General features: G+C 37.5%; 2 protein-coding genes across 2 annotated transcripts; both read left to right on the top strand.

Moving 5' to 3' along the window:
* The first annotated feature begins 3,745 nt into the window (after nt 1–3,745).
* Nucleotides 3,746–33,596, top strand: LOC131167549 (DExH-box ATP-dependent RNA helicase DExH17). Its single transcript, XM_058126351.1, has 31 exons — nt 3,746–5,969; nt 6,224–6,306; nt 6,413–6,522; nt 10,922–11,119; nt 12,304–12,443; nt 25,158–25,341; nt 26,034–26,195; nt 26,648–26,885; nt 26,989–27,025; nt 27,109–27,155; nt 27,400–27,437; nt 27,613–27,634; nt 27,741–27,953; nt 28,083–28,239; nt 28,332–28,383; nt 29,194–29,265; nt 29,407–29,456; nt 29,572–29,689; nt 29,777–29,840; nt 29,921–30,004; nt 30,093–30,218; nt 30,309–30,505; nt 30,602–30,790; nt 30,903–31,154; nt 31,279–31,328; nt 31,419–31,436; nt 31,805–31,887; nt 31,992–32,193; nt 32,275–32,312; nt 32,391–32,684; nt 32,773–33,596. Exons 1-31 carry the CDS (start codon nt 3,781–3,783, stop codon nt 33,342–33,344), a joined length of 6,279 nt encoding a protein of 2,092 aa, XP_057982334.1. The 5' UTR covers nt 3,746–3,780; the 3' UTR covers nt 33,345–33,596.
* A 4,961-nt stretch (nt 33,597–38,557) lies between these two features.
* LOC131168456 (putative cytochrome c oxidase subunit 5C-4) lies at nt 38,558–48,316 on the top strand. The gene is made up of 2 exons (XM_058127892.1): nt 38,558–38,681; nt 47,914–48,316. The coding sequence occupies exon 2, from the start codon at nt 47,961–47,963 to the stop codon at nt 48,165–48,167; it is 207 nt and encodes a 68-aa protein (XP_057983875.1). The 5' UTR covers nt 38,558–38,681; nt 47,914–47,960; the 3' UTR covers nt 48,168–48,316.
* Nucleotides 48,317–72,089: the final 23,773 nt, after the last annotated feature.

Here is a 72,089-nt window from a genome sequence, read left to right on the forward strand (position 1 = left end):
TAAAATATTTAAAATATTCAACTAAGTGGAGAATCAATTCTTCCAAAAATAAAAAATAAAAAAAAAGGAAAAGAAAGAAGAAAAAAAAAAGAAAAGAAGAAGAAGAAGTGTTTCATTTGAGAGGTTTCATTTTTCCTCATGGCTATTCTCAACAATTCCACCCCTCTGCAATCCATGGCACACCAAGTAGGTAGTGTCGGCTCTTCATTGGCAGGTACGCCCAATAGTAATCATCTGTGGATTCTTGACAATGATGCAACCGACCATATGGTTTACACATCCACTATTCTGACCCAATCTTTTCTAGTCCATGGTCGAACAATTCAATTACCAGATGACTCACATACCACTGTTACTCATATTGGATCAATTCGATTCTCTCATACTCTCACTTTAAATAATGTTCTTTGGCCTACGACCTAATAGCTTAAGCTTTTAGGTAAAGTGATAATCTAACATGGTATCAGAGCTGGTTACCAGGAGGTCTTGGGTTCTAGTCTTGTTGCCCGTAATTTTTTTAAAAATATTGCATTCCTTATTATGGGTACTATTTATTATGTGTTTATTTCTTCACGTGCTGTCGAGCTGCATGTGTGGGAGGGTGTTAAAACTTGATATACATTGTTGGTTCACAACCTAACAGTTTAAACTTTTAGGTAAAGTGGTAATCTAACAGTATCTAATAATTTCTTTATACATAATACACATAAATTAAACTCAGCCGGGCCAGCTCGACCAAGTGGTAAGTGCGACTTGTGACTTTGGCGACCCCAAGGTCATAGGTTCAATTTCTCCTTGAGGCATTACGCCAGTGAATTATAAGGGGTGCGTCAATGGGCAGTGGCTTTCACCCTTTCGGGTTTGGTGCGCGCACCATAATGTCCAAAGTGGCGTAATGGTGGGTGGAATCCCCGGGTTATAAAAACAAAAATACACACAAATTAAACCCAATATCTTAATTTCATGCTGACATATATATAGTAAAAGTTAGGAATTTAGGAAAAACAATAATTAAAAGATGTTTTCTAATTTTTTTATATAAATTTTAAAAAGTAAAAAATAAGGTGACATTTTTTGTAATTATTTGAAAAATAAAAAATATAACAATTTTCACAAACAAATAGTATCAAAACTATTTATTATTGTTCATTTAGTTCATACAAATTTGTAAAAAAGAAAAAAATGGCTAATTTTTGTTAGAAATAGTATAGTTCCAAGAGGGAAGATGAATTGGGTGTTTAAAAATTATACACAAATGCTTAATAATTTTAATCACAATTTAGGCACGTGATCTAAGTGAGCAAACACAATCAATATTCACAACAAATATGAATAAATGTAAATGTGCTTAATTTAAGAATTTGTTAAAAGAATTAAAAAAAAAATTTAAAACCCATTTCACCCTCCTCTTGGGACTACACCTTAATTTTCAGATTTCATTGACACCTAAAATCTTTTTCTACTTCATTTGGTTATATGTGAACCAAACAAAAGTTTATAGTTTATGGGTATTACCGGCAGGAGACATTAGTTTGCACCAAATCATTATAGAAGTTATACGATGTAACTCATGTTGTGAATTATGATTTGTAGTTGTGACAATTGTGAGAATAATGCTTTCAATTTTAAATTGTGTGTTTGTTTTTAAGGTAAAAGTAAGATAAGTTTGATTATGACCGATCTTAGGATGCTTTAAATCAATCATTCAAAAAACTAAAATATTTTTTAATAGTTGTATTTAAAATTAGGGTCAGACTTGGATTACACACACTACTATGAATGTTGTTAAAATCACGGTCATACTTCTGGAGAATATTGATAGCCCTAGTTTGGAAAATCACGGGAAGAATCACAACAGAAAAATTACTTGGGCAAGGTGAGTTGCTTGTTGCCTCAGCAAACTTGGAATCAAGTAGTCGCCTAGGCGACAATTGCCACGTGACCATTAGGCGATCTTGATTACCTAATCACTAGGCGAGACGAGGAGATCATAAATGGTCACCTAGGTGATGGAGATCGTCAGTCACTTAGCAACAAATGTTGCCCAATCATCAAGGATCACTAGATCATCAAGTGATAAAACAAACAAGCATTGAGCAAATATAAATATCAATTATAATAATTGAGTGTTTAATGTTTAAAATGATCCAAATTTATGATAAGGTTTTTTATGTTTAGAAACGGGCCGAATTTATGATTAGGATTTATTATTCGAGTTTATGATTTGTAACCTTAAAATTTATGTAGGTTTGACCCTAAAGAGTATAAATACGGGTACAACTATCTTGTAAGGAACAACTCAACTCAATTTACACATACAATACAACTAGTCTGGTGCTAAATAGACCTCAGTGTTTTCTATCCCTCTCCATATCTCTTTACTCTTTCTCACTTACTCTCTTATCACTTTAGTCTTTTCGCTCTCTATCTCTTCTTTCCTCTTGTTGTGAAACGTGCGACAATTATGATGAATAGTATAGAAAAATACAGAGATAGATAAAGTAACAAACACACAAATTTAACGTGGTTCGACAGTATGCTTACATCCACAGGAGTGAACGGATGTTAAATTTCACTATAATCAAACTAGGGTTACATCATATGCATTTATACTAACCCTAACCGTACAGAGGTATTAGAAAAATTCCTCAAATACCCTATATTGCAAGGGCGTTGCCCTTGCACCCCCAACCCATTAATCGTCATAGCCAATAAAACAATAAATTACAAGCCACTTGCTTTCTCTGTACATATATTCCACTAGATATATTCCACATATTACAACCCCTCTTCTAATATATATCTTTTTACCTCTATATTTTCTTCCTCCTTTTATGATTTCTACGACTTCTACAAATCTTGCTATCTTATCTTTACATTTCTAATGAGGATTAGCATAATAAGTCTATCCACCATCTACCCATCTAAATTCACACCATTTCTTAATATATATTAAATTATCAAACAAAAACATGTGATGATGGGTCGGGAGGTCCCATATGTATTAGTATAGGACATACGAGAAGTGAGACTCATTTGTCACATGTTTCATATTTAAAAAAACAAAAAAACTTATAGATAACATGGATAGGCATTGGTAAAGACTATCTGATGTGTGCCACTATCATGCATGCTTGAGTTCATTGATTGGTGGATTACAACATGCTATCTTGTTGACGAACTTATTTCGACTATTAGTTAGTTAGCTCGAATGACATTATCATGATGTCATAATTAGATTATTATTTCATAAAATTCTAAAAAATATGAAATAATCTTTAAAATAATCCCAACCAGTGGAGTTGTCGCGGCTTCTTTGGTTCTCTAGAAATACGAAACTATAAGAAAAGAAACCCTAAGAATAAGGATAATATTATAATAATTTAGGTTTGGGGTTGCTAGGTTGGGCCGGTTTGCATGGACAATAAAAACAATAGAACAATTAATAAAAAAAAATTGGGCTTTGTGTCAACTCGGTTTGGTTCAAGTCATCTCAGCTCAGCTGGATCGCCGATTTAAGCTGGTTTTTGTTTAGCCAATATGCCTCCTTTTTTAACTGCTCAACCAGATCAGGAGAGCAACCGGTTCTTGGTCCAACTCGTTGGGCAAATTGGTCCAACCCGGTTTTGAAATTGCTCTCTCTTATTCTTCGACGATTGCCAAACAAGCCTTTTTAAAGCAACTTCAAACTCGTGCGAGCAACAAGAAGCATGGCGCATGTCTTACCCATTTTGTCGTCAGTTCATTTTCTCATCAACCAACTTAACTGTCGCAACGAATATGACGGCTCCACTAGGCAATCTATTTCGCATCGACCCAAAGAAAAGTTTCAAAGCTTACGTAGAAACGTGTGCTTCTGTTTTGAAAACTTTGTCCCGCCAAGGCTCGGTCGCCGAAGGAATTGTCCTTCATGGGAATTTCATCAAAATGGGTGTTTCATCAGAGAGATGTATAGCAATTAAGCTGCTGATAATGTACCTAAATGAAAGAAAATCTATGGAAGTTGATCAAATCCTAAAGGGGTTTAATGGTTTCGATCTTGTCGTGTCTAATTGCTTGATGTCCGCCAATGTGAAATGGGGAAATCTGGATGATGCGCGCCGCCTGTTCGATGAAATGCCTGTGAGAAACGAGGTCTCGTGGACTGTGCTGATTTCAGGTTTCATGAAATACGGAAGAGTGGGAGAGTCTATGTGGTACTTCGAGAGGAACCCTTTTCAGAATGTGGTTTCTTGGACTGCAGCAATTACCGGGTTTGTGCAAAATGGTTTGAATTATGAAGCGCTGAAGCTTTTTTTGAAGCTACTTGAATCTGGGGTCGTGCCCAATGAAGTTACCTTTACTGCTGTTGTCAGAGCTTGTGCAAAACTGGGTGATTTTGAAGTTGGGATGAGTGTCTTGGGTTTGATTATTAAATTTGGCTTTGAGCACAATTTATCGATTTCTAATTCTTTCATTACATTTAACCTGAGGATGGGTGAAATTGATTTGGCTAGGAGAACATTTGATAATATGGGAAATAGAGATGTTGTTTCTTGGACTGCAATCCTAGATATGCATGTTGCGACAGGGAACTTGAAAGAAGCTCGTCGAATCTTTGATGAGATACCCGAAAGAAATGAAATTACTTGGAGTGCTATGATTTCAAGGTACTGTCAAAGTGGTTATGCTGAAGAGGCAGTGAAGCTTTTCTGTCTCATGATTCAAGATGGGATTAAGCCAAATATCTCTTGTTTCTCTAGTCTTCTTAGTGCATTGGCTAGCCTTAGAGCTTTGCGACAAGGTATGAGTATCCATGGTCGTGTTATGAAAATTGGATTTGAGAGAGATGTCTTTGTTGGGAGCTCTCTGATTGATTTGTACTGTAAATGTGGAAAAACAGGAGATGGACGCCTGGTGTTTGACTTTATTTTGGAGAAGAATGTTGTTCTATGGAATTCTATGGTTAGTGGATACAGTCTGAATGGCCAATTAGCAGAAGCTAGGGAGTTATTTGAACAGATACCCAAGAGAAATAATGTCTCTTGGAACACTATCATTGCCGGTTATGTAGAAAATGAACAACATGACGAAGTTCTTGAAGTATTCCATGAGATGCTCTTGTCAGGAGAAACACCAAATAAATCCACTTTCTCAAGCGTCCTTTGTGCTTGTGCAAGCATAGCCTCATTAGAGAGAGGCAAAATCCTCCATGCTAAAATTATTAAACATCAGATTCAATGTGATGTCTTTGTAGGCACTGCACTTGCTGATATGTATGCAAAATCTGGGGATATTGAGAGCTCTACACGAATTTTCAGTAGAATGCCAGAGAAGAATGAGATCTCTTGGACCGTGATGATTCAGGGGCTTGCAGAAAATGGTTTTGCTGAACAATCTCTTAGTTTATTCGAAGAAATGGAAAGAACTTCATCTGTTGTTCCTAATGAGCTGATGCTTTTAGCAGTTCTGTTTGCTTGTTCTCATTGTGGGTTAGTTAATAAAGGATTAGGGTACTTTAATTCAATGGAAAGGGTTTATGGTGTAAAGCCAAAGGGCAGGCATTACACCTGCATAGTAGATTTGCTGTCTAGATCAGGGCGCCTCTCTGAAGCAGAAGAATTTATTAAAAATATGCCATTCCAACCTGAAGTCAACGCATGGGCAGCTCTGCTGAGTGGTTGTAAAACATATAAAAATTTGGAAATAGCAGAAAGAACTGCTAGGAAGCTCTGGGATTTGGCAGAGAAGAACTCTGCTGGTTATGTTTTATTATCCAATATTTATGCTTTGGCTGGGAAATGGTTTGATGTTTTAAATACAAGGAAATTAATGAGGGAGAAAGGATTGAAGAAGAATGGTGGCTGCAGTTGGATTGAGTTGAGGAATCATGTCCATTCTTTTTATTCTGAAGATGGAACCCACTCCCAGTCAACTGAGATTTGCAGAATTTTGGAAATAATAAGGTTTGAAATGCTGGTTTTTGAGGAGTCCTAATTATTCATGATTACACCCTGACAAGTACAATCCAAAGGAGTTGGATTCCATAATTCTCGGGAATTGATGCTTTAGTGAATGTGGAGTTGACAAGCATTAAAGCTGAAGTATGGTGTGGAGACCTCTATAAGGTAGAATATAAATGAAGCCTTAAGGCTGCAGAGGTAAAGAAATGTGATACTTTTTATGGAACTTAGTTATTAATTATTTCTTCAGAGTTGACTCTATTTTTATTAATTTTTGACAGTCACCAGATGTTCTTTACACAGAAATTGCTGTCAAAAGTTGTATGGAAGTTGATGAAAGACAAGGCTGTGATGCTTGCACAAGGTACAACCTTTGGACTTGCAACACCTTTTGAGGTCCCGCCTATTCTAGCATAAGATATTGTGGACTCACATTCTTGTTATAAAAAAAGTATGTATACCTGTTACAGGAGGTTTTCTCTTACTAAAGACTTACAAGTATGTCTGCTTTCTTTTCCCCTGCTTTGCTTTAGAAAGGACAGAGACATTTCCCAACCAGAAAGCAAAGTTCCCACTGATGGTATACTCGGTTTAAGCGAGCTCTAATATAACATATTAGGAATAAAATCCAGTTAGAGGAAACCAATCCGAGGACCCTGTAAGTGATCCATGTGCAACTCTCTTTCCTATAATTTTGAAAACCCATCTCTTTCCAAGCTTGATTTATGTACTTATTAATGAACTGACAGTCAAGAGCCTTATGGGTTTTGTCCTATCTAACAAACGATTTCACGATCTTTAGGATATTGATAGTTGTTGCATGGAAATGTAGCCTCAGGATATGGGATTTGGCTTAGAAGGCTGATATATGGGCTTTCAAATGTTCTTCCATGACATAGTAGAGAGGGTGCAGGGATGTCACGTTAGCAAAGGCAAGGCACTTTATTGGCTATTCATTGTTTGATAGAAAATGTGAAAACGTTGTATTTTCTCCTTAATGGTTTGATGTTATATTTAAATGTGGTTATGATGTGACTCTCTTGCATGGCATACTAGGTAATGGATAATGATGGAGATAAAAGCAACCACCAATCAGAGCATACACTTGTCATTAAATGGAAAAGGAGACTTCGAGCATAGGAGGCTTAGCGCAAGGAAAAAGATGAGCATGGTAGTCTTCTTGGTCTTCATAGCTGCGACTTGTGTGAGGCAACGTCATGCTTTAGGAAGTCAAAGAGTTATCACTGGGGATTTAAAATTCCCAGACCCCTTTCGCACTTCCTCTCAAGAACAACCAACTCAAAAGGAGCTTATGGCAGCATAGCCCCTACCCCTGCCCAGGAGCTTAGTCAGCAGGAGGCGGACTAGCAGCAGCAAGTTGAGGAGTGATTCCCACCCAACTTCTCCATATATATACAATGCAGAACACCCAATGCTCCAACCCCGTATCAGAGGTCCAATCAGCTGGAGAGGCAATTTCCATTAGTTGAATCTGCAAGCTTCTGGTCTGAGACTTTTAACCTTGGGTCAAGATTCACCCATATGTATATGTATGCATATATACCGGACAGTATTCTATTGCTGTAGATATTCTTTTCTGATGAATGATGCGAACTACTTTTCAATTGCCAAGTACTTTTTTTTTTCACCTTATATTTTCTTTGACTGCATTTGGCATTTGGTACTAGGCTTTAGGCCTTTTAAGAATTCCATACTACATGCCCTTGTGTAATTTTGGGATTTGAAATAACTGATGGGTTATTTGGTGTTACTCTTGGTCCTAAGACTACTCTCTTGGGCATGGATCATCTTCCAAATGTGGTTAATTAGGTTAAGCAAGACTAATAACCTAATCATTGAATTGAAAATAGCTGTCATAGAGATTGCTTCTTGGATTAAATGATGGACTTTACACATTTGTTAAGAGTAATCAATTGCATTTATTAAGAACTTCCTTAACCTGTTTGATATTGGGAGTAGACCCAAAATATCCACTCTACTAGGCGACAGGCAAAGGGCTAGCAGCAGGTGTCAGGGCTATTGTTGGCAAGTGAGGTGCTGGTGTGCCATTGGCACTTGTTAACTTCTTTACAAGGTTGGTTGCACCTGTTATTTGTCAACCCTCCACGAGTGTTCTGTACAAAAGCTCTACCCTTGTGATTACCACAAATATCTTTATGAATCTTGGAGGACAAAGCAGTCCTCATCGTGGTTGAAGTGAAGGAAGCTTCGTGTGTATATTGCCTATGTAGCACGTCTCCTCATCATGACTCAATAGTTGCCCTTCATGTTCTTTGTGTTTTTATTTTATTTTACTTATTTATTTATTTATTTTTATTTTTTATTTTTCAAAAAAACGCTAACTTTATTGATATGCTCTCATTTTTTACGGAAGAATACCGTAGTTACAAGACAAATATTGAAATATTACAGATAAAGAAATTAAAGTCCTCTAAAAAACAACACCAACAACTAACCAAAACGCGATTATGAATTCAAACAATGCTAAATAAGAAACAAATTTAAACAGACCTATCAAAATAAAATAAAATAAAATAAAATAATCTAAACCTATCAAACAAAAATCAAGAGGTTGAACTAATGACGAAAGGAAGTGAGATCCAACTTATCTATCTAAACGATACCTTTCAGAGAACGTGTAAAAGATGTTGTTCTTCGTAAATGACATTATTTCTCATTTCTCCTTTTCTAATGGGAAAATCAGTTGCACTATTGCCTTTCTAACTCTGCCACGAGATCCTCCCAAAAATCCCAAAGATACCACAAGGTACATCTACCTTTTTGAAGTCAATCAACAACAAAGAATCATCAAGCGATTGTTGGCATATCTAGCTTGAACTACTCTTTACTTGGGCAACCTATGACATTGCCTCCTCAATAGTCTAGTTTGGGATTACTTCCAATGTCACCTATGATGGAGGTCAATTAAATGTGGATGTGGCCAAGATTGAAAGAGCATCCACCTCGGCATTTTCCACCCTAGGGATACGAAGAATCTCAAACTTGTGGAACTTAGAGCCGACTTCCTTGGCTTTTGGAAAGTACCCTTTTTATGGTGAGACTTGTGTCTTCAATTTTTCCTCAAATTAGATTTTGTACTACTAGGAGCCACTATAAACTCTCATACTCAGCTTTGATGTTAAATGCATTGAATGTTGCAGTCCATGTTGTCCTAATTTGGAGAAGTCTAAAGATAACAAACTTCATTGTCATCTCTTGTTGAGGAGCCATTAACTTGAAGGGCCCAACTTTTGCTCTTGATAAACTCAAATCCCTTGGTGGTATTGGTGTTGTACCAGTAAACACGAAACTCACTTTTTATTGGATGGGTAAACACGGAGAATATGGAAGATTGCTAAAACAAACAAATCTCACAAACCAAAAATCCATGAAAGCGCAAGAAAGCAAACTAGCCAATCCTCAACATTTCATGACTTTAAGGTTAAGTCATTCCAAAGCATTGGTGAACAAACATGAAACAAAAACGAAGCACTCAAAAATTTTGTAAAATCCTAATGCTAAAAACCCAGTAAAATATAATGAAGGGCAAATACTATTTCACCTAAATCTACTTCATCCAAAATATTTGAAACAAAAAAGAGAAAAGAAAATAAGCTAGCAAAATGCACTAACCTTTTAGGTGAAGTTTACAAAGGAATTGAAAAACTTGCATACGAAGGTCTCCAAAGTTTTTGTTCAAACTTCACAAGCAAATCACAAAAAATTTCTCGATAAATCATTCGTTTAGAGAAGGGAACAAAGTGACAGATGTCTTGGCTCGACAAGATGCTATGGGGAGGAATAGTTTGTTTACAAATAATAGTCAACTCCCTAGAGTTAGCAATAATTTGTATAAATTGGAGAAGATGTGTACGGCTTATATGAGGTATGTTTAGCTAATTTTTTTTTGGTTTTAGCTTATGCTTTATGTGTTAGGAACCTGTGAGGATCCAGATCAAAGTGACACCAAGAATTTTAACGTGGTTCGGTCAATAACGACTTACGTCTACGGAGCACACACCAAAATTCACTAACTTGTCGAAAATATTACAATTCTCTCTCTCTCTCTCTCTCTCTCTCTTCTTCCCTTCTTGCTCTCTGCTCTCTCTGAGCTACTCTACACACACCTGTGCTATCTCTGCACTTTTGTGCTATATAATACATCTTCCACAGCCCTCCTTTTATAGACTTTAAATGTAAATTACAATTAAAATAAAACCAATCAAATTAATCATAATTGAAAGTTTATAATGAAAAGATTAATAGAGAATAAATTCCACGCGTTTTCTGACTCAGCAACGCATCATCTCCTGGCTGTTTTCTGGTTCCATCTTTAACATTAAGTTGTTTATCTTTTGTTTTATTTTGTTGCGTGAGGTTTGTTTTGTAGGTCATGTTTTGTTTTGTTTTATTTTGTTTGGTCTTGTAACCTGGTTTTTGACTGGATGTTGGTGTTATTCTTTGGGAGGTTTTGTTGTGATCTCCCATTGATTGTCTTGTAACCATGATATTCTTTCGTCAAAAGTGAGAGATTATTAATAAATAAATAGAGGTGCCGCACTTCTTTAAAAAAAAAAAAAATCACAAAAAATTTCTTACCCTATTATTTGAAAACATAAATTTTAGGACATGAATTTTAAATTTCTATAAATTTAAATAAAATATAATATAAAATTATATTAAATTTTTATTTTAAATTTACATAATTTTAAATTTAAGTTTCGAAATTTTCCAAACATTGCCTTGGGGAATGTAAAAGGGAGGAAAGGCAATGGTCACCGCACTTGTTGCCTTTGGCCATTATGCTATTATACTATCTCGTTAGGAGAAAATATTAGAATAAAATAAAAAATTGAAAGGAGAACTCAAAAGAAATCAGAGATAAATTTGATTTCAATTTTGTTGATTTCATTCGTACTACATTAGTACTTAATCCTGTAATTGTGGGAACACTTTAGGGCATAAAAGTAAATATGCCGCCCTCTCCGTGGCTCCCAGCCAGACCGCTCCGTACTCGCAACTACTGTCCGCGACGGACAGAGTTCTCCCGCCAAAGGAGCTGCACAATCCCGTCTATATATCATCCCCGACCCATTTCAAAATTTCGTTCATCTGCGAACGCTCTCTATCGCAGCCACGACGATCGCAACAGGAAGGTCTCTCTCTCTCTCTCTCTCTCTCTCTCTCTCTCTCTCGTTTTTGATTTGTTCGATCGGCTCAAATTCTAACGAGTTTAAGTCTATCTATGATTTTCATTGTTAGAGGCTGCTTGTGAATTTATTTATTTGTCTATTTTTCCGATGAACTACGCAACAGATCAGCGAATGCCGTTTTTTTTTTTCTATAGTTTCAATTATTGTGGTGATATCACGGAACTTGAGCTCGAGTGATGATTATGCATGTCATTGTCATTGTTTACTGCGGATAAATTATTCGTTGAACTCATAAACTCTTGTAAAGCAATTCGAAAATAGCGTTTTAGATTTACAGAAGTTTCTGCGACTGGCTCTGTCTGCATTGTTGAAATTTGATTCGAATTACAAGATTTGGCATTCTAAGCGTTTAGAAGGACGTCTGCATTTTTATTTGCTTGACCTTTGGTCAGATTTGGAAGGTCTTAAGCGATATTGTTGATAATTTTGTTCAGCGGCAGTGCAGAAATGATTGTTATTTAGGTGGATTCAGCATCATTCTTTGGACGGTGGCATTTTTGTTTTAGTTTGTGATATTATTTCGAGAATGTTCTTTGAGTTGGATTGTTGCGCATTGTACTGCTTCTTTGCCTGTTTCGTTCTCATTGGCGTTGTCTATTAAGCATTCTCGCATTTTCGTCTTTTCGGAATTGAAAGTGTATTAATTTTAGCTGTTCAGAGCAAGAAAGTTCCTTGCAAACTTTTGGTTCTATGAGCGGTGTGCAACTTTGTATGGATTGGCACAATTAAGATTTAGGAGTTTTTTGGTGGTAAATATTTAAAATTTTGAGTTGACTCATTTGTACAGCATGACAATATAATGACGGAAATGCTACCTGTTTGGAAGGATTCGCCTTTCCTCTTTTAAAAAATATTTTCTATAGATTTTGAGCTATTTTGTTTATGTGAGCTAATAGATGCTTTTTCCAAACTTCTTCATGAGGTTTTCCCCCCTTTTGTTCATTGTTATTCTTATGTATTTTAAACTATTAAATTGAAATCATTTCTGGATCATAGAGGCATCTGATCCATCAAATTTCCACCTTAATCAATGGCAGTGTTTGGCCTGTGTAATTGTGTAATGAAGCAGATGATTCTCATGTTTCATAAGTTATCCACTCACGTATTTTCTCTTCAACTTTATGTAGGCAAAAAAGGAGCTTGTTATATCAGACACCGGCTTTTTGCTTCCATTTGTATGCTCAGAAATTTGCACTATCATGGATACTTATTCTCTAAAGTCTGTTTCAGATTTGCCTACACATTTCCGTTCAACCTTTAGCTTCAGGTATTACTATGATTATGATTTTATCGATTTTGATACAGGATTTTTTAGATTTTCAGTCATGTATCAGGCATAACTATATGTATACATATTTATCTTTGACCTTATTTTAACTGGGACTGCAGAGGTCGTTCATTTTCTTGAAAATATAACCTAAATTGAATTGTCTTCCGGTTTCAATAGGAACAGTTTGGTGTTTGACCTTAACTTCAACCAGGCGAAACAATCCATACATGTTAGGAGTTTTAAATTATTATGGGTGTGTACTAGAAAATATCTTGGCCATATAAGGATGGTTTAGGCTTTAAGTGTGTGAAATGCTTTTTGTAGGACAAAACTATGAGGTCTAATGTGATAGAATCAAAGAGGAGCAAAAGATTGGGAAAAGAAAAAGCTTTCATTGAATCATTAGGGTTCTACAAGAGATAAAGATGACTTATATAGCCTACAAGAATCAAAGGAAAAAAGACTATTCTACCTTGATATAATGCAAATAATTATTCTCACTAAAATCCCCCCTCAAACTCACAATGTGGTAGCAAGAAGCATCGAGAGTTTGTTAACTAAAGAACAAAAGTGTTGGACGGTGTAGGACTTTGTAAAGAAGTTAGCAACCTGCATGGAGGAGGGAACAAAGGGCAAAGTAATAGTCCCTTGCTGAAGGTGGTGTCTGGTGACATGACAATCAATTTCCATGTGTTTGGTTCGTTCATGAAATACCGAATTCCTTGCAATCTGGATATCACTCCTATTGTCACAACACAGAGGAGTAGGAGCAGATTATATAACACTCATATCAGCCAACAACCAACGTAACCACACAATCTCAGTAGTGGTAGACTCCATCGCATGATATTCAGCCTTAGCGGAAGAGCGCGAAACAACTGCTTGTTTCTTGCTTTTCCAAGAAATGAGGGAGTCACCTAAAAATATGCAAAAGCCGATAGTGGATTTTCGATCAATAGGATCAGTAGCCCAATCTGCATTAGAGTAGGCACAAAGCTTCAACGATGAGGTCGAAGAGAATAAAAGACTTTGATAAAGAGTCCCTCGAAGATATCGCAAGATGTGAAAAATAGCTGACCAATGCATAGATGTAGGTAAAGCAACAAACTGACTCACGATGTGGAGAGCATAAGCAATATCTGGGCGAGTAATAATCAGATAGTTCAAACTACCAACAATAGTACTATACAAGGTGGGATCAGGTAGGGGAATACCATCAATGGGAGTGTAGCGGGCATTAACCTCAAGAGGAGTATCAACAGTTCGACTATCAGTGAGATAAGTGCGGTCAAGAATATATGCAATATACTTCGATTGGGAGAGCAAGTAACCTTTGGGGGAGTAGGCTACTTCAATTCCCAAGAAATAGCGGAGTGGCCTCAAATCCTTTATGTCAAACTCCTGAGCCAACATCTTTTTCAAGTCCACAACATCATCAACATCATCACCCGTAATAATCATATCATCAACCTACAAAGAAGGAATGATACGGCTAGCAGAAGTACGCTTAACAAATAAAGCCGCATCGTGAGCACTGGAGGAGAAGCCAAGAGAAGTGACAACCATCAAAAACTTCTCAAACCAAGCTCGAGGGGCTTGTTTAAGACCATATAAAACCTTCTTGAGCTTGCAAACCTCACTTGGGTTATGAGAGACACCAAGCGGAGGTATCATGTAAACTTCCTCCTTCAGATCCCCATTCAAGAAGGCATTTTTAACATCCATGTGACAACTTGCTATTTAACTGGGTTTTTTTTTTTTTTAATATACTATAACATTTAACATGCTCTGATACCATATTGGATTAAACCCAATCATCAACCTAAGCAGCGAGAAGCGGAAATCAAATAAACATAACCATATATAATTATATACAATACCAGAGTGTTAACATGTTTTCCAAAATTTACATATATGACTGTTTCCCCAAAATACCCTCAACTGGCTAGGGCTATACAAAATACTCCCAAAAATACTCACTCTACTGTTAGGGCAATACTGAGGCCCTTCTATCTGCGAGCCTGATCTGCTCGCCTACCTGGATCACCTGAAAAATAATTCAATATTGGGATGAGCCAAAGTTCAGTAAGACGAAATATGCTATTGCTAGTGTGTGATAGATGAGTTATAATATTATGAAAATCTGTTTCTATAAAATCATGTATAATTGGATCTGTAAATACAGTACAAGTAATAGAAACCACCACCATTTCCATGTTGCTTAACATATCAATATTTTAGGTTACTATTTAAAATACTTCTAATGTATATAAGTATATTCTTTGTCTCTGTAAATCTGTATATACATAATAATCACTGAAAACTTCTCTGTGGATAACTGTGTGTCATGATTTAACCCCTCATGACAGGGTTGTGCGGCTCGTAGGCGGGATCCACCCTGACTGGCCGACCAGGGTAAACTACTATACTCCCTCGGTCTGATCTGCTCTCCTCAACCCATATCTAATGGGGAGCCTATCCACGTTAAAGCACTATACGATCGACCTACTGCCACGTATTATCTGAATAGGTGGTTGCACTCTGTAAACTGTATGTAGCTACGGTACCGTGCTTTGCTGTATGATCCAACATGTTCTGATACTATATAGTATATTTCTATATACAACTAATTGTTTTACCATGATTCTGTAATAACTGTATTAACCATGACACTGTAATAAACTGTAACTGTATCATCTGTATTTTTGAACTGAACTGTAATCTGTAAGTCATGGTACTAAAAACTGTATAATCATGGTATTCTGTGATTACTATAAAACATAACCACTGGCTGTTTATTTTGTAAAACACATCCTGAAAATACTGTAAAATATGTTTCTTTACTATACCCATATTCTCAAGCCACACAGTAATTTTAAATATATTATACATAAATGATAAACTGTATAAATTTCTATTGTGAATAATTATCTGATAAAAACGTATAGTTTATACTAAAACATAGTAAAATTGCCTAATATAGCATATTTTCCTTACCTGATTTCTGCTAAAACTCTCATACTGTAACGGGTCCTACACCCACAGGGTTTTTCACTCAATACCCTGAAAATCATAAATTTCAGAACAAAACATTACTATTTCTACGTCTATTACATTTCTCACAACTGCTAGAAATCCAAATTTCGAATAAAAGACCTTATCCTGGATTTGGGATGAATTCCAACTTTGTCCCACCGATGATCTGCTCCGACAGACTTGAAGAGAACTCCTCCAGGAGTGTCGTGGTGGCCTCAGATCGTCGATCCGGCGACTGACGGGCAGAAATTGAAGAGAGAAGAGGGAGGAGCCATAGGGGTAGAGAGAGAGAGAGACTCCGGCAAAATTTTGCGATTAAAATCAATTTAGGGCTATTTATACTGCGGGCTTCGTCGACGAGCCACATCATCTTGTCGACGAGTCCTTTAGTAATTTCGTCGACGAATCTTACCCTTCGTCGACGAAATTCAGAGTAGCCCAAATTCTTCTCTCGGTATCTTCTCGTCAATGAGTCGTAGCTTCGTTGACGAGGTCCCTTTATGCACTTGTTGACGAACTCCCTATGTTCGTCGACGAGGTCCCCTTATGCACTCGTCGACGAACTTCCTGTGTTCATCGACGAGGTCTTGTGGAAAATCTTTCGGGTTATTCCATCTAAAATGCAATGTCGTCGACGAAATCGGCTACCTCCTTCTGTTACTGTTTCTATTTCTCTCCCTCGTTATTATTTAAATACTATTATTTTTCGGGTCACTACAATCCAACTAAGAAATAGCCTACTGACGAACATAAGCTACAACAATAAGAGCACGAACAATTGTCATCTTGGCAATCGGAGCAAAAGTCTCCTCATAATCCATACCATACTCTTGGGTAAAACCCTTAGCAACCAAACGAGCTTTGTATCGCTCAATAGAACCATTTGGCTTTGTTTTGATTTTGTAAACCGAACGAGAACAAATCGATTTCTTACCAGGAGGGAGTGACACCAATTCCCAAGTATGAGTTTTATGCAACACAGAAATTTCCTTGGCCATAACCTATTGCCAAAGAGGATCACAAGCAACCTCCTTATACTAGGTCGGCTCACAAAGTGGGTGAATATCTGCTAAAAAGGAAGTGAAAGAACTAGAATAACAAGAATAAGCAAAATCTGGTAACTGAATGGACTTACGAGCACGCTTGGGATAGCGAGACTGATGAGAATCCACAACCACAGGAGATTCTTGAGGGACTGCAAGAGGGGCATCATCATCACCGCCATTTGCATTGTTATCACCACCACCATCACCACCATTTTCATCATCAGAGAAAGGGTCAATACGAATAAGGTCTGGCTGCGCCATATGAGGAGAGCTAGTAGGAATGGTAAAGAAAGGAATGTGTTCAAGGAAGACAACATGACGAGAGACATATATTTTCTAAGTAACAAGATCAAAACACCTATAACCCCTCTGTCCATCTCCATAACCAAGGAAGACACACATGGCAGAATGTGGCGATAATTTAGTATGCTCAACAGTGGGACGAAGGACAAAACATACGCAATCAAAGACTTTTAGAAAGGAGTAATTAGGGAGGGACCCATATAATTTTTCCCAAGGGGAGAGACCAGAATTGTGGGATGTGGGGATTCTATTAATCAAGTGTAACGTTGTAAGGACCGCTTCCCCCAAAAATTCACTAGGAACCTCATCAAATAAGAGAAAAGAGTGAGTTGTTTCAACAATACGGTGATGTTTTCTTTTGACAACACCATTTTGTTGAGGAGTATCAGTGCAAGAAAATTGATGAACAATACCATCAGAGATGAGCAACTCAGAAAGTGCCTTAGAAGTATACTCCCCACCCAATTAGGAACACAAATACTTAACGACAGTAGAGTGTTGAGTACGAACAAATGATCGGAAGGCAATATAGATATGGATGAAATCAGATCGACGTTTCATTAAATAAACCTAACAATACCAAGTATAATTATCGATAAAAGAAAAATAGTATTTAGACCTCCCTTTTGTGTCAACAGGGGCAAGACCCCACACATCAGAGTGAATTAAATCAAAAGGTGCAACGAACTTAGACATGCTGTGATTAAAGGTAATGCACAAAACTTTGCCAATTTGCAACCACAACGATAAGAAATATCATGCATCTATAAGTCACCCAAAACACCGCTAGATACCAAAAATTTTAAACGAGAGGCCGACACATGACCAAGTCTAGAATGCCACAAATGAAAAATAGAAGATGAGGAATCCAAGCAGAATGAGGAGAGGTGTACTCTCGATGCTACCACATGATCAGGAACACGCAGCTCATCCAAAACATACATGCCACCCTCTTTACGGCCTATCCCAATTAGCTTCCTTGATTGAGGATCCTGCGCATGACAGGAAGTAGAGGAAAAATGAACAGAACAACTAGCATCACACAATTGACCAACTGAGACAAGACTCATGATTAGTTTAGGAATGCAATAAACATCTGAATGTGAGAAATTATGAGTACGAATGAAACCAACACCCTTTAAAGCCATAGGAGTGCCATCGGCAATTAGCACATAATTTGAAGAAAATGATGGATTTATAGACGCAAATGAAGAGAAGCTAGGGGACATATGATGAGATGCACTTGAATCTAAAACCCACAAAGAAAAGGATATACCTGAGGGAGTAGACGATGACAAACTTACTGCAGATGGAGTGGACATGGCATATGGTTATGAAGCAAGAAACTGTTGGAACTGTTCTGCAAGGGCACTCATGTGAGGATCAAATGAGGAATCATTTCCTGAGTTATCCGATGAAGGGGCAACAACTGTTGTATTAGACTGGTGACCTCCTGGTCGCCACTGCTGGCGCATTGTACCCCCTGAACGCTACGATGACTTTGCTCCATTTCGCCATGGCTGTGAAGTTTGAGTCTTATTCAACAATTTTGGACATTGAGCCTTCCAATGTCCCTTCTCCTTATATAAGTTGTACTCATTGTTTGGGCGAGGCGAAGATCGGTTTCGACTGAAGGAAGGTGGTTTAGGAGGAACAGCCAAAATAGATGCAGATGAGAGATATGTTCCCTTTCCAGTATGAGATTTGAGATGAGTCTCCTCTGCCAACAACTCACTGACCACCGAATCAACTGAAGGCAGTGGAACGCGATGTAAAATTGATCCACGAATGCCCTCGAAATCATCACGGAGAGCCATCAGAAATTGGACCAATCACTGCTATTCCCTATGGGCAATATATGGAGCAAACTTCTGTAATTCCACAGATTCTGTGAGAGCCAATTGATCCCAAAGATCAGTTATAGCTGAATAAAAATCTTGAACACTCCTATCCTCTTGTTCAAGTGCTTGAATATCCCTCTCCAATTGATACTGAACAGCAAAGTTAAACCGAACATACAATCTTGCCAAATGGTCCCAAACCTCCTTAGCAGTTTCATATTTTGCCAATTGAATCCCAATGCGACTATCAACAAAATTGTTGATCCATGTAATAACTTTAGAGTTATGAGTATCCTACGCATCCAATAAGTCCTCATATTTATAAACCCCCCCCCCCCCCCCCAACAACAGGTTTACGAGCCAAACCCAAGACATAACTCCACATCTTCTTACCCTTTAAGAATTTTTTCATCACATAACTTCAATAAGAATAATTTTTACCTTCCAATCACGCACTAATAGATTGTAGAGAATAATCCCGTTCACTAGCCATGACGAACAATAACAAATATACCTAAGATATAAGAAACAAATTAATCTAAGAATGGCAAGAGCGAAACCAAACCTGCCAATATCAAGCCAAGTGAGAATTCAACAAATCACGAGTCAAACTCAAATCAAAAGCAAACCACGCCCAAATTCGCCAACAGCCAGAATCCACTAGAAAACCAAAATCGAATCGTTGGACACCAATAATTTTTTTTTTTTTTTTGGGGCTTCGCCCCGAACCCCAAGCAGGGGTGCATTTCCCCCTACAACCCCCAACCAATTTGTTGTGCTGGGCACCCCACTTGTGCTGGGCACCCCACTTGTGCCAAACACCAATACTACAACTATTGTTATTGAATATATAAGAAATTAAAGAATGCATAAACTAATAATAAAATAGTAAAAAGAACAAGACAAGAAATTAACAAGGTTCGGTATAGAATTACCTACCTCCTTGGGCGCCGATGATCAATATACTACTTCTTGACAAAGTACAACTTTTAGGTGTGTTTTACAAATGAAGAGTTGAACTCTTTATATAGCTTTAACCTCAAGTCCAAAAAACACTTCTCTCCAATATGGGACAAATGATATAAAAAATTCAAAACAACCTTTTATACTAATGTGAAACTATTCTACCAATGTGGGACAAAAAACAACAAATCTCCACCTTGAGATTAAATTCAACAAAATTTTTAGTCACCAACATTTTCTGGAGTTCCACATCATCGGCGCCTTCCAAAAATATTCAGACTTGCAGGATATTGATCAAGTCCAAACAATGTTTGAACTTGATTGTTGTCACAATCTTGGTCAACATATTTGCGGGATTTTCAGTTGTAGCAATCTTCTGAAGAAGTATTTTGCCTCCATCAATAATATCCCGCATAAAATGAAACCGAACGTCGATGTGCTTCGTCCTTGCATGGTAGACTTGGTTCTTTGCCTAATGAATAGCACTTTGGCTATCACAGAATACAACAATGTGCTTCTGAATGACTCCCAAATTTTCATGTAAACCCTGGAACCAAATAGCTTCCTTAACAGCCTCTGAAGTTGCCATGTACTCTGCTTCTGTTGTAAACAAGGCAATGGTAGACTGTAAGATAGACCTCCAACTCACTGGATCATTAGCAAATGTAAAAACATATCCAGTAGTTGATTGATGTTTATCCAAATCACCTGCAAAATCAGAATCCACATATCCAACAACACGTTGATCAATAGTATTATTTTTCTCAAATACTATAGCAACATCAATCGTCTTCATAATATATCTCAAAATCCATTTCACAGCTTGCCAATGTCCTTTACCCGGACATGCATATACCTGCTCACCATACTAACAGCTTATGAAATATCAGGTCTAGTACAAACCATTGCATACATCAAACTACCAACAACACTTGCATAAGGAACCCGTGATATATACTTACGTTTCTCATCTGATTTAGGAGATAAAGCCGCACTAAGTTTGAAATGAGGAGCAAGAGGAGTGCTTACTGGTTTTGACTACTCAGACATGCCAAAACTCTGTGCTACCTTCTTCAAATACTTTTTCTGAGACAAACTAACTTTTCCTCTCATTCTGTCTCTAGGAATCTCCATGCCAAGTATCTTCTTTGCTTCACCAAGATCTTTCATCTCAAACTCTTGATTTACCTGACTTTTCAACTTGTTGATTTCTTCCCTATTCTTTGAAGCTATCAACATATCATCAACATACAAGAGTAAATATATAAAAGATCCATTTTGTAGTTTGCGAAAATAAACACAATGATCATGTTTATTTCTGATGTTCTTCTGACCCATCATAAATTGATGAAATCGTTTGTACCACTGTCTTGGAGACTGTTTTAAACCATACAACGATTTACCCAGTTTACATACCCAATTTTCTTTTCCAGCAACCTGAAATTCATCTGGCTGAGTTATATAGATTTCCTCTTCCAAGTCACCATGTAAAAATGCAGTTTTTACATCGAGCTGAACTAGTTCCAGATCAAATTGTGCTACCAAAGCCAACAAAATTCGAATGGAAGAATGTTTAACAACTGGAGAAAATACCTCATTATAATCAATGCCTTCCTTCTGTGCGTAGCCTTTAGCTACCAATCTAGCTTTGAAGCGAACATTATTTGCATTTGGAAATCCTTCTTTCTTTACATAAACCCATTTGCAACCAATTGCTTTCTTACCATTGGGAAGCTGGGCTAGCTCCCAAGTTTGATTCTGATGAAGAGACTACATTTCTTCATCCATCGCTCTTTTCCACTTGTTTGATTCAGAGTTCCTTATTGCTTCTTTGAAAGTGTAAGGAACATTATCATCCACAACTGGAAGTGCATAGGCTACCATATCAGTATATCGAGCAGGTTTTCGAATTTCTCGTCTTGGCTTCTGAGAAACAATTGATTCTTGTTGCCGTGAAGATTCTCGAATTGAAATCTCCTCTTCTTGTACACTATTCCCCATCGTAACTGGAGAGTTACCTTGTGTAGTCTCATTTCTCACTGGGTTTCCCAAAATTATCTCAACCTCCGCCTGTTGTTGAGTACCACTGGTCTTCTCTTTAACTCGTGACTCCTTGCGTATTGTTTTCTTCATCATCGCAAGTTCATCAAAAGTCACATCCCTGCTTAAAATTATTTTTTTCGTCTCTAGACACCAAATACGGTATCCTTTGACTCCTGCACTTATCCCCAAGAATATTGCTTTAGATCCAACTTAGATTCTTTAACATGATAATAAGTCATAGTACCAAATACATGTAAAGAATCATAATCACTAGCAGGCTTTCCATACCATACCTCATAGGGTGTTTTTCTCCTATTACAGATGATGGTAGACGATTGATGAGATGACACGCATATCTAACAGCCTCAGCCCAAAACCTTTTGTCTAACCTAGCATTAGACAACATACATCGAACTTTCTCCAGCAATGTTCGATTCATGCGCTCTGCCACCCCATTCTGCTGTGGTGTATCTCGAACTGTGAAGTGTCGAGCAATACCTTCATCCCGACATACCTTTTTAAACGGGTCACTCGTGTATTCACCACCATTATCTGATCTGAGCTATTTAATCTTTCTGCCACTTTGAGTTTCAACTAATTTTTTCCACTTAAGGAAAATATCACACACTTCATTTTTATGCTTCATAGAATACAACCAAACTCTTCTAGAAAAATCATCAATAAAAGTGACAAAATAATGCATACCACCCAACGAAGCCGTTTTTGTGGGCTCTCTTACATCTGTATGGATGTAGTCTAAAATACCTTCAGTCTGATGGGTTGTCATGCCAAATTTCACTCTAGTTTGTTTTCCCAGAATACAATGCTCACAAAATTAAAGTTTGCACATCTTTGCACCCTTTAACAAACCTCGCTTAGCAAATTGTTGCAAAGATTTTTCTCCTGCATGTGCTAATCCCATTTGGCATAACCTGGTTGTATCTGAACCTGCATCTTTCTTAGAAACAATAGCTGCTGAGCCAATAACTGTACTACCTTGTAAATAATACAAGTTATTTTTCCTTATTTGTTTCATCACCATCAGCGCACCTGATTTAATCTTTAAGGTTTCATCTTTCAAAGTGATAGTGAACCCTTTAGATTCTAAGGCACCCAATAAAATCAGATTCTTCTTTAGGCTTGGAACATACCTAACATCAGTCAAGATCTTAATAGTTCCATCTTGACATTTCAATTGTATTGATCCTATTCCAGTTGTTTTACAAGTATTATCATTTCCCATAAAAACAACCCCACCATCTAATTCTTCAAAATTAGAAAACCATTCCCTATTAGGACACATGTGATAGGAACAACTAGAATCCAAAATCCACTCACCAAAATAATGTGACGAAGATGTTCCAACAAGAGAAAAATCTGACTCACTTTCATGATCATTGGCTATATTAGCATTAGAATGTGCTTTGCCCTTATTCTTCTGCTGTAATTTAGGGCAATCTTTCTTCCAATGCCCTCTCTCACGACAAAAGGCGCATTCATCTTTAGCAGGTCTCCCACGAGATTTACTCCTCCTATGAGATTTACTCTTCCTTCTAGGTATACGACTCTGAGAACGTCCCCTTATTGTTAGTGCTTCTGCTGTTTCCTTATGGACCCTCTGATCCTTCTTTCTGCATTCAGTACTAATCAATGTAGTACAAACAGCATCATAAGTAACTTTATCTTTCCCATACAATAAAGTGGTGGTCAAATGTTTATACTTATCAGGGAGAGAATTTAGTAACAATATGACTTTATCCTCATCTGTCACCTATTCATCCAAATTTAACAAATCGGCCAAAATTTTATTGAAAACATTTATGTGGTCATTAATCGAAATACCTGGTTGATACTGGAAGCATAACAATTTCTTTTTCAAATAGAGCTGATTTTCTAGACTCTTTGTCATAAATGTATCTTCCAATGTCTTCCACAATTTCTTTGCAGATGTCTCCCTCATAATACAATATTTCTGATTTTTGGCAAGACACAGACGAATCGTACCACATGTCTGACGATTGATCTTTTCCTAATCTCTGTCACTCATATCTACTGGTTTATCATCCAAAGCAATATCTAGTTCTTGCTGATACAAGATGCCCATCACCTCACATTGCCACATACCAAAATTATTGGTACCATCAAATTTCTCCACCTCAAACCGAGCATTAGTTATCGTCTTCGATGATGATGTCAAAGCCGAAGGGGTTGGAGTTCGTGTGGACAGAGTTTCTTCTACTGCTGCACTAGTTTTTGCCATCTTCTATATATTCAATAGCAACCAACAAAGCAAAAGATCTAGGATCAATAGTATGTACCAACTGTGTCTACTCTGTTTTATCCTATGAAATTCCACTTTGAGCAAGCCGACCTCCAGGGAACGACTGAGCCGTAATGGTCTCTGAGCACTCGCTTAGACAAGGTCTTTCTTAGGCATCAAACGTGGAATCAAGGATCCTAATAGAGGAACACCTTCGTATCAACACTATTCAACCTAACTCTGATACCAATTGTTGTGCCGGGCACCCCACTTGTGCCAAACACCAATACTACAACTATTGCTATTGAATATATAAGAAATTAAAGTAATGCAAAAACTAATAATAAAACAGTAAAAAGAATAAGACAAGAAATTAACGAGGTTTGGTATAGAATTACCTACGTCCTCGGGCCCCGATGATCAATGCACTACTTCTTGACAAAGTACAACTTTGAGGTGTGTTTTACAAATGAAGAGAGCTCTTTATATAGTTTCAACCTCAAGTCCAAAAAACACTTCTCTCCAATGTGGGACAAATAATATAAAAAATTCAAAACAACTTTTTATACTAATGTGGAACTATTCTACCAATGTGGGACAAAAAACAACACAATTCACAACAAAGTTGGATCCACGAAGTCAATGGACGAGATGCAAAATTCCATAGAGCAAAGCTTTGATACCGTGATAGAATCAAAGAGGAGCAAAAAGATTGGGAAAAGAAAAAGCTTTCATTGAATCATTAGGGTTCTATACGAGATAAAAATGACTTATATAGCCTACAAGAATAAAAGGAAAAAAGACTATTTTACCTTGATATAATGCAAATAATTATTATCACTGACACAATGGATCAAAGCTGACAAATACCTTACCAAAGTTGTCACCCTAGATACTGCAATGTAGGTGGATTCTACATGGAGGTGTAGTCCCACGCAGAGGGGTGGACCACTCTGATATAGCTAACAAGTACCAAAATCCCTCTTAAAAGTCATAAGATAAGCATATGATCTTGTAGTCACTACCATGCCACCTTTTAGCAATAAGCTCTCCACCTCTCTTGCTTGATTTCTGCACTGATTCTCATCTCCAAAAGCTATAGCAGAATGAACGATCCAACAAGACAGCTGCTTTTTCTTTTTTTTCCTCATGTACATAGAGTTGCTTCCATATTTTAATCAGTTGTTACCCACACTACATTCATCTTTTGTGTGTCCAGATATTTTAATTCACTGCAGAGTGAATGCTTTTCTGCTTGTTTCCTCTCCGATGTGAACATGGTAATTTCAGCACCAACGGGAAGTGGTAAAACAGTGCTTTTTGAGCTTTGCATTTTAAGGCTTCTCTCAAGGTTCATCTCAGAGGAGGGGCGATTCATCCATGTAATGGGAACCCTCAAAACAGTAAGCTTTTACAGTTCTACTCAATGATGAAAATGGTAATGATGTTTGAAGCCAATTCTATTACTGTTATAGAAGCAGAAAAGCATTATTTTATTAATTCTAATTTTCTAAATTCTAGCATCTGTGGGAATTGCACACGATGATCATGTTTCTTTTAAAAAACTAAACTGAAGACAGATATTCTGGAGAAATCATATTGTGGTTTGTTTTGCATCTAAAAATGTCTGGTTTTTGCAAGAGACAAAAAATAAAATAAAAAAGAACTGTCCAGTTTTCAGTCTATTGTCTTTTTTTTTATTTTTTATTTTCTTTTTCTTCTTGCTCCAAAGGTGCGTGCTCTTCATCTTTGTGCCTAATCTCTCCTTCTCTTAATATGTTCTTTGTTTATTCCAAAAAAAAAAAAAAAACTGTTCTTTATAATTTATATTCTATAATACATTTGATTTAGCTTCTCTCTGAGTGATCCTTTGACTTTGTCTTATCTTGTTGTCCCTCTTTAGTGTATTCTCACACTCCATAGGCACTATTAGGCAATGATGACATTGACAACTACAATTACAGGATGGTCCACGCTTTTATGCCTTCTCTGTTTTTTCTGGGCTCATGCTTTTGCACCTTTTGCATTGAATATATTGTTGCCGTCCAGAAATTAGTGATTTTTTCACCAATTTTCCTTTTTGTTTGGTGTGAAGATCTATGTAGCCCCATCTAAAGCTTTAGTACAAGAGAAGCTCCGTGACTGGAACCAGAAACTTGGGTCATGGGGCATAAATTGCTTGGAGCTGACGGGTGACAATGAAGGTTACAACATAAGAAACATACAGCAGGCTGACATTATTTTAACCACTCCTGAGGTAAGCATTCGAATGTGCCCTACACATGCGAGCCATTGAATGCATCTATGTCATGCAAACAGATCCTTATGCCAGCCACTTAATTTAACTACAAAAACCTTCTTCAAATCAGCTCCATCTATTTGCGGCTTCTGTAAAATCATAGGCCATTGCGTCTTTTCTCACAGCTTTGAGACTTCGACCATCTTATTTGCTCAATGTTGTAGCTCTTTTAATATACAAATTGAAGGAGCTATAATCATATTAAAAGAGCTCCTTCAGTTTGTATAAAATGACTCCTTGCTGGATGCACACCTCAATATATATATATATATATATATATATAGATGCAATAGTTGCCCTTGGGATTGGTAAAGTTCACACACACATACTTATATTGCATTCATTTATTCTTTTGAATTAGTTTGATTTGAATTATATTGTTGGAGCTTGCATTTTCTTCTTTTCTGTAGAAATTTGATGCAGTGACTCGGTATCGTATAAAAGATGGTGGGTTGAGCTTTTTCAGTGATATAGCCCTTGTACTCATTGATGAAGTTCACCTGTTAAATGAGACCCGTGGAGCAGCTCTGGAGGCAATAGTTAGCAGAATAAAAATGCTGTCTCGGAAACCTGAAATGAAATCAAGTCCTCTGGCTCATGTTCGTTTCTTAGCTGTTTCTGCCACCATCCCAAATATTGAGGACCTTGGTGTGTTTTACTTTCACCAGGAGTGCTGTCTATATAAGAGTTGCTATTTTTATGTTTTATCATCTCATTCCAATATATTTTACATTGTTCTTCACCTTTTCAGCAGAATGGCTTACAGTACCTGTCCAAGGAATGAAAAGGTACCGAAAATGGTGATTACATATAATTGTACTTCATAATCAATGGCAGTATTTAGCTTTAAATAGTGTTTGTGTTTCCACAGGTTTGGAGAAGAGATGAGACCTGTAAAGTTGACTACCAAAGTTTTTGGTATGCATATAAGACTCAAATTTTCCATTCACAAATTTAGTTTCTCATCAAGAATATGTATCATTTATGCTTTTAATTTACAACTCACTGAGATATGAATCTTAGGCGAATGATTATGATAACAAGTTCTCTCTGGAATTGGGATGGCTCTATATGTATGTGAACTTAAGAAGCACAGTAGTATAACCATGTACTTCTGACTTTCATTGTATGTCGTGTAACTGTGCAACAATTTTTCTTGCAGGATACACTCCAGCAAAAAATGATTTTCTCTTTGAAAAGGTAAATTCTTATGCATGTTACCCATTTTGGTCATTCTAACTTAAGCTCTAGATGGCTGATGCTTCTTTGGTTCAAGAACTTCTAATGACGGGAGATACAAATCTCCGGTGTAATTAAATGGCAAAGAAAATTTTCTTATTTTTCTGATGGTTTATTCTTTTGTTCATCCATCCAGCGTCTTCAAAACTATATATTTGGTAAGTGGGATCAAATGACCATTTTTCATTTTTGTTCTCCATTATTCTGACTACAGCACTTTCATGTATACATTACAATGTTGTAAATGTTTAAATGCATTTGCAGATATTCTTATGCAATATTCTAGAGGAAAATCTGCCCTGGTTTTCTGTTCAACTAGAAAAGGTGCTCAGGAAGCAGCGCAGCGACTCTCCCAGATAGCCATGACCTATGGTTATTCAAATCCATTTATCAAAAGCAGAGAACAACAGGAGAGGTTAAGGGAAGCTTCGCTCTCTTGCAGTGACAAACAAATGCAATCATATGTCCTATATGGAGGTTGATGTTTTTTTTTCCTTATATTTTACTATGCATCTATTTTGGCTTGAAATCATTACAATTTCCTTCACTTCAATATATATATATATATATTTGGAGTACTGCAACTTAACTTATTGCCTGTTGCAGTTGGTTATCACAATGGTGGGCTCTGCCTGAAGGATCGCAATCTCATTGAAAGCCTCTTTCTTAATGGCGATATTCAAATTCTGTGCACCACAAACACTCTTGCTCATGGGATAAACCTACCTGCACATACTGTAGTGATCAAATCAACACAGTACTTGTATGTTAAATTAACTTTTCTAATTTTTTTTCAAATAAAGTAGTAACAGTCTCTTTGATGCTTTATTTTATCAAAATTTGCATCTTTCCCAGCAACAAGGAGAAAGGCCTCTATATGGAATATGATCGATCCATGATATTACAGGTGTGGCCCTTGTTTCTGAGATTCTCTAAGATAGCTTTATGCAGAGAGCACATAAAAATTCTTTTAAGATGCCAACAAATTTAGATTGAGCTGAAGATGCCACAATCCTATCAAATTCAAAAGGAAATGTTTTGAAAGATGCCCTATAAATTGATATATTTACTATAAATGCTGCGCTCACTTGGAAAGAGGTTGTCAGGAAGAAATCTGTAGTGGTTGTATACCTGATCACGTGACCATTACTTGAGATTCTTTTGGGTAAGGAATCTGATATAAAGTGCATAGCTATAAATGCTGCCCTCATTTGGAAAGAGGTTGTCAGGAAGAAATCTGTAGTGGTTGGAAACCTGATCACGTGACCATTACTTGAGATTCTCTTGGGTAAGGAATCTGATATAAAGAGCATACGACCTATGTAGCCAAATTTTTTAGTATAATGCATGCAGCTTTCAATTGGCCGTCAGGGTCAAGTGGGAGAAGTAAGGATGGTGTGGCAAAAGTCAATCTATCTGAGTCGGACTTCAACAATTGCTACTGTTTCAAAAGGAGATGTTTCCTTCCAGCTAAGATTTAATGTTGTTGCTATCTGCACTGGGTTAATCAGTTATTTTGTCAAATTTGTTAGTATAATGCATGCAGTTTTCAGTGGCCATCATGGTCAAGTGGGAGAAGTAAGGACAGTGTGGCAAAAGTCAACCTCTCTGAGTCATACTTTGACAATTGCTAGTTTCAAAAGGAGATGTTACCTTCCAACTAAGATTTAATGTTGTTGCTACCTGCACTGGGTTAATCAGTTATTTTGTTTTATAGATGTGCGGGAGGGCAGGCCGTCCACCATTTGATGATACAGGAATGGTTGTAGTCATGACTAGAAGAGAAACAGTAATAAACCTTCCTTTCTCTCTCTGACCTGTATTTTCTTCTGATCTGTGTTATGTCATTGAAGCAGTCCTCATTTTGGTCTGAGCCCATGAAATTCATTGGAACTGTCCTTGTTATTAAAAGTGATTTTACATGATTTAGGTCCATTTGTATGAGAATCTCTTGAATGGATGCGAAATGGTGGAATCGCAGTATGTCTATGACCCTTAAATTCCAGAATGTTTATTTGGGTGTTCTGGTGATTTGCATATGACCTGTCTTGTTTATCTTCTAATTTTAGTGGCATGTGTGTTCTTTGCACTTAAGATTGCTTTCTTGCGTGACGGAGCATCTAACTGCAGAGATAGTTCAACTAACAATCTCTGATATTACGCGGGCAATCGAATGGATGAAGTTCTCCTATTTGTATGTCAGAATGAAGAAGGTATATCTCAACATTCCTCAGAGGATTTTATCCCCCTGCTTTTAAAAAGAAAATCCATCTCAAGAATTAGCTTTCTGGAATAATCAGAATCCCGAGAATTATGCTGTTAAAAAAGGGATCCCTAGGGATCGCATAGAGAAGCACATGCAAGGTAACTGCTAGATTACAATGCAAAATTTGTCAAAGATATATATATCACAGTATTGCTTGATCAATTTTGTGTAATCTCAGAGATTTGTGTTCAGAAGATTAATGAATTATCACAGCATCAAATGATCTGGACTGATGATGATGGTTTTGTCCTGAAGCCACTTGGTACTGTAAACTAGAAGACGGCGTCTTGCAGTATCTATGAATGACAGAAAAATCATATTATTTTACTCTATACTTTTCTTGTCTCCAGAGCCTGGAAGGTTGATGACAAAGTATTATTTGAAGTTTGATACAATGAAACACATTATGCAGACTCCTGTTAACTGCAGTTTGGAGGATGCACTTCATATAATATGTCATGCAGAGGAAACTGCCTGTAGGTGTATGCATTTACAAGCAACAAATTATGTTATTATTAGAAAAATCAGCTGGATTGACATATTAAATATTTTTTTGAAAAATGAAGGGATACAGCTCAGACGCAATGAGAAGAAGCTTCTAAATGACATAAACACTGATAAAGATGGCCGTCTTCGCTTTCACATCCTTGCAGAAAAAGGGAAAAGGAAAAAACGTATTCAAAGCAGAGAAGAAAAGATATTTGTTTTGGTGAACGACTGCTTAACCGGTGATCCTTTGATACACGATTTATCCCTGACCCAGGTCTTGTTTTACCTTGTAATTTCAATAAATTGGATAGTATTTTTATGTGCTTAAGGTTTATTGACTATGTTATGTTCCATTGCATGTGTATCAAAGGATATGAATTCTATATGCTCAAATGGGTGTAGAATTGCAAAGTGCATGAAAGAGTACTTCATTTACAGAAAGAACTACAGAGGAGTTTTGAGTTCCTCCCTTCTGGCCAAATCTTTATATCAAAAGCTCTGGGATAATAGTCCATACCTGCTGAAACAGTTGCCTGGAATCGGAATGGTGACTGCGAAGGTCTTCTTCATTGACTTCTCAATTTCTATCTGAAGATACACAATTTCTTGATCCTTGGATTAAATAATATTTCTGCGCCTTTATTCTAGCCCATTTCAATTGCATTACTCAGGCACTACATTCAATGGGAATTGTCTCATTTGAGACCCTTGCTGAAGCCGATCCAAGGAGGATAGAGATAGTCACTGGTCGGAAATACCCATTTGGAAATCATATTAAGGAGTCTATCATGTCACTACCACAGAAGGTTGAGATAAAACTTGAAGAAATTGAATGTGAGAGGCCAGGAAAGTGGAAGATATTAATGACATTGACAAGGCTATCGCAATCAATGCAATCAGCAAAACGGCATTATGCTGATATGGTATGTTGTCAGAAATACATCTGGAGTATTTGCCTCCTAAATATTATGTGCAATTTCAGATGTAGTCCTTCACATTATTGTAAAGTAATTAAACGACCATGTATTTAAGAATTTCTTCTTGCAGGTTGTTGGTTCAGAAGAGGATAACCTGATTCTCTTTCATGAGAAAATAAGGTTATGTTTACTTTCTTGCTCATACTCTATATAGTGTTCCACTGCTCCTCTTGATTCACTGATAAAATCTATTTGAACTGGTTGTGGCAGAGTGGATGAGTTTCCCAGGTACAAAATCTACCATGGTTCTCAATTTTGTGATTGTTCATTGCTAATATATTGTAGCCCATGGTGTTTAAAGTGAATTTGGAGTGGCCTAAATGGAATCCTTAGAAAGAAAACACCCACAACTATTTTATTAGTAACCAAAAAAAAAAAAAAAAAACTAAATTTTGTAAAATGGTACCAACAATGATAACAAACGTGATTGATTGCAATAACATGATGGGTAAAAATATCTATATAAAGAGAAGTATGTTTTGGTGCTGGTTTCACGGCACTACTCCTTTACCATTCTGCTTAAAAGAGGATGTTTATTCATCTGTTCTTATTTTTAAGGACTTACCTGTTGGCTGAATTTATTGCTCCACTCACAGCCCCTACCGTTCGACAATTCTCCTCTCACATCAGCCACAGGGAAAGCATACCGTTAAAGCTGATCTGATTTTTGAAGATTACAGTTAAGATCATTGCTATTAAATTGATACAATTTTTTTTAAAAATAAATTACTAGTATTGGTCTCTATTGCTATCAGGTTCATATCTTATTTTTCTTTCACGCAGTTGGAATTGATCTCCATGAAGAACTTCTATTGATCAAGGAAATCAATTCAAATATGATTCGTGCGCACAGAAGTGAGCTGCTTTCCTCTTTTCCTCCACCTGAGGAAGTACATGTCATAGAAGATGACAATGAAAAGATGCCTCGAGTACCAGCTGAAGAGCTCTACGTTACAAACAAGGCTGAAAAAGAGATGGGTTCCATGTCAGTGCTTCTTCTGATATGAAAATCTGCTTCTTAAATATATTTTAACAATAAATGAACCATAATGCTTTCTGATTCCAGGCCCAGCTTTGACCTTCTAAATGATGAGTTTGAACAAGGTATGACCTAAGAGACAATTCTATCCATCTAATATGATTTTCTTCTACCCCTTATTCACTCACTAGTTCTACTTCCAGTCATGGAAGGTGAAGCAGCTGCTGAAACTGAAAAGGACGATTGCAAAATCATAACTGAGAAGACAATATTTGAACACATTCGTGAAAAAGCCAAGAGCTTTCCGCTCTTAGGCACATCCAATAATGCTTACTCTCCGTCATCAGAGGCTTTGACTATCACAAGAAAGCACGCACGTGAGGATCGGCTTGAACTTCATAATGCCATCGAAGCAAGAGAGCTGGAGCAGAGTAGGACTCCGAGACACTGTATCACAACCCAAAGGCCTGGTGCTGTCAACCTCATGGATGACACAGGTGGATGTCATCCATTGGCCGCATACTACTTTATTGGTTTTTGCATATTTATATGATGTTCTTAACCATCCCTGCATGTTTACTCAAGGTGATAATCCTCCTGCACCAGAACAGAGAGCACTTGGAATTTTTACTCAAAACACAATATTTGATCACATTCGCAAAAAAGCCAAGAACTTTCCACTGTTTAATAGATCAAGTACTGTGGAGCCTGATCGCTTCATAGAGTATCAACCTGAGTTTTTTTGCGGATCCTTTGACATTTCGGAAGACGAGAATACAAATGAAGTCCCAAGAGATAATACCATAATCATTTCAGATTCAAAATCAGAAGAGATGGAAAATGATGCACAGAACGCCAAGGCAGGCGTGGAGATCATTGACAATGTGTTCTCTGGGTTTTCGGGCGGCATTCATGGAAACTTGGATCTTTCTCTGAAAACTCCTAGTACAACTACCAAGCTAACATCAGTTGAAATGCAATCTTATGATTTTCCCTCGGGAAAGAATGACCGGTTGACAGATCAACATAGTTCAGTAGAAAAGCAGCCTTGCTCTCCTCTTGGACTGAGAAGGCAGTGGTGTTCATTGGCAATAGCAGGTGAAAAGAAGGAAGAAGATTCGTTCCTCGGGTTTAGAAGCATATTTTCATTTCTCTGATTGCTCTTCTGTTGTACATGGTAGATTACAGAAACATCAATGCAATCTCACGCTTGATGCTACATTTGCCTAGACGCTATCAACATAGATGCAAAAATTGTTTTGTAAAAGCCTCTTTTCTCTTCTCTATAACCATAAGGGAATATTTTTCTTTTTCTTTTTTTCCTCTCCAGTTGTATAACAAACTGAGATTCCCTCTTTGCTATATAAATACATGAAAAATACAAATAAAATATATGAGAGAAAATTACAGCAGAAATGCTTTTTTGATATGGTATCAGAGCTCACCTAAGTCTCCAATGGCCAAAGCCTCTGCTACTGCCAATAACTCATCCCCGAAACCCTCCTTCTCTCATGTCATCACTGGCAAGCTCACCACCGACAATTTTCCTCTATGGAAGGTTCCGATTAGTGCCTATCTGCGTGGCCAAGATCTATACTAGTTTGTCGATGGCATTCTCCATACTCCCCCTCAATTTCTCATTGACCACACCACTGTTAACCCTAAGTATTCTGCCTGGATGAAGACAGACCAACTTGTACTAAGCATCCTATTCTCTTCAATCTCAGAATCAGTCCTGTGCCATGTCCTCTCCTCTACCACTTCACATGACCTTTGGAGCTCTCTTGACTCCTTTTTCACCTCCAAATCTCAAGCCCAATAGTTCCAAGTTCAGTTTCAATTAGCCAACCTTGCTCGCGGTGAGCTCTTCATCACAGACTTCTTCTCCAAGGTTTGAGCTCTTGTTGACATCTTAGCTATAATTGGAAGTCCCCTTCCTGACCAGGACTTTGTCACCTACGTGCTTACAAGGCTTGGTCCCTCTTATGATTCCTTTGTAACCTCCATCACCACAAGATCTAACCCAATCTCCTCCCACAAACTATTTTAGCTCCTTCTCATTCAGGAGAGCAGATTAGCTCACTCAAACAGGCACATGCTTCCCTATGACGCTTTGGTGAATGTCACAACAATTGAAGGTAGAGACCATCATGGTCGAGGTTACTCAAAAGGGGGCAGATTTGGCAGAAATAACAACACTAGAGGGTGCACTTACTCCTACAATAGAGGAGGTCGCAGCAATACCTACCCTTCCACCACGACCACTAGCCCAACCTGTTAGGTGTGCAGTAAGTTTGGCCATGTCGCACTTTAATGTTGCCATCGCTTCGACCACTCCTACCAATATGAGGCCCCTCCATATCTTTAAGCCAATTTCACAAACACCTTTCAACCATCCTCCAACATCTCCTGGTACCCTGACTCAGCAACAACTCACCACATTACACACTCCCTTGACAATCTCAATCTATCTTCCCAACCTTATACCAATGGTGATGAGGTTCAAGTAGGCGATGGCGCTGCTCTCTCCATCTAAAACATTGGTGACTCAAACTTTCTCTCTTCCTCTTCCTCATTCACTCTAAATAACTTACTCCATGTTCCTTCCATCACAAAAAAAATCTTGTCTTTATTTGTAAATTTTGCTCCAATAATAATTGCTTCTTTAAATTTCATTCTTCTTTTTTCTCCGTGAAGGACACCATGACTGGGAAACTCCTCCTCACTGGTCCCAACATTAACGGCCTCTACGCCTTCCCACTTGCGCTGGCGCTCTCCTCTTTCCCTTCCACCTATGTCGGCGAATGGACCACCACTGCTCAATGGCACCTTCGTTAGGTCATCCCTTTCTTCAACCGGTGTCTCGCATCTTGTTTCAACACCGGTTGCCCTCTAGTCCCACAGACTCTTCGTTCTTCTGCTTAGATTGCCCCTGGCCAAAAGTCACCAGCAACCTTTCCTTCCCAATCAGGCCTAGGCCTCAAAGCCCCTTGAGCTCATTTGTGTTGATGTTCGGGGCCCGGCCCCTTCTTTTTTTAGAAATGGATTTCGTTTTTACTTCTCTTGTTGATCAGTGCACTCGCTTCTGTTGGTTCTTCCCTATCAAACTTAACTTTGATGTTTATCATGTCTTCACTACTTTTATACCATATGTTGAATGTTTATTCAATTCCAAACTAATTTCTATTCAAATGGATGGTGGTGGCAAATTTAAATCGCTCACTCCTTTTTTTGCCAAAAACTTGGCATCACACATTAACTAACATGCCAACATACCCATCAACAAAATGAACTTGTGGAACGCAAGCACAGACATATTGTTGAAACCGATCTTGCCTTAATGGCCCATGCACATTTACCATACAAATACTGGGCCGATGCTTTTGACATTGCCATTTATCTCATTAATCGCCTTCCCTCCCCTACTCTAAACAATAAATCTCCCTTTTCCCTAGTCTTTAACAAAGATCCAAACTACAAATTTCTCAAGGTTTTTGGGTGTGAATGTTGGCCTAACTTTCGGGCTTATAATAATCACAAAATGCATTTTCGTTCTAAATCTTGTCTATTTTTGGGCTACAAAGCTCATCACACAGAGGCTACAAGTGCCTGGACCTCTCCTCAAATAGACTATATATCTCCAGAGATGTCCTATTCAATGAGGCCTCTTTTCCTCAAGCTCACACCTTAGCCCAGCCCACCCTATTTCCCACTTTTTCACCCAACGCTTCCCTTCCTCTCATCGCTCCATCAATTCTGGGCCCAGGCCCATACCCCTTAACTTCTTTGACTCCGACCTCTTCCCTCTCCACCTCCTCACCCATTGAGCCCACGTCTGTGTTCTTTTCCCCGAATACTTCCCCCAATTCCTTATCTAACCCTAATCGCTCTCCTCCAGATCCACCTTCCCACCATCTTATTCCTCCACGATCTTCCATCATCACTAGAACCCAAACCCACTCTTCTCGTCCCTATATTTTCACCGATGGTACCGTCCCTTATCCTGCTCGCCGCTGTCTAGCTACTGCAACCACCCCTCCCGATGCCCCTCTAAGCTTCTCCGCGGCCTCCAAACTTCCCGAATGGTGCTTTGCCATGAATGACGTGTACAATGCTCTCGTTCAAAACCAGACTTGGACCTTGGTTCCTCCTTATCCCTCTTGTAGTATCCTTGGTTGCAAGTGGATTTAACGGACAAAATATAACTTCAATGGCTGGATTCAGCGGCAGAAAGCACGCCTAGTCGCAAAGGGCTACCATCAACGTGAAGGAGTTGACTACCATGATACCTTCAGTCCCGTTATCAAAGCTCCCACCATACAGTTGGTATTATCTCTTTCCGTAGCTCAGCGACTGTCCATGCACCAAATCGACATTCAAAACGCCTTATTCACGGCGATTTAACAGACATTGTTTTTATGCACTAGCGTCAAGGATTCATTGATCCCATACATCCACAGTATGTGTACAAATTGGAGAAGGCTCTGTACGGGCTCAAACAAGCCCCACGAGTGTGGTTTTCTCAACTGAGCTCATGACTTCTTGGGTATGGTTTCTCTGCTTCCAAAGCTGATCCCTCTTTATTCATCCTTGCCCATGATGACATCAAAATCTATTTACTGGTTTATGTTGATGACATTGTTATCACTTCATCACATAACTTTGTCATTGACTCCCTAATTGATGCCCTGAGTCAAGCCTTCCCTATTAAGGACCTTGACCAATTGTCATATTTTTTGGGTTTGGAGACTAATTATCTAAAGGATGTTGTTCTGCTTACTTAGTGAAAGTACATCAAGGACTTGCTTCATTGTAGCAACATGTCCAATGCCAAACCCATTTCCTCACCCATGGAAACTTCTTCAAAATTGTCCTCGTTTGATTCTCCTTCCTTTGATAATTCAACCCTTTTTAGAAGCACTACTGGAGCACTTCGATACTTGTCTCATTCTTGGCCAGACATTAGTTTCTCTGTGAACAAAGTGTGTCAATTCATGCATAATCCCAATGTATCCCATTGGAGTGCTGTAAAAAGAATTTTGAGATATCTTAAGGGATTTTTCAATCATGGTCTCTTCTTCGCTCTCAATAGATCCTTGACCCTTCACACCTATTTTGATGTTGATTGGGCAAGCTGCCCTAATGATAGAAGATCAACCGGTGGATACTGCATTTTTCTTGGCAACCATTTAATCTTATGGAGTTCCAAAAAGCAGAAACAGTAACTAGATTGAGCACAGAAGCTGAATACAACTCCATTGCCACTGCTACAGTTGAGACAATCTGGTTGCAAACAGTTTTGTGTGAGCTTCAGATTTCTCTCTCACATGCTCCAAACTTATGGTGTGATAACATTGGAGCCACCTATCTTGCAGTTTACCCAATTTACCACTGTCGGACAAAACACATGGACATCGACTTTCACTTTGTCCATGACCGTATAGCATCAAAATCACTGACGACCTTTCTAAGCTCAAAAGATCAAATTGTGGACATCTTCACAAGCCTTTGCTCTCTGAAAAATTATTTTATTTCCGATTGAGTCTCAATATTCTTGACACAACAATGGACTCGAGGGGGCGTGTCAACATAGATGCAAATATTGTTTTGTAAAAGCCTATTTTCTCTTCTCTATAATCGTAAGGGAATATTTTTATTTTTCTGTTTTTCCTCTCTAGTTGTATAACAAACTAAGATTCCCTCTTTGCTGTATAAATACATGAGAAATACAAATAAAATATATGAGAGAAAATTACAACAGAAATGCTTTTCCGATAGATGCACTTGGACTTGGGGGAAGGATTTAAAATGCTACTAGTACTCATTCTTTAGAGACATTATACTGAAAATGGAAAGAATTTTCATATCCTATGAAAATTAGCATCCCCCCATGGCTCCATGGCCCTCTAATTGGCACTATGGCTCTCATTTGCCTTTTTGATCGAGTTTCAACCATCAAATTCCACCAAATTCTTTCTTATAACATCTATGAATTCTTGAAATTGGCCAAGGAGATTTCTAGAAACGTAATTGTCTTTTCAAAAAAAGAAAAAAAATCTTTCTTTACCCACCGATTTTTTTGATATTTTCGTTTACTTTGCTCAGTATTTTTCAAGATATAAACGGAGACAAAGATCTTCGTACTTTCTTCTTGTGCTTAATAAATTTTTAATTCTCATATACACATATATTTTAAAGTGAAAGAAAGAAGAATGGGCCTTCAACGTGACAAAGGCTAGCGGGCTGGAAATCTAAAAGCTGGGCTCATTTCTGGTTTGAACCGGTTCATGCATGGGCCCCAAAACCCAACCAGATCTTTATGAAAGCGAAGCAGTGTGTCCCCACTCCCCACTACTCTTCAATAATGAAACATTATCCTTTCTCCTGAAGCTTCTCCAAAGCCTCTTCTTCTCTTTTCTCTCATCATCTCTGCTGAACACATACCAGAACACACTCTCTCTCTCTCTCTCTCTCTCTCTCTCTCTCTCTCACAGGTACGCATGGTTTAATTCGTATGCTTATTAATATGGTTCTATTTGCTTGTTAATTTTTTCCTAATGAAAGAAGTTCTTGAATCTTTCATATATATCCAGCTGGCTGAATGTTTATGTTTATGTTTATGTTTGGGCTGTTGGTTATGTCTTCTTGAATCTTCTAATTTTCCTCAGCTCGGTCTCAACACAATTTGAGAAGTTTCTGACTCAACTTTCATTTGGGTGTCAGTTTTTTCTTTTCTTTTCTTTTCTTTCCTTTTCTATTCCCACATTTTCTCAACAACGTAGCAGAATTTCTGACTGAAAAAAGTGATATGATCGAGTCCAGTACGCCAGCAAGGTTGCCAAACACAATAATACATGAACCATCTGTTGTTGTGTATATTTTTTCAATAAGTAGGAATAATATGTATAGAATAAATGGAAGTTACCCTTGACAAGGTAGTGCTCCTAGCTATTCACATAGGACATGTAATATGGAGATTTTTGGCCAAGAAAAGAGCATGGTCTCTATCAATTGGGGCCTGGTCCTATTCTGAGCCCCTATGTATTTATTTAGATGCATTTTACATTTATTAGTATCAAACATATTAAATGAGAAAACAAAACTATCTTCCTCAATTCATTTTCGATAGTTAAAATGGCCCGCTATATATAAGTTTACAAGAGTAAATCAAGATCCTAAATTGTAGGAAAATAAAATAAAGATCTCAACTAATTCACTTAATTGTAGGGATTACAAATCACCTAAATATATACAAGAAAGAATATCTCTCAATTTCTAAAATTAAGCTCATGTAATCTTAACACTCCCCCTCAAGTTGGAGCATGTATATCCAACATGTTCAACTTGATTCTTAAAATTTTATACACATTTCCTCCAAGAGTCTTCGTAAAAACATCTGCCAGTTGCAAATGAGATGGAACAAATTGAGTGCTGATTTGACCATCTTGTATCTTTCCTCTTACAACATTCTAATCAAGTTCTCTGTGTCTGGAACGCTCATGATATGCTGGGTTTTCTGCTATGTGGAGAGTAGCTTAATTATCACATATCAATCTTGCTGCATGGTCTTGTAGAAACTTGCATATCATGGAGCAAAAATATGAGCCAAGTTAGCTCACAGGTTGTTGCTGCCATATACCTGTACTCAGCTTCTGAGGATGATCTTGAAACTATTTTCTGCTTCTTTGCTTTCCATGAAATCAATGAATTTCATAAGAACACACAATAACCTGTAGTTGATCTTCTTATCACGAGATAGTTTGCCCAATTAGCATCACAATAAGCTTTTAAGGCAAAGGAATTTCTTGAGGAGAACAACAAACCTAAACCAGGACTGCCTTTCAAATATTTTGCTGGCCCTAGAGTTGAGTCTAGAGGAGGGGGGGGGGGTGAATAGACTCTTTTGCATATTTTTTATTTTCTTGAAAAAAATAAAATCTTGGTAAGATGCAAATGATTATATTACGACATATAATTTAAACGATGCACAAGATATAAATTAAAGAGTAGGGAAGAAAAACTTGACAAACGGTATTAACGTGATTTAGCTCCTTGCCTACATTCACGCCTTGAAATACACTCCAGGATTCTTAATCCATTATCACGATATTCTTCACCGACGGAGAAGCCTTTACACCACAAGGGAACAAATCCCTTTACGCCTACACAAAGCATTTCCAAGGGAAGCAATCCCTTAACGCTCATCCAAAGCCTTCACACAGGAACAAATCCCTTTTGCTCCCATAGAACCTTCACACGGGAACCAATCCCTATTGCTCACACAAAGACTTTACAAGGGAACAAATCCCTTAACACTTGGTTCACAAAGAACCCTTACAAGAGGAAAATGATTTACAAAAACAATGCTCCTTGAATGAGCTGATATCTAATACAATACAAAGCAATTCCTAATCTCTTAAGTAATGAATCACAACAAGATTAGAGAGCAAGAGAGATATTTGAGTACAAAAATGATGAACTAAAATGTAGTGTTCTTGGAAATGATAATTACTAAATCAATCTTCAAACAAGTCTTTGGCCTTGTATTTATAGACAAATTGAACTATTAGCCATTTTATGGCCGTTGGGCTTAGAAAATAAGTAAATACTTTGAAAACTAATTGTTTATAGTCGTTGGGTTCAGAATCCTGACACAAACCATTGACGAATTTCCCAAACTATGGACGGTTTTCCCTCAAATCGTCGATGGTTTTCTCAAACCATGGATGGTTTCTTCCAGGCCAATTTCCATTTGACTCTTTGCTTGAAATTGTCGATGCACTTGGGCCAAATCGTTGACGGTTTGCCCTATTTCTTCATTAACTTGATTTTAAGGTGCATAAATGAGGTTTTAACTTAACTAGGACCAAGTCTATAAAAAATTACAACACAAAGATCATTTAAAACTTGTCCCATATTAAAATATATTTGAGTAAAGGATATTTTTATAAAACTCTTTTTTTTTTTTGTCTTTGCAAACTAATAAGTGTTGAACTTATAACTTAATGATATCCTATGTACTCTTATGAACTAGTATGCACATGTAATTTGCTCAACTCTTGCTCAATAAACTTGTGTGAAATAGAATTATAAGAATTACAACAAATACTGCCTCAAACACTCCCCATTACATTATGACTTTACATTTGCTTTATTGGATCTGCTTAAGTTCTTCCGAGTGATTGTCTACTTTGATCTTTCCCATTTGAATGTCCACTCGATCTTTGCCTATGAGAGTGTTCGCTTGATCTTTGCACTAAAACTCATATCTATGTGATTTCACCACTTATACCTATCATATCTTAGTATGTAAAGATTAGTTTAACTTATAACCACTAATAGGTTAGTATCATCAAAACACGACAATTAGGATCATGTAGCTACTCAGGCTAACATATTTGATCATGCGAAGAGTAGCATCCCAGTGAGGCTTTCTTGGAGTATGCATAAATTGGCGTAGAATATTAACTGAGTATGTGATGTATGGTCTTGTAATTGTGAGATAGATTAATTGTCCAACTAATCTCCTATTGCGAGCTGGATCATGTAGTAGATCACCTTGATAATCTATGAGCTTCAGATTCATTTCCATGGGAAAGTTTGATGGTTGAGCACCCAAGTATCCAACATCATCTGTGATCCCTAAAGTATATTTTCGTTGAGAGATAACAATAACTTGCTTTGGACCTGGCAACTTCCAACCCAAGAAAATACTTAGGAAGACCAAGATCTTTAATGTGAAATTGTTGATGAAGAAATTGTTTGAGTTTTTGTATAGCAGTTGCATCATTTCTAGTTATTACTATGTCATCTACATAGATAAGCACCATAGTTGTAGATGAGCCTTTAGTTTTTACAAACAAAGAATAATCTGAATGTGATTGAACAAAGCCAACCTTCTTGATAGCATGAGGGAATTTTGCAAACCAATTTCGAGGGGCTTGTTTAAGCCCATAAAGAGACTTTTGTAGTCGACATATGAGTTTCTCCCCCTGTCAACAAAGACCCAATGGTGGAGTCATGTACGCCTCTTCCTTTAAATCACCATGGAGGAAGGCATTGGTCACATACATTTGATACAATGGCCAATGTATTGCAGTAGCAACAACAATAACACATCAAATAGTGGTTAACTTGGCAACAAGAGCAAATCGTTTGGTGTAATCCAAGCCTTCTTGTTAAGAAAATCCTTTAGCGACTAATCGAGCTTTGTTGCGTTCAATTGTGCCATTGGAATTGTATTTAATATGATAGACCCTGAAATTAGGATAGCTTCCTAAGAGGGGAGTGAATTGGGATTTTAAAAACTTTTTTTTAATTTATTTTAAGAATACTTAACTTCTTTTATTGTTTAACCAATTCTTTGGCTTGGTTGTTTAATTTGTCAAACACACAATAACTTTGTTTCTTTTATACAATCAACAACACAACTAATTAAACATCCAATCTTCAACCACACTCTCCAAACCAATTAAACACAATTGGAAAGCAAAACAACCTAGTCAAGATTAAGATAACTGCATCACTATTTAGATTGATGAAAGCATTCAAGATTCAGTACTATTGGAATATAAACACACTCCAATCAATATTAAACTTTAAACAATTTAACTTTCAGTTTTTGTTTGGTTTGCAGCCCTGTAGTGAATTTGAATCAAATCCTGTATTAATGAATTTGCTTCTTCAATATGATGTTCAATATAAAATCCAATCACTCTTTCCAAATATTTAGAATTCAAATAAACTCTTGGTAAATTTATCTTTGGGTGTTTGTCTAAGTAACGTACTCCCGTATGGTTTCCGTAAAGTAAGGTTTAACCAACGTACTCCCTTTCGGTTTCCGCAATCCCAAATCAAAATTGAACCTTAAGTTTATTTAACTTCCAAATTACGTAGTTTGTATGTTTATCAATTAAACCATCCACGCAATTGTATATGTACTGAAAGTAAAGAGTAAGGGAAAGAGAGAGGAACACAAGATTTTACTAGGTTCGACTTCAACACAGCCTACGTCCTCGCCCTTGGCAAACCACCAAAGGGTTCTACTATTGCAGTTCCTTTACCGGGCGGAACAAAACCTTTACACACTCCTTCAGTAGGTTAGAACGTGCCTCTCCAAACGATGTCCCCTCGTTCGATCACTCCTTAATTAGGCTAGAGCCCGCCTCTCTAAGCAATATCCTCTTTCTTAGCCAACGATCCGAACACCTCGAACCATCCAAGAACTACAAAAGATACAACCAATAGATGTATACAAAGAGTGCTCACACGAAGAGTTGATTAGTACAATTTACAAACTAGTATACTTCAAAGTAAATAACAATATAAAATTTTAACTTGAAGCTCAAGGAAGTATATCACCGATTAATTCTTTCAATGATCGAAAGATTTAGAATTTGCAGCACAATTTCGGTGGAAGAAGATCAGCAAAAATTCAGTTGAATTCGTGCACAATATGTGAGCTTGAGAGCATGAAATTTCCTTAAGATTCTAAATCCTTCATCTCTTGAAGTCATCATGCATGTCCATACTTTGAGTCCATCATTTCTTCAAGCTTTCATATCAAGTTCATCCTCTCATAGTTGTCAAGCTTTAATATATCATCTATTCCTTTAAGTATTCTTTAAGTTTCATATAATCATGTTCCTTTGTGAGTACTTGACCTTACTTTCACATATGTGAGATCTGAAATATCATCACTCAATCAAATATGTTAAGTTCCACTTGTTTGTTAGCACTAAAATAGGATGTTAAGCCTTGTAAGGCCAACAGACCCATTTGCTGCCAATGGGGTGATGGCCAACAGGTAAGGGAACCAAGGACCATGTCTTTTGGGTAGTGAGAGCATCAAGTTCACTTTGTATTGCCTTTTGCCATTTGGGATCTAAGATACATTGAGCATATGAGGTGGGTTCTAGGACACTTGAAATGGTATTAACAAATTGTTTATGAGAAGAAGACAAAGAATCTTAGGAAAGATAGGTACTTAAAGGATACCGAGTACTTGACTTAGTCAAAGATGCATGTTTTGAAGTTGCTGTTGATGGCGTTGTACTAACTTGTCCACAATGAAAATCTTGAAAGAGGATGGGTGGTTGTTTGACACGTTCACTTCTATGAAAAGGAGGTGCAGTAGGAGATATAGAGGAAGAAAGAGAAGAAGGGGATGATGTAGGGGTGATCTCGGATGATGAAGAAACATGAGGAGTTGTAAGTGGAGGTGAATCAGTGATATATTCAGATATTGCGGGTCAGGAAACAATGTTTTCTGGTGATTTTTTCAGGTGTAAGAAAAGGAAAAAAAATGATTCATGAAAAATGACATCACGACTTGAAAAAAATTAAAAAAATTGTTGAGTGCTGAGATCATATAAACGATAGGCCTTTTGGCCTACAAGATAACCGACAAAGATGCATTTTCTAGCGCGAGAGTCAAATTTGTGAGATGGTTGCATAACAAAGACATCCAAAAATTCGTAAGTGAGAGTAGACTGGTAGTTTGTTATATAACATTTCATATGGGGATTTATGTTGCAGCATAGGGGTGGGAAGTCGATTTATAAGATAGGCAGCGGTAAGTAAACTCTCCCCACAAAAACGCAAGGGAAGATTAGCATAAATTCTTAAGGCCCTGCCAACGTTTAAAAGATGTCAATGTTTTCGTTCAACTACACCATTTTGTTGAGGTGTAGATGGGCAAGAGCCTTGAAATAAAATGTCAAGGTTGGAAAAATAAGATTTCATGGAGATGAATTTTGAGTCATTCTCACTTTGAATGTATTTAACTTGGCAATTAAACTGAGTGTTGACAAAAGAGATAAAGGTTTTTAGTAATCCTTGCATTTCATATTTGAATTTCATAAAAAATATCCACATGAATCAAGTATAATCATCAACGATGGTTAAAAAATAATGTGCCCCTATATGAGTTGTAGTATGAACGGGTCCCCAAATATTACAATGAATAAGATCACACGAATCTTAAGTTTGAATAGAACTTGAAGAAAATGATAGTCGTGTTTGCTTAGACAAATGGCAAGTTTCACAAGAATGTTTAGAATCAAATACAAATGAGAGAATAACATGGCTCAAAGATTGTGAAGGTGCCTTGGAGGGATGTCCTAACCGCTTGTGCCATGGAAGGTTTGTAGTAGAATCAACATAGTAGGTGACAAGAAGGAAGGTGGTGCAGACTTCACTGGAGGAACAAAGTAGTACAAGCCATTAAGCTGGTTTCCTAAACCAATCATCTTCTTCAAAGTTAGGTCCTGCAATATGCAAACAGTGGGAAAGAAGTGGATTGAACAATTCATGGCAACTGTGAGTTGACACACTGATAGTAAATTGACATGGAAATATGGTGCACATAGAATGTTTTTAACATGCATATGATCTAAGAGTTGCATGGAGCCCATGCCAGTTATCTTAGAATATGTACCATTGGGCAAGGTTACTTGAGAAGATAAAGAGGAGGTATTAGATACTGAAGTTGCTACGTGATTTGTTGCACCACTATCAATATTCCAATGATTCAAGGTTGTCTTTTGTGCACTAAAGGATGAGAAGAAAGGGGCAGAGATACCTGTATAGTTTGCTCTGGCATAAATTTTACCATTACGGATAAAGGCTTTTATTTGGGCAATCTCTTCAGAGGTGAATTAGGAAGTCTGTTATGTTGGTATCTTGATTGTATCTTGATGCAGCTTGGCACTGGTTTCATGTGCAGTAGGTTTTCTACTTCGATTTGGTAGCTGGACATCTTTGCCATGGAGTTTGTGACCAATTGGGAATCCATTCAAGTAGTAACAACAATCCACAATGTGAGTTGTGCTCTCATAGTAAGAATATAATAAAGATTTTCTAGTGCCTTGTGATTTGGAATGAGAGGATGACCACTGTTTGTGCTGACATTGAGCATCAGACTGTGATTCTTTTAGAGTGGTCATAAGTTTTGATACTCGTGGCATGAATGAGATCAGCACCCTTGGCCTTAGTAAGTCATTGCTGCTTTTATTCTTCATATAGAAGTGAATATGCCTTTTTGATAGTTGGTAGAGGATGTATTAACATGATTTGCCCTCGCACAGTAGAGTATGTCTTATTCAATCCCATAAGGAATTGTCCCAGATGAATCCTTTCCTCTTTTCCTTTTAGATCTTTTTTGTCCTCCACAAGAACACGTGATTAAAGGACTGCAAGTAGTTATATCATCCCAAAACATTTTCATCTTTGTATAGTAAGAAAAAATTGATTCTTGATTTTATTTCAATTCAACAATAGATCGTTGAGTTTGATAATGATGGGAAAAATCACCTTGAGAGAATCGTTCTTGAAGATTTGTCCATATCTCTGAAGGTGTTTCAGCATAGAGTATGCTATTTGTAAGCTTCTGACTTAGAGAGTTAAATATCTAGGAAAGCACCATATCATTGTAGTGTTGCCACAAAGAGTATTTTGGATTGTTTTCATCTATGGTGGAAATTGTTCCTTTGATGAACCCCAGTTTGTTTTTAGCACTGAGACTCACCAACATAGTTCTCTTCCACATAGCATAATTGGTTCCATCAAAGACTTAAGGAACAAGAATCATGTCAGGATTATAAGAAGGATGGAGAAAAAAAAGGATTTGCAAAATCAATCAAAGATGCAAACATAGTGTGATCAGAGTAGGCAGAAATAGTTTACAAAGGCAACAAGATCATTGCTCTAATACCATGAAAAAAAATAAGTTTTCAGAAAAACTATGTCTTCCTCAGTTCATTTTTGACAATCAAAATGGATTGCTATATATAAGTTTATAAGAGTAAATCAAGATCCTAAATTTTAGGAAAATAAAATAAAGATCTTAACTAATTCCCTTAACTGAAGGGATTACAAATCACCTAAATACATACAAGAAAGAATATATCTCAATTTCTAAAATTAAGCTAATGTAATCTTAACATTCAATATATTCATAATTTAGGAAATATATACATGAACACGTGGAGAGACAGATCTGTCGTATAATTATCTATAAAATAGTACGATAGTGTGAATAAAAAATGGGAAAAATTATATCGAAACATGTCCCTCCATATGTTCATGTGTTTTTTGGATGTGAAATATTTCATAGTGGTCTCCACATTTTTTTAGCATTCAATGTATAAAGAGCGGGATTTACTTGTTACATATTTCATAATAAAAAAACAAATACTTGAATCATATGGAGGGAAAATCCCCTCTATCTCTTTCAAAAGGGGATAATAATTTGTTGAAGTTAGGCACTGCTATAATTTCAAGTTCATGAATTTTTAGGAGCGTTAAAAGAAATATTAGACAGAACATGTGTTTTTCTTTAGCTTAATCTAGATGCAAAGTGAGCTTTGAATCTATTAAAAAAGAACGTTATCCAAAAACTTGTCTTTATTTTGTGGACGAGTCTCACACAAGGATCAAGTGTGAGGGTTCAAGATGAGAGCTAAATCCCGAGTCAAAATTGACAATAATTCAACAAAAACTTATCGTTGAAATATGTTGTCTGTAAATTTGGATTTGTATTGGATTTGGATAAAATGTATTATAAAATTGTATTGAAATTTATTCAAATCTATTAAAAGTTAAATCCAAGATTCAAAGCAATGCTAATGTGTTTGATCAATTTATTGATCATTTACTACTTTCTCCTTTTATTATTTTTTTATTAGGGGGTCACCAGTTTGAGTCATAAACTTTTTCATTCTGCAGGGTGAGATAAAAACAAAAGCAAAAAAAAAAAAAAGGAAAAACAAAAAATGACAGGGGTGCATAAAATAGGGCATGCTGTGTATCATGGTCCAAGCGTGGTGAAGGAGATACTCTATGGGCTGGCCCTTGGCCTCACAGTAGGAGGCTTATGGAAAATGCACCATTGGAACCTGCAGAGGAAAACCAGAGAGTTCTATGATATGCTTGACAAAGGTGAAATCAGTGTTGTGGTTGATGATGCTCATCAGGATTAAGTATTAATCATCAATTACTACTCTCTGTATCTGTTTGTGTGTGTGGCTCTTAAATGGTTTCTATATGTAATTATGAACATGCATGCTATTAATTTTCTGAAAAAAAAATTAAGTACTGAGAGAGATCTTAATTAAGTTGTTTCAATTAATGCCCATCCAGTTATATATGATTGTAGGATAACTCTATTCTTGTGTGCTTGATTTAATTTTAATCTTTCTTAATCCTGTTGGGAAAGATATCAATAAACAACCACAACGGAATAATTTTTCTCCCTATATGCAAGCAAATACAGTGTATCTCTACTTTTATACGTGCTGGAAATAATAAGAGAAATAATCAATCACACCAAGCCACGAAAACACAAGCAGTTTTTTACGTGGAAAACTTTCCCGGTGTGAGGAAGAAAAACCACGGGACTTAGTCCAGTTAAAATCTCCACTATCAATCAAATAATGGGTACACAAAATCTTCTCTAATCGTAATTAGAGGATACAAAAATCTCTCATCAAGATATCTACAATCTTGGCAAATACAAAGAGAATTGGAAACAATATACCAAATTCGCGGTTACTGTTCACAACAAAAACCCCAACTCCTGAACTCCAAATCCGATCTTCACCGTTCAGATTGTAGTTCTTTGAGTCATGAACCTCTCCTCCAAATTTCAGATCGATCGGACCACAGACGAAGCAGGATCGGAGTCTTGATGAAATCTGGGCAGCATGAGAAAAAATCACGTTTTTCTCTCTTTCTTTTGAGAAGTGACGGCTCCTCTCTTCTCCCCTCTCTTTTTACAACTTCCTTTAGGTTTTTCTCCACTAAAAGGGCTGGGTTTTGGTTTTTTAATAAAGCCCACTTGGGCTTTCCTCCACATGGAAGGAAAGCCCAACAAATCTCCCCCTTTCCGACTATGTGGAGGGAATCGCCATCCCGGCGATCGAACAACAAACTTCAAGCTTCAAGCTTCTCCCTTGGTAGTGTCTTTGTCAACATATCAGAACCATTATCATCAGTGTGAACCTTCTCAAGTTCCAATAACTTATCATTCAACGCATCTCTGATCCAATGGTATCGTACATCAATGTGCTTTGATCTTGCATGGAAACTGGAATTCTTAGCAAGATGAATAGCACTCTGGCTATCACAAAACAACACATACCTCTGTTACTTGAAACCAAGTTCTCTCAAGAACTTCTTTGCCCATAACAACTCTTTAGTTGCTTCCGTTGCTGCAATGAACTCCGCCTCTATCGTAGAAAGAGCAATGCACTTCTGAAGTCTCGATTGCCAAGCTATAGCCCCACTTGCAAAAGTTATTAAATAGCCCAAAGTAGACTTACGAGTGTCCACATCCCCAGCCATATCTGCATCTGTGTAGCCAACTAACAATGGTTGTCTATTTCCCAAACCAAGTCTCAAACTGGAAGTGCCTCGAAGATACCTTATGATCCACTTCACTGCATTATAGTGCTCTCTTCCCGGATTTGACAAGAATCGACTAACTACACCAACTGCATAGGCTATATCTGGTCTTGTGCAAACCATTGCATACATCAAACTCCCTACTGCTGAGGCGTAAGAAACTCTTTCCATGTCTTCCTTTTCCTTATCTGTAGAAGGACCTTCCTTTGTACTTAGTTTGAAGTGGGTAGCTAGAGGAGAACTAACCTCTATAGCTTTGTCCATATTGAACCTCTGAAGCACTTTCTCAATGTACTCCTCCTGTGACAAATACAATTTCTTGGCACTCCTGTCATGACTAATTCTTATGCCAAGAATTTTCTTTGCTGGCCCCAAGTCCTTCAAAGCAAATGACTTATTCAATTGCTTCTTTAACTGGTCAATCCTTGAAGCATTCCTGCCAACAATTAGTATGTCATCTACATAAAGTAATAAGAAAATAAAATCATCATCAGAGAATTTCTGAACAAATACACAGTGATCTGAAGTTGTCTTCTTGTAGCCTTGCTCCCCCATAACAGACTTAAACTTCTTATACCACTGTCTCGATGCTTGTTTCAAACCATATAGGCTTTTCTTCAGTTTGCACACATAATCCTCTTTCCCTTTCACTCTGAAACCCTCTGGCTGCTTCATATAAATCTCTTCCTCCAAATCACCATGAAGGAAGACAGTTTTCACATCCATATGCTCAACTTCCAAGTCAAGACTAGCTGCTAAGCCGAGTACTGTACGGATCGATGACATCTTTACAATTGGAGAGAAGATCTCATCAAAATCAATACCTTTTCTCTGACCAAACCCTTTGACAACCAATCTAGCTTTGTATCGTGGTTGTGAAGAGAACTCATTTGGCTTCTTCTTGTAAATCCACTTGTTCTCCAAAGCTCTTTTTCCTTTAGGCAGCTTCACTAACTCAAAGGTTTGGTTATCATACAATGACTGCATCTCATCTTGTATGGCCTCAACCCACTCTGTCTTATGTTCATCTTCCATGGATTCGGCAAAACATGGGGCTTTCCCCCGTCAGTCAATAACATATATTGTTCAGCTGAATACCGAGTGGAAGGATGTCGGTCTCTGGCTGACCTCCTAGATGGAATCTCTGGTGGAGTCTCTGGCACTATCAATTGCTCATCAGTATCAACATCTCCCTGAACCTGTAAGGGAACATCCACATCACCTCTACCTTGGTGGTCATCTTGAACATCATCCTCAACTTGAGAAGAAAAATTCTTCAAAGGAACTGGATCCACATTAGTTAAACTGTCACCCTGCTGAGACATAGGTTTCTCTACCTTCTCAATATCCTGAATCGTCTGATCTTCTACAAACACGACATCTCTGCTTCTCACAATTTTCTTCTCAACTGGATCATAAAGCTTGTATCCAAATTCATCTTGACCGTAGCCAAGGAATATACACTGTCGTGTTTTCTCATCAAGTTTGGACCGTTCATCTTTTGGAATATGCACAAATGCTTTGCACCCAAAAACACGTAGATTATAGGAAACATCCTTACCTGTCCAAACTCGGTCTGGTACATCAAACTGTAGAGGAACACAGGGTGTAAGATTCAACACATGAACTACAGTGCTCAATGCCTCCCCCCCAAAAGGATTTTGGCAACCGGGCTTGTGAAAGCAAACATCTCACTCTCTCAAGCAGTGTTCTGTTCGTCCTTTCTGCTATGCCATTCAATTGAGGAGTTTTTGGAGGAGTCTTTTGATGCCGAATACCTTTCTGTCTGCAATACTCATCAAATGGACCAGAATACTCTACACTGTTGTTAGTCCGGATGCACCTCAGTTTCTTCTTAGTCTGTCTCTCAACTAGGGCTTGAAATTTCTTGAACTCAGCCAACACTTGGTCTTTTGACTTCAAGATATATACCCACAACTTCCTTGAATGATCATCTATGAAGGTCACAAAGTATCTGGAGCCACCAAGTGTTCTCGTCTTCATAGGGCCACACACATCCGAATGTACTAAATCCAGTATCTCTGACTTTCTCGAATGAGGGGAATTCTTGAAGGAAATTCTGCTCTGCTTCCCTGACAAACAATGAGTACACCTTTTCAGAAGTGTACTTTTCAGTCCATATAGTAGAATTTTCTTCCCCAGTAAAGCTAATCCTTTCTCACTCATGTCAGCCAGTCTCTTGTGCCACAACTCTGCTATACCATTATCCTCCATCGCATTAATAATGTCGTTGGAGATCTTTGCTTGCAGAATGTACAATGCAGAGTGCTTCATGCCTCGAGCCACAACTATAGCACCCCTGGTGAGCTTCCACTGGTCATCACTGAAAGTGCTGTAGTACCCTTCGTCATCAAGTTTACCTGCAGAAATCAAATTCAAACGAATGTCAAGAATATGCTTCACATCTCTAAGAACTAAACTCGTGCCATTATTTGTCTTCAGATACACATCCCCAATTCCAATGACTTTAACCAAGCCATCGTTTCCCATCTTTACTGTTCTAAAGTCACCAGATCTATAGGATGTAAAGAAATCCTTCCGAGATGTAGCATGAATGGAGGCACCACTGTCAATCACCCAACTGGTCTCATGATATGCAACATTTATCATCTCATCATCATAAACAATGAGGAATTCTGCAAGAGTAGTAGTAGCAACTCTATCATCACCATCTTTGTCATCTCCATTCTTCATTCCCTTCCCTTTCTCATTCTTGTTTTCTCTCTTCAATTGCCTGCAATATTTCTTGATGTGTCCCTTTTTCCCGCAATGATGACACTCAACATTTGCAAACTTGTTGGACTTGCTTCTGCTGTTATCTCTGTTCTTCAGACCTCTACTCTTACTTCTCCCCCTCTTTTCTGTAACCAAGATCTCTGAATGTGAAGAGGACCCCTGTGTTTTTCTTCTCATCTCTTCCTTTAGTAAACAGCTCTTGGCCATATCCATTGTGATTACACCTTCTGGAGTGGAGTTAGACAATGAAGTTCCGAGCGTCTCCCACGAGTCCGGTAATGAACCAAGCAACCATAACCCTTGTATCTCATCATCAAACTTAATACCCATTCCAGCCAACTGATTAATAATTCCTTGGAATGTATTCAGGTGATCTGATAAAGGAGTCCCATCTTGGTACCTCAAAGCCATCATTTGTTTAATCAGAAACAACTTATTATTTCCAGTCTTTCTAGCATATAACTGTTCAAACTTATGTCGTAGAGAACGTGCATTTGTTTCTCCACTAATATGGTTCAAAACATTATCATCTACCCATTACCTGATATACCCACACACTTGTTGATGTAACAAAGTCCATTCCACATCAGACTTTTTTTCTGGTTTTTCAGCAATAAATACCGGTACGTAATAATCTTTCACATAAAAAAGATCCTCCATTTTTACTTTCCATATGTGATAATTTAAACCATTGAGATTAATCATTCTACTAGTATTTGCTTCTATAACTCAAACTGCCAACCTGACAATCTGGAAACCGGGCTCTGATACCACTTTGTTGGGAGAGATATCAATAAACAACCACAGCAAAATAATTTTTCTCCCTATATGCAAGAAAATATAGTGTATCTCTACTTTTATACGTGCTAGAAATAATAAGAGAAATAATCAATCACACCAAGCCACAAGAACACAAGCAGTTTTTTACGTGGAAAACTTCCCCGGTGTGAGGAAGAAAAATCACGGGACCTAGTCCAGTTAAAATCTCCACTATCAATCAAATAATAGGTACACAAAGTCTTCTCTAATTGTAATTAGAGGATACAAAAATCTCTCATCAAGATATCTACAATCTTGGCAAATACAAAGAGAATTGGAGAGAATATACCAAATTCACGGTTACTATTCACGGGAAAAAACCTCAACTCCCGAGCTCCAAATCCGATCTCCACCGTTCAGATTGTAGCTCCTTGAGTCATGAACCTCTCCTCCAAATTTCAGCTCGATTGGACCACAGATGAAGCGGGATCGGAGTCTTGATGAAATCTGGGCAGCATGAGAAAAAAACCACGTTTTTCTCTCTTTCTTTTGAAAAGTAACGACTTCTCTCTTCTCCCCTCTCTTTTTACAACTTCCTTTAGGTTTTTTTCCACTAAAAGGGCTGAACTTTGGTCTTTTAAAAAGCCCACTTGGGCTTTCCTCCACATGGAAGGAAATAACCCAACAAATCCAATCCTTAGTGGTGTCCAATTTACATTCATCTTCACTCTATTAAAGTATAAATCAATTTTTTGAAAGAGTTGAACTAAATTTGCAAATAATTTGAACTAAATCTATGACTCAATTAAAATAAATTGACAATGTTTGAGGCAAGATTAGACTTGAGTAGCATAAAAAATTTTATAAGGTTATAGTATGCTCTCAATGGTCCAAGGAGAAAAAACATATTCAATGAGTACTACCTCAAGCGACATATTAACATTGCGACGATTTGATCGGTAGCAAAAGTGTTAATATGGTGTGAATAATAGGTTTACTTATTACTTTTAAGTTCAATGAATTATTCGTAACTTTTTAGTTTACCTAGGTTTAGTCAATTCATATAATTAACTACCAAATAATGAAATCATGAATCAAAAATATGCGCCACAAAATAGGAATATTTGGTTTACACAACCAAGTTAGGTTTGGGAGTATGGTTAAGCACAATGAAGGCACTAGCCATATCGTAAAAAGCACTACCAAGCATGAATAATCATTGATGGAATTAGTGTTCATCATTTCTAATTCAATTTTTTTTAAAAATTTTTTATTGTTGACTCTCTCAATGCCCTCCAATTCTCTAATCACGTAATGAAATCCTCAAGAAATCCAGGAGAGACTATTGGGATTTTCTAAGAAACCCGTTGCTGATACGTTTAGAGAACGTTGTTGTTAACAAAGAAAAAGAAAAGATCGTACTCAATCATGAAATCACAATAGGGAATTAAGAAAATCAAGATTACAATTCAAGTGCTATCTTAGATGAGAAAGATATCAATATATCTGTTAAAACTTTTCTTTTTACATATTGAAAATTTTAATAACTCTTGTTTTGATAAAACCTAAACTTTATATACTAATAAATCAAAACAACTAAACTCCGGCCTAATTGGGATTTTCGTAAAAAAGAAAAAAGAAAAACCTAAACTCTTGCATCTTTTGAATGAGTCATTATTTTATAAACGAAAGGAAACCTGTTTTCTTTTTTTTTTTTCACATGAACTCAAACTTTTTGAACATTATAATTAAAATAAATAAATGTAAGGACCAAACTTCATACAAGTCAACCTTCTTGCGTGCAAAAGGAAACCTTTTGTTTTTCTTCCAATTTTCAAATTTAATGGGGGTTTTTTTTTTAAAAAAAAAATAAGGCAAGAAAATAAATAAGTGAATGAAAAATATTATAAAAAAAATGCAGGGAATTAACCTATTTTAAGAAAAAAAAATCATTTTAGCTTCTCTTTTTGCATTTTAATTTTTTAAAATAATTGTAACAAAGAGAAAAATAAAAAAAAATATCTCATTGATAATTAAGATAATAAGAGAAAGAAACTCAAAAAAAAAAATGCAAGGAATTATTATTTAATAATAATAATAATCAAAACACAAAAATGATAATTAAGTAATAACAACAACAATAATAATACTAATAATAAGCATAACAATAATTAAAAAAAAAAACATCTCAACTGTAAAACATGTGAACACTCACTTTTTAATACCAAGCACACATAGACACTTTTTTTTTTTTTGTTTGGAAAATAAACACGCGCAATTGCTATTTTCACAAATCACACACACAAACACAAATACAATACCAAAAAAAAAAAATTCAAATTTATAGACAAATTTAGATTTTGGACTTTGAATTTGGATTTGGGTGAATTTAAATAAATTTTAATGTAAGTTTATATTATATTTTATCCAAATCCAATACATACCTAAATTCAAAATCTCTCCAAACATAAGGTGTACTCTTTTTTCAAGTCAAATAAGCATACACATGCTATCTAAAAAAATAAATTAACACTAAATAGCAAGTTGTTTGCAAGAGATCACCCAAAATGCAGCTATTGTTCTGCCTGCAAAACATGGGTTTCCAGAGCTTCAAAATAGATTTCCATCATTCAAACTAAAAGTCAATGAGTCCTCAATGTGCTGTCAAAATTTTAGGAAAATTGGACGACAAATGACTCTCTGATCACTTGATCAAAACTGCTCTAATTCTGCAACTCCTCTCTATTTCAAAACTACCGCACTCTTTTGCGCCCCCCCCCCCCTTCTCTCCCCCTCATATTCTCTCCAGTAGTGCATCATTCTCATAAATGGTTAGCCCTAATAGGCTCCCATAAATGGGCTTTAAAAAAAATAAAATTTGGGCTCTTTTTAAAAAAACTTGGGCTGGACCTAACAAATATCCCTCTCCAACCCATGAGAGGAAGGGGATACTTCAAAAAGTTTATCATTGAAAATTGATGCTAGCCATCCTAGTACACAACTCAAGTTTCTCACGAGACATCATCTTTGTCATCATATCAGCAATATTTTTATCAGTGTGAATCTTTTTAAGTTCGAGAAACTTAGGGTTTAAAACATCTCAAATTCAATAATACCTCACATCAATATGCTTCAATATACCATGAAACATTGGATTCTTACCAAGATGAATAACACTTTGAAAATCACAGAACAACACATATCTCTTCATGCACAAACTTCTTTATATACAATAACTCTTTGCATGCCTTAGATGAAATATTGGATTCTTACCAAGATGAGTAGCACTTTGATTATCACGAAACAACACATATCTCTTCTGAGTGAACCCAAGTTCATGCACAAAATTCCTTATCCACAGTAACTCTTTGCATGCCTTGGTAGTTGCAATGAACTCAACTTCTATGGTAGACAAAGTAACACGTTTTAGCAACTTGGATTGCCAAGCCATAACTCCCCCTACAAAGGTAATCAAATAGCCTAAAGTAGATTTCCTTGAGTCCAAATCCCCAACCATGTCGGAATCTATATAGCCAACAAGCATAGGTTTTCTAGAACCAAATCAAAGTTTCAAATCAGTAGTGCCATGGAGATATCTCGTAATCCACTTCACAAAATTTCAATGTTCTCTACTCGGATTAGATAGGAACTGACTAACTGTACTAATTGCATGAGCTAAATCTAGCCTCGTGCGAACTATAGCATACATTAAGTTTCCAACTACAGATACATAAGGAACACTTTGCATATCTCTCTTCTCTTCATTTTTAGAAGAAGATTATTTACTACTTAACCTAAAGTGTGTAGCAAGAGTTGTGCTTACCACTTTAGCTTTTTCCATGCGAAACCATTGAAGTACCTTCTCAATGTACTTCTCCTGAGACAACCACAATTTTTTTTTTTTTTTTATGTCACGAGCGACAATAATTCCAAGGTTTTGATTTTTTGGTCATAAGTCTTTCATTGCAAAAGATTTAGAAAGCTCCTTCTTCAACCTGTCAATCTGAGAAGAACTGTGACCAAAAATAGGCATAACATCAACATAAAACAACAAAATAATAAAGTCATCATCATATAATTTTTGAACAAATACATAATGATCAAAAGTAGTTTTCCTATAGCCTTATTGAAGCATAATGGACTCAAAACTTCTTGTACCATTGTCTAAGAGCTTGTTTAAACCCATACAAGCTCTTCTTCGGCCTACAAACATAATTGTTTTTTCCTTTCACCTTCAAACCCATGAGCTACTCCATATAATTTTCCTTCTCCAAATCACCATAGAGGAAGCAGTCTTTCATTTGCTCAACCTCTAAATCAATACTAGCTGCCAAGCCCAAAACAACACATATTGAAGATATTTTCACTACTGGCGAGAAGATCTCCTTAAAATCAATTTTCCTTTTTTAACTGAAGCCTTTGACAACTAATCTAGCTTTGTATCATGGTTTTGAAGTATTCTCTTCATTTTTTACCCTACAAACCCATTGGTTCTTCAATGCTTTATTTTTTTCTTTAGGTAACTTGGCAAGATCAAATGTATAGTTGTAGAGACCTAAACTTGTAAATAAGGAAAATAAATAAGAAATGGGTAAAAAGGGATATTACAGCAGGGTTTGTCGACGAAGGCAGTATGTTCGTCGACAAAATTTAGAGTATCATCGACGAAGGAATACCGAGCGAGCCAAAGAAAATATCCAAATGAGGTTCGTCGACGAAGGTATGACTTTGTCCATGAACTGAGTGGTTGGCTCGTCGACGAAGGCGCCACCTCGTCGATGAGTTTGACTCGGTCAAAGGCCCTATAAATATCCTTTTTAGTTGCTTAAGGGTTAAGAAAACCCAAAAGCTCTCTCTCTCTCTAGAACCAGCGAGTTCTTTTTCTCTCTCTACGAACCTTCGTCGTTCGTCGTCTGTTTCTACGATCGAAGGTTCTTGCACAGATCAGGGGAGGAAACTCTACAGTTATAGCGGATCAGATCGTCGTTTTGAAGATTTTCGGGTTTTTCCCAAAAATCGAGGTAAGGATCTGATTTCGTTTTCAATTAGGTAGTTATATAGTAGTTGAGATTGTAAAGAAGTAATGTTTTGTGGTTTTTAGGTTTCGAGGATCCCGAGTCGTTGTTTTGGACTGGTCCGTACGTGTTTCTATTTTCGAGTTTAAGATAAGGGGAATTTGTTTACACTAGTCTTTTTGTAAAACTAAATCGCTAAAAAGTTAGTTTATGTTGATATATATGATATGGCTGCTTGTTTTCTAAATTTCACTGGGTAAAAATGTCGGTTTTTACAATTTTTACGGTTTTGGGTAAAAATAAGGGTTTTGGTATATGGTCTCCAAACTTTTCAAAACTTCCTTATTTGCATTATTATTAACGTAGGAGATGCTTAGATCCCTTATTTTCCATTTAAATGATGTTTATTGAATTTTATACGATATAGTAGACTTTTGTTCAAACGAGTGTGACATATGTAATGAAATGGAATGTGTGAATCTTTTATTGTAATTGTATGAACTATAGGAATCTGTAGTTCCACTTTGCTGTACGAAAAATGTGAAAAACAGGTGCCGGTTATGTACTAATCTATATACGTAAAAAAGGTTAAACCGAGAGGGTGTGTGCCTGTTTATACCACAATGCTATTGTATGAATTTGTGAAAATACTAGAAATGCACCAATCATTATGTTTTTATTGTAAATTGTATATATGATAAATGAAACCACAGCTTGCTACCAAAGGAGTTGAAAGATACTTCAGATTAAAGGGGTTGAAAGATACTCCCGTTATTAAAGGCACGGTTCCGTTGCTAGTAAAGTTGTAGTGACTCGAATAATTATAATATTTAAATAATAAAAGAAGGGGAAAAGGAAAGAAAGGAAAATAGGGCCTCGTCGATGAATTTAGGGAATTCGTCGATGAGAGAACAAGAGGAGCTCGTTGATGATGTGGTGATTCATCGACGAGAAAGTACCGAGAGGATGTTTTGGGCATTTTTGAATTTCGTCGACGAGGAGTGAGTTCGTTGACGAATTGTATTCGTGACCTCGTCGACAAGATGACATGGCTCGTCGATGAAGGCCATAGTATAAGTAGCCCTAAACGTATTTTTTCAGCTCATTTTGGCTGCAAAAATTCTCTCTCTCTCTCTCTCTCTCTCTCTCTCTCTCTCTCTCTCCTTTCAGTTTTCCCTCCTTCTCTCTAGAATTTCGGGCCGATCTTTTGCTAGTTTGACTATCCGAAGCCACCACGACACTCCTAGAGAAGTTCTCTACATATTTGCTGGAGTGGATTGTTGGTCGTACGAGTTTGGAATTCATCCCAAATTCAGGGTAAGGTCTTTTATTCAATATTTGGTTTTACTATAGTTGTAAGAAATGTTATATACGATGAAATATTGAAGTTTAGTTCTGAGAGATGTTGTTTTCAGGGTGTTGACCGGGGAACCCAGCAGGTGTTGAGTGGATTGTTTAAGGGGTTTTTTCAAGAATCAAGTAAGGAGATAAACTAAACGAGATGTTTTATGAAAAATAAGTATAATTATATAGTATTTGATTTCAGGAAAATATATGTATATATATATATATATATATGTATGAGTATTATGTTGGGAAATACTGCTGAAAATGATGATTTGTTCTGGATATACGTAACACCCATTTTGTGTGGCATGAGTAGATTTATGATAAATTACTGTTTTCTAAGAATATGATAATGATAAGAATTTTTAAAAATGAAAAACCGGCGTATGGGCCAAGAATTTTATATATGTTTGCCAGCGTATGAGCCGAGGTATGGATATGTTTTGCCGGTGTAGGGGCCGAGCTATGGATATGTTTTGCCGGTGTAGGGGCCGAGCTATGGATATGATTTACCAGCATACGAGCCAAGCTATGGATATGTTTTGCTGGAGTGCGGGCCGAGCCATGGATATGATTTGCCGACGTACCGGCCAAGCTATGGTAAAAATATGAAATGTCGGCGTATGGGCCGATGATTTTCATGATGTATATATATGCGAAATGATGTGATGATATTAACTTGGAAAATATTAGTATGAAATATTCATGTATCACAGTTTGATTATATGCTATATGTTATCAAAACCTGGTTGGCTTGGTTTAGGCTAGCATTTGCACAGTACCACTGCTATGTGTTCATGATCATCATGATATTGTGTTAACGCTGCTGTACAGAGTAGCATGAGCACAGATAGTCGATGTGGTTTTAAGAAGTGTGAGCGCCCCGGATGTATGGACTAGGTATGGCAGACCCATCGGACTTACAAACTATACTTTTGACTTGGCAATGGTCGGTCAACCATTGTCCGGTCCCACTTTCAGGCTACACAACCTAGTTATGTGAGGGTAATACATGACAACAGTCAGCTAACCTACTAGGATTGCTTTTGTATTATTATTATCATTATATGAGATGAATTATGCTATGAGAATCCATTATGTTTTGCCATGTTATGATTATACATGTTTTTCCCAGAAATGATACAGACATATTTACTAGATATGTTTATATATATGCTTTTATATATAACACGGATAAACTTATGTTGCCACACACTAGTATTAATTTATTTCCTTTACTGAGAGGTGTCTCACCCGAAATTATATGAACTTTTTAGGAGCCCCTGATAGGAGAGCGAATAAAAGTCCGCTGAGATAGATACAGTTGACCTGCCCTTTTTGAAGGGTAAGTATTTTGTTAAGGCTAGTTGGATTTGGTGAGAAGTGGCTCTAGGACACTTTTTGGGATGTTACATGAATGTAATGGATGTAGTAACTTTGGTACTAAGGTGGATAGTATTATGTTTATAGTGATTATGATTTTATGTTTCTTACTGCTTACGCTTCCATATTATATCTCTGATGTATCCCTAGAACCCACGAGTTCAAGTTGATCATGATCTGCTGGATGTGTTATAATGGTTTTATTATATTATGAAAAAAAAATATATGGAAATTAAGTAGGTCGTTACAAAAGTACAGTGCAATCACACATGTGAATCAGTGTGAGTACATAGATAATCGGCTTGCAGGAGTATTGGGACCACTGGTGAAATAATGGACCAGGTGGGGTAGTCGGACTATATAATAGATGCTTGACAGTGCCTGCACGAACAGGGCATGTCAGAGTTATCAACGCACAACCCGAGCCACGGGATAAATGGGCATTATTCGACATACCAAGCTGGTCGTTGTTCTAATATTCATATGCATGATTTAAAAACTAAAATGGGCAAAGTCACATATTTGAGTACCAGGTGGAGAGATAATTCTCACTTTTTATGATGCCAAACTATCTATCATAGGATTTAGGTCCATAGATCTCTTATATTACAGTACTGCAAATATGCCTTATATGTATCAATTTTTAATTGAAATATACGCATGTGGTCACACACTGTTGTAATATCTTCCGCCTTACTGAGAAGTGTCTCACCCCATTATACAACCTTTGTTTTCGAGTCCTACAGTACGTCAGTCTTAGTTGCAAGAGGGACAAGTGGAAGGTCGTTTCGATTTTAGGTTACGTAAGTGTATTATTTGCATAGTAAACTTAGTTGGAGTACCTTTTTGGAGGTTGTAAGAACTGAAAATGTTTTAAGTATGGATGAATGTATTTGAAGACACTGTTAGAAAACTCTAGTATATATTTAATAGAATCCCTATGGATGTTTATGTTTTTCCGCAACATTTGAATTACAATTATGTGTGAGATACACCCGTATGTCCTTATTTAGGGTGGGTTGTTTATGTATGTTTATCAGGTACAGGTTTTCTGTAGGTGTGGTAGCAATCTGGGTCTGTATAAAGGGTCGGATTGTTACAATAGTTGTCATATAGAGGCTTTATTTCATTTTTTATTGCTTCAAGCCATTCTTATTTTTGTTCACGTCCATAGTCTCTTCATAACAATCAGGTTCTCTCCCATCAGTCAAAAGTGTGTACTCACTAGATGGGTACCTACTAGAGTGTGTTCTATCGATCTCTAGCAGACCTTTTAAGTGGATCTGTAGGTTTGTAATATCCCAAACCCGGAAAATAAAAGAAAAAAAAATAAAAGAAGAGGAGAAATAAATAAATAGAAAAGAAAAATTTAAGAGGGCATCATAGCAGGGCGCTCGTCAACAAAAAGATATCAAGAGTAGGGAAAATTCAGATTTTTAATGGAATTGTCGAAGAACCTGATGTTTTCGTTGATTAATGTCCTTCTTCGGTTTGTCGACGAACCTTTTAGACTCGTCGACGAAGCTCAGCCTATAAATAGGTCATGGGTTATTTGCTTTTGTGAATTCTCTCTCCTCTCTCACTCTCTCTCTAGGGCTTCGATCCTCCCACCTTCTCTCTTCGATTCTGGCACGAATTTAGCTTGATTTGACGATCAAGAACCACCATGAGATTCCTGGGGTGATTCTCTTCAAGTTAACCAGAGCAGAAACTTGATTTGGAGTTCTTGGGAACCACTCCAAAATTAGGGTAAGTAGGATATTTTTAATATTAAATTAATTATTGGAGTGTGTGGGCCTAGGAGATATTAAATGATAAATATTCTGGGGTTGAACTGATTAAGTTAGGATTTTTGGAATACAGGGTTTTGTTTTTCATTTGTTTTAAGCAGAGCTTTGAGGATCAGGTAAGGGGAATAAAATTATACAAGACTTTTTATTAAATTTGAGTCGGTTATTTTTTAGTATAGGAACCGCATAATTATAGTATGATTTTCGGAATGATTTAGGCAATTGAAAATAATGATTTTTGATTATAAATCATATTTGAGAAAAACCGTGTAGCATAAGAATAACTTTTCATAATTAACTGCTGCACTCTTCGATCTAATATCTATACCGGCACCTCCTCGTATGATAATGCATCACCAATCTCTAGAGGTTCATAGCTTAGCATGTGCAAAGGATCCGGCACGTACTTCCTCTGCATTGACACGTGAAATATGTCGTGAACTCTAGATAGTGTTGGGAATAACGCCAATCGATAAGCAGTCAGACCTATCCTTTCCAGGATCTTGAATGACCCAATATACCAAGGGCTTAGCTTCTCTTTCTTCCCAAACCTCATCACTCCTTTCATCAAAGCGATCTTAAGGAATACCATATTTCCTACCTCAAACTCTAGCTCTCGTCGATAAGTATCAGCATAACTCTTCTGTCGACTCTGAGCTTCCTTGATTCTCTCTCTAATCAGCTCAACTTTTGCAAAATTCTGTTGAATCAGTTCCGGTCCTAGTATCTACCGCTCGCCTACTTGATCCCAGTACAATGGAGATTGACACCGACGACCATACAATGCCTCATATGGTGCCATCTCAATACTGGCCCGGTAGCTATTGTTATACGTAAATTCCACAAGCGGTAGATACCGTATCCAACTGTCTCCAAAATCCACTACACATGCCCGTAGCATATCCTCTAACCTCTGAACAGTCCTCTTGGATTGCCTATTTTTTTGTGGGTGAAATGACGTACTGAATGTGAGCTGCGATCCCAAGGCATCCTGCAAACTCCTCAAGAACTAAGATGTAAAACGTGGGTCTCAATTTGAAATGATAGAAACAAGGACACATGGAGTCGTACTATCTCCTGCACATAAAGCTTGCTAGCCTATTCAGAGAATAGCTGACTCTGATTGGAATGAAATGTGTAGTCTTTGTTAGCCGATCTACTACAACCCATATAACATTATGTCCATGCACTGCCATAGGTAACCTTGATACGAAATCCATCGCAATATGCTCCCATTTCCACTTGGGAATGTCAAGTGGCTGAAGGGGTCCTGCTGGCCTATGGTGCTCTGCCTTGACTTGTTGACATGTCAGGCATTGCTCTACGAAATGGGCTATCTCTCTTTTCATGTTCAACCACCAGAAAGATTCTCTTATATTTCTATACATCTTTGTACTTCTAGGATGTACGGTGTAGATCAAACAATGTGCCTCCTCTAGAATGACTCATTTAATCTCGGCATCATTCAGTACACAAACCCTGCTGTAGAATCTCAATATCCCATCATCAGAGATATTGAAATCTAGCTTTAAGCCACTTTATACCCCTTCCATAACCTCTACCAGCTCTTCATCTTCCTTCTGAGCTATTCAGATCCTCTCTTGTAAGGTTGGCTATACCACCAAGTTAGCAAGAAAAGCCTGGTGATTTCCTCCCACTACTTCAAAGCCCAACCTTTCCAGATCCATATAGATCTGATGCTGAACTCCCACTACTGAGATTGACGCATCAACTGACTTCCGAATCAGAGCATTAGTTACCACATTTTCTTTTCTTGGGTGATAGCTAATAGTACAGTCATAGTCCTTTATCAGCTCAAGCCGTCTACACTGCCTCAAATTCAGCTCCTTCTGGGTGAAAATGTACTTAAGACTTTTGTAATTGGTAAAAATCTCACACCTTTCACCATATAGGTAGTGCCTCCAAATTTTCAATGCATACACTATCGCTGCCAATTCCATATCATGTGTCGGGTAGTTCTTCTCATACTTTTTGAGTTGACAAGAAGCATACACAATGACCCTTCCCTATTGCATTAGAACACAATCGAGACCTTTCTTAGAGGCGTCGTTGTAGATAACAAAGCCACCATCCCCAGATGGAATGGTCAGAACTGAAGCAGAAACCAACCGCTGTTTCAGCTCCTAGAAACTCAGCTCGCACTCATCATTCCAATCATACTTCACGTTCTTCCTTGTGAATCGCGTCAATGGACCTGATAAACTGGAGAACCCTTCTACGAACCGTTGGTAGTATACTGCAAGACCAAGAAAACTTCTGACTTCCTGAACATTCTTCGGTCTCACCTAGTCCACTACTGCTTCTATTTTACTCGGATCCACTAATACCCCTTCCTTGGACACTAAATGCCCTAGAAACGCAATTTGTTCCAACCAGAACTTGCATTTCTTTAGTTTAGGTAAACGTGAGGTGGAATTTGTTATAGAGTTGGAGGTGATCCTGGCAAGTCCTCTAGAAACACGTCTGGGAACTCGCACACTACAGGAATCTCCTCCAGTTTACATTCTTCTTCTGGCGTGTCTTTCACAAACGCTAGATACCCTTGGCATCCCTCTAGGAGTAATCTCCTAACTTGCATAGCTAAAAGGATTTATGGTGTTGAACACACACACAACCCTAAAAACTTGAATTTGTGTTCCCCTAGAGATCTAAACACCACCTCTCTCCTGTGGCAATCGATACTAACATAATTGGTAGATAACCAGTCCATCCCTAGGATGATATCGAAGCCAAGTTTGTCAAACATAATAAGATTGACTGGTAGTACCCTCTTCTAAATTTCTACTGGAAAGTCAGGGATTATTTTACTATATACGACTACCAACCCTGATGGTGTATCCACTACTAGTTCATAATCTAACTAGTGAACCTCTAATCCACACAGTTTAACGAATACTCGGAAGATAAAGGAATGTGTCGCCCCTGAATCGAATAACATAACAGCTTTATTAGAAAGTATGTAAATGATACATGTGACAACATCTCCAACGTTCTTTGTGTCGCCTGGAGTTAGGGAATACACCCTAGCCTGGGCTGTACCCCTCTACTGACTACCACGCTGCGCCTGAGCACCACCTTTATAAGGCTGTTGTGGGGTGCCGTTGTTCCCCTGCATATTACAATCTTTCACCTGATATCCCAACTTACCACACTGCAAACAAGTCCAACACTGCGCAGAGTGCCTTTTACCACACGTAGGACAACCACGAAAGGATGTGGTACTCTGAGATGCACCACTACTGTTCTTCTTCCAGTTGCCCTGCCTTGCACCAGAAGAAGAGCTAGGAGGCTTTGGCCTCTTCTTTGAGATTTGCACCTTAGAATCCTCCTGCGAACTCTCCTCTGCTATGGTGGCTTTGTCTACCAAAGTAGCAAAGTCCTGCAACTGCAAGATCGTCGTTTGCTTTCGTATCTTCTTCTTCAGACCCCTCTAAAACTTCCAGGCCTTCATTGCCTCTCCAGGAATCATAAATGGAGCAAATCGAGATAGCTCCTAGAATCTAGAGGCATACTGCTGAATTGTCAGCGATCCCTATGCCAGACTCATAAATTCCTCCATTTTTGCATTTTTTACCTTGGCTGGCAAGTACCACTCAAAGAATAACTCTCTGAAATGGGCCCACGTCATCGCTACTGGTATTGGCCGATGCTCCTTGTCATGCCTCGAACCCGCAGATGGGTCCTAGGTGTGATTATAGTAACCTAACCTATCTCTGTATCAATTAAAACATACATGATACAATACCAAAGAGGGTCCGACCCCGTGGGGTTTACGGATGCCCTTAAAACATAAACATACACATCCATATTCATCAAATACACAGTAGAATACGGTCTTTCTATACATGTATAGTACCATACCAGAGTCTATTCAAAGCTAGGATATACATTCCCATAGATACAAAACATACCCCGAGTGTCTACAAAAACCATCACGACAACCCGGATACAAAACTCGTACTTAATAGGCACTAGTAGCAGCTAACGACACCCCCTACTTCCAATTGCTAGGATGCTAATTACGGCTACTTGAAGGACCTGAAAATATTTGTATGTACATTCGGGGTGAGACACCTCTCAGTAAGGAAGAAAGCAGGTTATATCAGTGTGTGGCATACCAATGTTATTTTACATAAAACATAACACCATACAATACGATACAGTTCAAAAGCATTTCCATATAGTTCTATACAGTTCCAGTATTTTCACAAATCCATTCCAGTACATACGATACCCAAACATACAGTTAGTGTCGTCACACTAATATGCAACTACTCTATGAAATCCGAAGCTTCACAACGATTACGTTACCAATACGACGTAGCTCACACTAATACGCAACTACTCTATGAAACCCGAAGCTTTAAAGCGATTATGTTGCCAATACAGTGTAGCTCACACTCCTCGGTGACCAGTCAGGACATATTGGTGATATTTCACACCCTCGGATATAGAGTCGAACACTCTCGCTCACGATTTTTACACCGATACATGGTGCAGCATATGGTAATTAGCCGCCATATAACTGTTTCGGCGTACGGTAATTAGCCGCCACTAGCTGATTTCACAAAACCTAGAATCATTTTGGAACTCACGTTCCTATACTCATCAGTGTACGGTAATTAGTCGCCACAACTGTTTTACAAAATACCTAGAACAATTACATACAACCATACATTCCACACTTATTTGGTTTACAGCAAATTATATCATTTTCATATTCAAGTATACAGTTTATACAAATATGGATAACAGTCATCTCAATAATACAGTTTAAACAAAACAAACAGTTTTCCAAACAAAGCACGGATGATACCCGAAATCTCTAATTTTCTCGAAAACTGTAACCAGAAAATCTCGTATTTTACCCGATAGATTTCCCCAAATAAGTTACCAAAACATACATACGATCGTAGCCTACAAGCTTACCGATCCTGATTTCAAAAAGTATTTGATACAAACTGAATCCCCTACCTTAACCCGAATTCCAACGACGAACTCTACGGTCCCAAAAACTACAAACCGAGACTTCAAAACCTACAAATCACAGTACAATACATGCTTACAACTCATACTACTACACATATTTCGAATTAGAAAGGAAAACCAAGCCTTACCTCAATTTTGGCTCGAAACCCGAAACTGCTCGAAATGAGATTCCGATTTGCTAGAAATGTAGAGAATCCTTCCCTGATCCTCGTACTAACATTAGATTTATGAATTAGGCAAAAAACAATGAAGAAATCAAGAGAGAGAGAGAGAGAGGATGTTTAGCTAACTTAACTTGGAAGCAACTCATTTGGATATTTATAGCCCTTTGACTCGGGTAGATTCATCGATGAATTGGCGTCCTCGTTGACAAGTCCGCCATTATCTTCGTTGACAAGATGGAGGCCTCATCGACAAGCCCGAGGTTCCAGATTTTCCATAATCCCTCGAGTTCTCCTCATCGACATGATACTAAATTTCGTCGCCGAGAACAAAAGGGACTTTGTAGACGAACTCTAGCTTCGTCGACGAAGCTTGCCCAAATTACCACTTTACCCCTTTTTTGAATATTAAATCCATATATCATGGTTCGGGTTCTTACACTCCTCCAGCATCTTTACTGACACCCACCATCTCTCCACCTCCCCTGACAACTTGAACGTTGCAAAGGTTACTTTCTGCTTCTCTATATAGTTTAGAACATCCAGGATCTTCTCGATCTCCCAGATCCAGTTCTTCGCTCGATTCGGATCTGCACTCCCTACAAAGATAGAAGGCTTCAACCGAGTGAACTGATCGATGGAGCATCCCATATCAATTGTGGGACGGTCCTGCCCCCTATTCGTTCACGCTACCTCTGCCATAAGTTGCTACGCAAAGTCCTGTAGTACACTTGTAGAGTCACTGCTAGCCTCATGGCCAGCTCCCTCAATGCTACTGCCTCCAACGTTGGCAGTATTATCCCTGAACTCCATCCTGAAGAAACAATGGAGAAAATTGATTAGAAGCTTAATAACCTACGTATCAGCTAATACTACAATACTATAGACACATTTCCAAAAATTAACATTCCTAACACTAACGTACTTTGATAACCTAATATTCTCATTCTAACTAAAGTTCCACCCTTCCATTTAGAAGCAAAATCATCGATGGATTGCTGTGATTTTCTGAACCTTTCGATTGATTCAGAAAAACACCGAAGTCCGTCAATGGATTTCTGTCTTCAGGTCTACTAAGAAAAACTCGAATGTCTTATCCACATCCTAACTCTGGTAAAGTCTAGTCTACAAAACCTAGCAACCTAAGCTCTAAGCATTTCCATAACCAGGCAGCGTAAATCACATCACACTTCCGACTGATTAAGGCTCTGATACCATTTGTAATGCTCTGACCTAATAGGTAAGCCCGAAGTGCTACTATTCATACATAGTCTGCACATATCTGATAACATACATAAACTACCCACCCTAAATAGGAACATACGGTATATCATAAAGATATGTGCTTTCATACATTACGGAAAACATAAACATTCATACTTCATCTATTAGACTTACCATAGTTTCTAACTGACTTCTTACATACATACATCCATATTTAAAACAAATTTGTATTACATTCCTAAAAAGCCAACCGAGCTAAAAACCCAGTACTCATACAAAAACTTACGTCAGCTAACAAGACTCTATGCTCCAAAGTCCCACTAGAAGACTAGGACTGGTTTCCTATAGGTCCTGAAATAAAGGTTGTAAGATGGGGTGAGACACTTCTCAGTAAGGTGGAAGATATTACATCAGTGTGTGACAACATGAGTATATTTCAGTAGAAGCAGTTCAACATTTAAAGCATTCTCAGTCCAGTAATATAGAAGATATATACTGTAATAGATAATTTAGCATCATTACAAGCAAGAGTTCCCGAGGTTAGGGTAGGGTATAGGCCGATACTGTAACGTCCCTCAATAAAATGCAACATAATAAATACAATGGTCGACCCGAACCCGTGGGTAACGGGGACTCCTGTCATACACAGTGGAAAACCTAGGCAGCAGTAAACATAAAAATCCATACATCCATCCATAAAATATAATACCAGAGCTTTCTATTAGCGTCAATATACTGTTCATATGTACAATCTCCAAAAAGTCAAAATAACACTAGGACTATGCAACAAAAATCTCCTAGTCCTAGCTTAGGGCTTACCCTTTTAGTAGGGAAGCACCAATCACTCAGCGGCGGCCCTGACCCGCTGGTCTCTTTGGGTTTCCTGAAAAATTTAATAATATTGGGGGTGAGACACTTCTCAGTAAGGGAAAGTAAACTAAATACAGTTGTGTGGCAACATGAATATTTAAAGTGCTTATACGTATACAGTACATTTCATAATTCTAGAAATAATCATAATATCATACTATATAATCATGTACTTTTATATTCGTTAATAAATCATGACATACATAAATATCTGTTATAACTCGTAATACTGAAAATCAACCCAGGATGAATAGCTAGCTAAAGTCATGTATTAACCCCCCATGACGGGTTGTGCAACTCGAAGGCGGGACCCGACAATGGCTGGCCGACCACTACCGAATCAAATATGTCTATAAGTACGATGGGCCAGCCGCACCCTGGTTCGGACTACCAGGTGGACGTCTACACTCTATTGAAAGCCTCATCGACTATCCATCTCCTATCCCCTCGTGGGACGGTAGCACTAATAAGGCCTTGTGCCAAAATCAACCCATAGCTACGGTACCGAGCTCCTAGTCTAAACTAAACTAACATCCTGGTGGTGATAACATATAATACATGTTCATACATAACATCATTACGGCTTCATGCCGAAAACATAGATACGGCCTTGCGCCGAAATCATACGTAGGGCCTCGTGCCAAAATCATAGTAAGTATAGCCTCGCGCCAATAATATCAATACGGCCTCGTTCCGAAATCATAGTAAATATGGCCTCGCGCCAATAATATCAATACGGCCTCGCACCAAAATCATACGTAGGGCTTCGTGCCAAAATCATATAAATACGGCCTCGTGTCGATAACATAAATATGGTCTTGCGCCAAATACATTTCAGGTAATTTACATTTGAAAGTAACTCATTTATCATATATTTGTTAACTCAATATAACATAACCCATCTTCCCAAAATACCTGAAAATGTATTTTACTCGTAAAAGCATTTATATCATATCTCATTTTACGTAAATTAATATTCATGCCACACATGCTCTATTAAAAGTCATACTTCATATTTTTAAAATCGTGATTTCCTGACATCTCATACATACATATATACACTTTAAGCGTCATAGCAGTATTTTCCAAATCGTACATTACATTCATAATAAACAAATATATCATATGCTTTTCTGAAAATAAATTTGCTCATAATCAATAATATTTTGCATGGAAAAGAACTGCTTTAGTTTACTCCTTTACCTGGCTACTGAAAAAGCCCCTCAAATTTCCTAGCCTGACCCCCGTAGGATTTCCTACTCAATACACTGAAACTCAAAATTCCTAGTACTAAACATCAGTATTTCCATGTGTACATCAATTCCTAGAACTACCATAAAGTCTAATTTGGCTTAAAAAGCCTTACCTCAACTTTGGGATGATTTCCAACTTCGTTTTCCTGACAATCCGCTCCGGCAAACTTGCAGGGAACTTCGCCAGGAGCGTCGTGGTAGCCTCAGATCTTCGATTCGACGTAAAACTAGCCCAAAATCGGAGAGAGAGAGAGAGAGTGAGAGAGCCGAAGAGGAGAGAGAGAGGAGCGTGAAAAATGAAATAAAAATCGGATTTTTCATATTTATAGGCAGCGGAATTCGTCGACGAGACCCTATGTTTGTCAACGAGTCCTTCACAAATTTCGTCGACGAGGCCCTCTATTCGCCGACAAAATTCAAGCTGCCTCAGAACCCCTCTCGGTATTTTCTCGTCGACGAAGCCCTGTGTTCGTCGATGAATTCTCTTAAGCCTTCGTCGACGAAACCCTGTGTTTGTCGACGAAGCTTGGTAGCTTCCCTCTTTTCCCTTTTTCAAATTTTCCTTTCTTTATTATTTAAATTTCATTTAAAAATTTGGGTTCTTACAGATACACTGTACAATCCCTCCGCCCGGTACTCAATCCTGTGACTTCGCCCATTTTAGTTCTTAAATCATGTATCTGTATATAGAACACATCCCAACCTCGAAATATCATAACTACGCCAGTAATTCCCTATGGTCGGGGTTGTGCGACAGAATAGCACTGATCAAGCCCTGTTTGTGCAAACATTGTCAAGCATCAGAACTTTCTCCAGTATGATTTGGCCATCACCACCCTGGTCTGTGATCAACTAGTGTCCCTTCATACCAAACCGACTACCTCGATACCCACACCAAAGAATAGTATGTGGTTGCACTGTTCCTCATAT

This window comes from Malania oleifera, chromosome 11 (genome assembly GCF_029873635.1).
Source record: "Malania oleifera isolate guangnan ecotype guangnan chromosome 11, ASM2987363v1, whole genome shotgun sequence".
In the NCBI taxonomy this organism is placed as follows: domain Eukaryota; kingdom Viridiplantae; phylum Streptophyta; class Magnoliopsida; order Santalales; family Ximeniaceae; genus Malania; species Malania oleifera.

What these genes read in the sequence shown, in the direction of transcription:
- LOC131167549 (XM_058126351.1), top strand. Translation starts at nt 3,781, where the DNA reads ATGACGGCTCCACTAGGCAATCTATTTCGCATCGACCCAAAGAAAAGT. An exon ending in AAGCAAAGTTCCCACTGATG is followed by an intron (nt 6,523 to 10,921) that starts GTATACTCGGTT and finishes GGAACACTTTAG; the next exon opens with GGCATAAAAGTAAATATGCC. An exon ending in CAACCTCATGGATGACACAG is followed by an intron (nt 32,685 to 32,772) that starts GTGGATGTCATC and finishes TGTTTACTCAAG; the next exon opens with GTGATAATCCTCCTGCACCA.
- LOC131168456 (XM_058127892.1), top strand. Translation starts at nt 47,961, where the DNA reads ATGACAGGGGTGCATAAAATAGGGCATGCTGTGTATCATGGTCCAAGC.